Raw genomic sequence first — 72,089 nt, 5'->3', positions numbered from 1 at the left:
AGCAGCTACTCTTCCTGGGGTCCAAACACATTAAAGGCACATACATTACATAAAACAAAAGATAAAACAGTACATCATATAACATTATTACACCATTACGTACCATATCATGCTCAGCTGGAGCTATGGTCTGTCTAGTTTTAAAATAGGAAAGCTTCCAATTAGACAGCAACTAGGGCCTCTCTTCTCTCTGGGAAAGCCATTAGGAAGGAGGTGTGTGAGAGCCATGCCTGCCCTGTGGTTACAGTATACAGGGAGAGGGAGCAGGGTGCCTAATGACTGGTCTGTACTGTAGTAGTGTACTGTGGAGCTTATTCCTCAGGCTGAATTTATAAGGTGTCCTATCAGGATCACACAGAACAGCACTGAGGCAAATCCTTAGAAAGACTATGTAGCAGGATGACTGGCTGACAGCAGCTGACATGTAACACCCTGTTTGGCTTGTCAGGCTAGATTGCAACTGCTCCTTTTCTTGTTTTATAGTTTCAGAAAATGCTTTAGTGGAAAAATGCAACGCTGTAATGATGTCGCTGTAAATCTAGTGATGACTGGGGGAATGGGGGAGGGAGCGAAGGGTGGCAGGAGCGGAGGTTGGAGGGAGCAGAGGGTGGAGGGAGGGAGTGGAGGGTGGAGGGAGGGAGTGGAGGGTGGAGGGAGGGAGTGGAGGGTGGAAGGAGTGGAGGTCGTAGGGGGGCGGAGGGTGGAGGGAGTGAGTGGAAGGTGGAAGGAGTGGAGGTCGTCGGGGGCGGAGGGTGGAGGGTGGAGGGTGGAGGGGACTGAGGGTGGAGGGAGTGGAGGTTGGAGGGAGTGGAGGGTGGAATGAGTGGAGGGTGGAGGGGGCGGAGGGTGGAGGGTGGAGGGGGCTCATGGCCAAAACCTCCTGCCACCTGAAAAGTTTCTTCCCCCGTGCTGTGGCCCTCACCAACCCGCCATCTGGCCCATAGAGACTAAAGGACTATGCACTCTATGCTGAGAGAGAGAGAGAGAGAGAGGGAGAGATAGAGAGGGCGGGAAAGGGAGAGAGAGGGTGAGAGAGAGAGAGAGAGAGAGAGAGAGAGAGAGAGAGAGAGAGAGAGAGAGAGAGAGAGAGAGAGCGAGAGAGAGAGAGAGAGAGAGAGACAGAGAGAGAGAGAGAGAGAGAGAGAGAGAGAGAGATAGATAGATAGATAGAGAATGAGGGAAAGAAAGGTTTGTGGAGAGATTGAGGCATAAACCAGGCTGTCAGTGGAGGAGTGAGGCAGAGTAATTCAGCATTCAGTGGCTACATGCCACACACCAGTCACATTCCCCGGCTTGGCAGCCATGCGTGTTATATCTGTGTTGACAGACATGGTGAGGTGGTAAAAGACAGAGAGAGACAGGAGACGCCGCTGGAGAAGACGTGACCCATATGGGCGAGGTTTAACCCCAGTAGAACTTCTCATCCCTCTGAACCCTGCCTATTATCTGACCCTAGCATCAACATTTCTGGTCTAGAAGACAGAAAGGTTCATGAGGTCCACAACACAAAACCCCAGCATCAAATGGCTGAAATGATCAACATCGTCTTGTCCAAGTGAGCATTAATGTCAGTTTATAAAAGTCCATAATGTCACCAGACTGAATAATACAGAATTGCTGGATCTGAAAGTCTAACCGTGATGTTTACCTAATTGCACCCTTATCGCCATATAGTGCACTGTAGCTTTCCATTTCCTTAATAGGAGAGGAATCTAAAAGCATCTCTGTGCCATGAATCATAACACAGTCTGGTAGTTGCTCTGCTTGTTCAATGCAATCACTTTAATTTATTCAATAAACAAACAACGCTCTTCACTGGGTCCTCTATAACTCAGTCTCTCTAATCTGCTGTTGATGTTTCCCATGGCAGAGGAAAGAGAGCAAAAAATAAAATAAAAAAACGATTCATGTGTTTACTTAACCTCCAGACCCTTGATTGATACCTTGATTGATCGAGTCAGGTGCCAATTATGTGATTTCAGCTGAGGGACATTTCAGAACCATGTAAACAAGCCATTACATCTGAGCCTTTCCTTCCTCGGAACGATCCAAAACAAATAGAGGTGTCGTTCTCATTCTCCCCTCACCGCAGACCCATATCCTGTTGGTCTTCCTGCCCCGTAGGTACGTCTGTTGGGTTGCCCCTGGTCATCGGTCTATCTTTGGTCCATAACGACCCCCAGAACGACCTCTGGTGACCTCTGTAATGGGCTGGGCCGTGGGGGCTGTGGAGAACGGGCCCAGCCGTCAGGTCTTCTTAATGGCAGGGTATATGGAGAATTGAGAGGAAGGAAGGAAGTAGCTGATCTGAGAGAGTAGATGCTTCCCATATGTCAGTGGCCCTGAGTCTCTTGATCATGACATGGCCTAGACTGCAATTCAAACACCAAATAAAGCAATATATGGTTCTACTGCCATGACAAAGACGAGATCTTATCTGAAGGAGGGGATCTATCACAAAGATCAGAATTTAAGTTTTGGAATTGAACCTTCCTCTGGTCTAGTAATTTATACTGAACAAAAATATAAACACAACATGTAAAGTAAATAAAGTACTATTAAAGTAAAATAAATGTTCCATACGCACAAAAAGCTTATTTCTCTCAAATTCTGTGCACAAATTTGTTTATATCCCTGTTAGTGAGCATTTCTCCTTTTGCCAAGATAATCCATCCACCTGACAGGTGTGGCATATCAAGAAGCTGATTAAACAGCATGATCATTACACAGGTGCACCTTGTGCTGGGGACAATAACACAACACAATGCCACAGATGTCACAAGTTTTGAGGGAGCGTGCAATTGGCATGCTGACCGCAGGAATGTCCACCAGAGCTGTTGCCAGAGAATGTAATGTTAGTTTCTCTACCATAAGCCACCTTACGTCGTTTTAGAGAATTTGGCAGTACGTACAACCGGACTTCAATCCAGCGGGACCTTCTGAGACCAGCCACCTGGACAGCTGATGAAACTTAGGAGTATTTCTGTCTGTAATAAAGCCCTTTTGTGGGAAAAACTCATTCTGATTGGCTGGGCCTGGCTCCCAAGTGATGGCTGCACCCCTGCCCAGTCATGTGAAATCCAGAGATTAGGGCCTAATGAATTTATTCCAATTGACTGATTTCCTTCTATGAACTGTAACTCAGTGAAATCTTGAAATTGTTGTATGTTGCGTTTATACTTTTGTTCAGTATAGTTTACACGACCATAAACTCTGAGGAACAAGTGTACTGCAGCTGTCAGCCCTGAGTGTCCTCATCGCCAAACTATAAAGTGGAATATATACAGACCTTTATGGCAACCATGTCAACTTGTTCTACATCCTAATCTAATGACAACCATATCAACTTGTTCTACATCCTAATCTAATGACAACCATATCAACTTGTTCTACATCCTAATCCAATGACAACCATATCAACTTGTTCTACATCCTAATCTAATGACAACCATGTCAACTTGTTCTACATCCTAATCTAATGACAACCATATCAACTTGTTCTACATCCTAATCTAATGACAACCATATCAACTTGTTCTACATCCTAATCTAATGACAACCATATCAACTTGTTCTACATCCTAATCTAATGACAACCATATCAACTTGTTCTACATCCTAATCTAATGACAACCATGTCAACTTCTTCTTCATCCAAATCTAAATGACATCATATACTGTACACATGTGTGTGTAGGGTGTGTGTGTGTTTAGAACAAGAAACGGAAACCGCTGTCCAACAGTCACAGGAATATCACGTCAAAAGACTAGAGTAACCAACTTGTCAAACACGTTGGAACAACCTTTGAAATTATGTGGGTTAACCAATCATAAAGTCAGGCAGGAATTCAACACTGTGATTAGCCTTGTCTTGATTTTGTCATGTTTCCCTCATGTCAAGAGGGACAATTGTGCAGTGTGTTTTCACAGCATGGATTCAACCCTCAGTGAACCAGAAGAGGAAAAATTACTCTCAATTCCCAGCCAATTAGAACACATGAATGAACTGTGATGATAACACACTTCATAAGAAAATCACTTATAGAAAAATGACATTAGTGACATACAAGTTTAATTGAAACAGGCCCAGTTTGTATAACATATAGATTGTAAATATCCTGTGCCAACACTAGCTGTATCAGCAGCAGAAAATATATAAATCTCTCTGACACCACCAGCTTTAATTGATTCATTATCTCACTTGTGTTCATAGCAGTCCTACACAATCTCCTTATGGTAATTTAATAGTAGGTGATCTCTTATCTTAACACATATTGTCTGTGTCACATATCCTTCCATTTGTACAACAGGATATCAAATCAAGAGTTACCGTTTGCTTAGGGGCACGTCCAATACTATAGGCCCACCAGGGATTCTACCCAGCAACACTCTGATCACCTGACCACCTCTCTAAACTTTGGGCAGTGTTGCTGCTGCTCACACACTGGGTTTGATGTTATTTCCTGGGACCTGTAGCTCACCTGACATACAGTTGAGTGAGGGACCAGGACCTGTTACAGCCGGTGCCTGAGGCTGTCAGAACGGGTTACACAGCCAGCATGTCTGATAGGGTCTGGACACCATTACAGCAGGCTGGGCCCCTCCTCACCTGTACAGCAGGCTGGGCCCCTCCTCATCATTACAACAGGCTGGGGCCCCTCCTCACCATTACAACAGGCTGGGGCCCCTCCTCACCATTACAACAGGCTGGGGCCCCTCCTCACCATTACAACAGGCTGGGCCCCTCCTCACCATTACAACAGGCTGGGGCCCCTCCTCACCATCACAACAGGCTGGGGCCCCTCCTCCCCCTTACAACAGGCTGTGGCCCTCCTCACCCTTACAGCAGGCTGGGCCATTGAATAACAGACTAACACAATTATCTTACCACCATGGAGTGGCTCGAAGCTGCAGAGACAGAGAGAGACAGGGAGAGCGAGAGAAAGTGAGAAAGAGAGAGAGAGAGCAAGAGGGCGGGAGAGAGCGAGAGAAGGAGAGAGCGAGAGAGAGAATGAGAGAGCGAGAAGGACAGTAGGGTGAGAGGGAGAGAGAAAGAGAGAGGTACGGAGCGGTTACAAGACGAGCTGTGAGATTATCAGTGTCCCCTCCAGCCATATCAAGATCAGAGGTAGTGGCGTACTCTCTCTGGGCTGCTTACTGACCTACAATGTCAGAGATACAGACGATTCAGTCACACTCACCAGGAGAGAGAGAGAGAGAGAGAGAGAGAGAGAGAGAGAGAGAGAGAGAGAGAGAGAGAGAGAGAGAGAGAGAGAGACAACTTCCTGGACAAAACGTTCCACTGTAATAGTGAAGGTGTAAACTTGGCAGTAGAAAACCTAAACAGTATATTTGACCTCTCAGCTTCCCTATCAAATCTAAAAATCTCTAACAGAAAACCGAAGAAAAGTAACAACAGTGACAAATGGTTTGATGAAGAATGCAAAAACCTAAGAAAGAAATTGAGAAACCTATCCAACCAAAAACATAGAGACCCAGAAAACCTGAGCCTACGCCTTCACTATGGTGAATCACTAAAACAATACAGAAATACACTACAGAAAAAGAAGGAACAGCATGTCAGAAATCAGCTCAATGTAATTGAAGAATCCATAGACTCTAACCACTTCTGGGAAAATTGGAAAACACTAAACAAACAACAACACGAAGAGCTATCTATACAAAACGGAGATGTATGGGTAAACCACTTCTCCAATCTTTTTGGCCCTATAACAGAGAACAAACAGCAAAAAAATATACATGATCAAATGCAAATCTTAGAATCAACTATTAAAGACTACCAGAACCCACTGGAACCAAGGACTATTTGGAACCAAGGACTGATCACCCCAATCCACAAAAGTGGAGACACATTTGACCCCAATAACTACCGTGGGATATGCGTCAACAGCAATCTTGGGAAAATCTTTAGCATTATCATTGCTACTGGCCTCCTGTAGCTCAGTTGGTAGAGCATGGCGCTTGCAACACCACGGTTGTGGGTTCGATTCCCACGGGGAGCCAGTATGAAAAATGTATGCACTCACTAACTGTAAGTCGCTCTGGATAAAAGCGTCTGCTAAATGACTAAAATGTAAATGTAAAATCATTAACAGCAGTTCATTTCCTCAGTGAAAACAATGTACTGAGCAAATGTCAAATTGGCTTTTTACCAAATTACCGTACGACAGACCACGTATTCACCTTGCACACCCTAATTGACAAACAAACAAACCAAAACAAAGGCAAAGTCTTCTCATGCTTTGTTGATTTCAACAAAGCTTTTGACTCAATTTGGCATGAGGGTCTGCTATACAAATTGATGGAAAGTGGGGTTGGGGGAAAAACATACGACATTATAAAATCCATGTACACAAACAACAAGTGTGTGGTTAAAATTGGCAAAAAACACACATATTTCCTTCCACAGGGCTGTGGGGTGAGACGGGGATGCAGTTTAAGCCCCACCCTCTTCAACATATATATCAACGAATTGGCAAGGGCACTAGAACAGTCTGCAGCACCCGGCCTCACCCTACTAGAATCTGAAGTCAAATGTCTACTGTTTGCTGATGATCTGGTGCTTCTGTCACCAACCAAGGAGGACCTACAGCAGCACCTAGATCTTCTGCACAGATTCTGTCAGACCTGGGCCCTGAGAGTAAATCTCAGTAAGACAAAAAGAATGGTGCTCCAAAAAAGGTCCAGTTTCCGGGACCACAAATACAAATTCCGTCAAGACACCATTGCCCTAGAGCACACAAAAAACTATACATACCTTGGCCTAAACATCAGCGCCACAGGTAACTTCCACAAAGCTGTGAATGATCTGAGAGACAAGGCAAGAAGGGCCTTCTATGCCATCAAAAGGAACATAAAATTCAACATACCAATTAGGATCTGGCTAAAAATACTTGAATCAGTTATAGAACCCATTGCCCTTTATGGTTGTGAGGTCTGGGGTCCGCTCACCAGCCAAGAATTCACAAAATGGGACAAACACCAAATTGAGACTCCGCATGCAGAATTCTGCAAAAAATCCTCTGTGTACAACGAAAAACATCAAATAATGCATGCAGATCAGAATTAGGCCGATACCCGCTAATGATCAAAATCCAGAAAAGAGCCGTTAAATAACCACTTAAAAGGAAGCGATTCCCAAACCTTCCATAACAAAGCCATCACCTACAGAGAGATGAACTTGGAGAAGAGTCCCCTAAGTAAGCTGGTCCTGGGGCTCTGTTCACAAACACAAACAGACCCCACAGAGCCCCAGGACAACAACAACAACACAATTAGAACCAACCAAATCATGAGAAAACAAAAAGAGAATTACTTGACACATTGGAAAGAATTAACAAAAAAACAGAGCAAACTAGAATGCTATTTGGCCCTAAACAGAGAGTACACAGTGGCAGAATACCTGACCACTGTGACTGACCCAAACTTAAGGAAAGCTTTGACTATGTACAGAATCAGTGAGCACACTGGCCACAAAATGAGGTGGAAACTGAGCTGCACTTCCTAACCTCCTGCCAAATGTATGACCATATTAGAGACACATATTTCCCTCAGATTACGGAGATCCACAAAGAATTCGAAAACAAACCCAATTTTGATAAACTCACTTATCCACTGGGTGAAAAACCACAGTGTGCCATCACAGCAGCAAGATTTGTGACACGTTGCCACAAGAAAAGGGCAACCAGTGAAGAACAAACACCATTGTAAATACAACCCATATTTATGTTTATTTATTTTCCCATTTGTACTTTAACTATTTGCACATTGTTACAACACTGTATATAGACATAATGACATTTGAAATGTCTTTATTCTTTTGTAACTTCTGAGTGTAAAGTTTACTGTTAATATTGATTGTTGATTTCACTTTTGTTTACTATCTACTTCACTTGCTTTGGCAATGTTAACATACGTTTCCCATGCCAATAAAGCCCTTAAATTGAGAGAGATAGAGAGACAGAGAGAGAGAGAGAGAGATACAGAGCGAGCAAGAGTCAAAGCGAGCGAGAGAGAGACAGAAAGAGCGAGAGACAGAGAGAGAGAGAGAGAGAGAGAGAGAGAGAGAGAGAGAGAGAGAGAGAGAGAGAGAGAGAGAGAGAGAGAGAGAGAGAGAGAGAGAGAGAGAGAGAGAGAGAGAGAGAGAGAGAGAGAAAGAGAGAAAGAGAAAGAGAGAGAGAGAGAGAGAGAGAGAGAGAGAGAGAGAGAGAGAGAGAGAGAAAGAGAGAGCGAGAGCGAGAGCGAGAGCGAGAACGAGAACGAGAGACAGATTAGTTAAACTATGATCCAGGAAGTTGCGCTTTGTTAGGAGAGATTAGTTCCAACGTGCTCCAGTAAGTCAGTTGAGGTCTGTCACACTAAATGAAACATCTGCTATCACTAGCACACACACTGTACAGTACGCCTTAGACATTACAGTTTTACAGCACAATATCAGCCATAAATATGTTGGACAGGACTTGTTGGCTGCCTGATGTGAATTACTGCAGTGAGCAGAGAGCTCGTCCTCAGACTGGGGTCAGAACCTTAGAGCCTCAGCAGAGCCTTGTAAACCTGTTCTCCAGGAGACATGGTGTTTACGATAGACCTGGGAGAGAGGCCCACACCTGGACACCATTCATATCCCTCCCTTCTCTCAAAAAATGTGTGTGTGTGTATATGTGTGTGTGTAGTGTCTAAATACAGAATGTAGGCCTAAATGTGTGTGTATTTGTGTATCTGTTTATGGCTCCTATCCCTGTGACATCTGCGAAAGGAAACCTTAGTTGACCCCATTCAACAGTCCACCCTTGTCGTCAGTCGAGCATCATAATAACACTGTGAGACAGCTCCTCCAGTCTATTTGCTGTTATAAACGGAGGTGACGGCCAGTGTGTGTGTGTTTATTTCCCCAGTGCTTTGGGTATCCTCAACACAAAATAGCTGTTTATGATTTTTGGATAGACTCTCTAGTCTGTGTATGTAATCTAGGACCCAAAACTCCCACAATGATAAGCGTGATGGAAACTTATGCCACCTAAGCCTCGCAACTGAAACACTTACTGATGTAGGATCTTAAATTGATCACCCTGTTGCAGGAGAACTTTCCTGCAATGCAGTACATTTTAACTTTGTAGAGTATTTGAGGTTTAAAAAGGCATCTGAAGTTTGTAATTTTCACTTTGAATTTCAGACTTGATTTTCCCTTACGAAAAATGTATCAACCCCTACAAAAATCTCCATTAATTATAATCCACATAATAATTCACATTTCCTGTTGCTGCAGGATTATTTTCCTACTGTAGCAAACTGGCTCAAATTAAGATACTACATCTGTCTACCATGATATCTTCTTTGAATTTCTACAAACAGTGGTTTGTAAATGTGTTGATTTATCACACTTGGAAATATTCACATATGGGCAAAATTATGAAAATAATAGTTTGTTTGTCCAGATAATGATGATGAATGACCAAACGTCCTATGGAGGTGTCAATGTCCACATGTCTGCAGCACAGACCTACAGGTTTTCTCACCAGGCTTTAGGGAGCCCTGCTCTGCTCTGATTCCTGAGATGGTTCCATGTGGATGCAGAGCCCATTAACCCCAGTATGACCTCCACCTCTCCTGCCCCATAACTCCCAGTTACAGTAACTCTGGCCTCCATGCTCTCTATGGAAATAGACCTGAGTGTGAGCTCTCAATCACTCTTTCATTTATCTCCTGAATCACTCTCTCGCTTTTCTTCCCCACTCTCTCTCGTTATAGACTGACCCATCGCAATGGACACTTTCATTGGGTCCATTTTAACTGAGGTTCTATCAAACATATTACTCTAGATCCTCACAGGAGATATCATCTGAGACATCAAAACAAAACACAGAGTAGAGTAGAGGACATATCATACAGTGAACAGAGCCTATATATCAAGCCATAGTATACACTATGGGCCTTCACTGTGATGCATATTCACCAGAGCTTAACAATGTTTACAATTTGTACAAAAATAATACTTTTCACTGGTTATCCCAGTGGGACTTAGATGTATTGGATGTATAAAGCAAACGGCTTATCTTTGGACACGTTATTTATCAGGGGATTGACTCAGTCCCTGATTGAATAAGTGTTTTCATTAAGACAGAGGGCCACCCTCCTCAGTGCGTAATGAGAAGCAGACCAGTGAAGAGACTGAAGACTCCACGACTGCTCTACTGTACGAGACTCAGCACACACACACACACACACACACACACACACACACACACACACACACACACACACACACACACACACACACACACACACACACACACACACACACACACACACACACACACACACACACACACACACACACACACACACACACACAGGCCATCTGACAACAACCTGTCCTGTTTCAGCTCCACTGTCCTGACAGCAGGTTTAAGTGTTTACAGAGAAAGATAGAGCGGGAGACAGAGAGAGAGAAAGAGAGAGACAGCGAGCGAGAGAGATAGCTGGAGAGAGAGCCACAGACATAGAGAGAGACACTCATTTCTACACCACAGATTGAGACACTTAACTCAGAGACAAAGAGGTCCAGACCCTCCTCAGGGAGCCGTTCACTGCATGGGACAGAGACACAGAGAAAATGGAATGTGTGTGCATGCATGAATGCATGTGAATGGCAGATTGAAACACATATCAATACATCTAAGTGACCAGCTGTGCAGCGACATGCACACACACACACACACACACACACACACACACACACACACACACACACACACCGCAGCATCATAAACCCTAAGGGGGTCTATTTAGGCTCATTAGTGGTCAGGTAGGGGGGGGGGACTAAAAGGAGAGGGGCACAGACCATTACAGGAAATACCTGCATCTCACTCCACAGCCCACCACTCCATTCCACCCACCCCCCATCCTATATCCTCTCATCCATCATATTCACATAGAATAACCTCTATACCATCTCCTTAAAAGCTCTCTCTGCCGTATCAGAAATCAACATTGATGAGATTAGAGAGAGTGGTGAGAGAGGGGTGGGAACCTACAATGGGGAGAGAGGGTGTGGGGGGGCCTGCAGTGGGGAGAGAGGGGTGTAGGGGCCTGCAGTGGGGAGAGAGGGTGTGGGGGGGCCTGCAGTAGGGAGAGAGGGGTATAGGGGCCTGCAGTGGAGAGAGAGAGGTGTAGGGGCCTGCAGTAGAGAGAGAGGGGTGGGGGGCCTGCAGTGGGGAGAGAGGGGTGGGGTGGGGGGGGCTGCAGTGGGGGAGAGAGGGGTGTAGGGGGCCTGCAGTGGGGAGAGAGGGGGTGTAGGGGGCCTGCAGTGGGGAGAGAGGGGTGTAGGGGCCTGCAATGGAGAGAGGGGTGTAGGGGCCTGCAGTGGGGAGAGAGGGGTGTAGGGGCCTGCAGTGGGGAGAGAGGGGTGTAGGGGCCTGCAGTGGGGAGAGAGGGGTGTAGGGGCCTGCAGTGGGGAGAGAGGGGTGTAGGGGCCTGCAGTGGGGAGAGAGGGGTGTAGGGGGCCTGCAGTGGGGAGAGAGGGGTGTAGGGGCCTGCAGTGGAGAGAGAGAGAGGTGTAGGGGCCTGCAGTAGAGAGAGAGGGGTGGGGGGCCTGCAGTGGGGAGAGAGAGGGTGTGGGGGGGCCTGCAGTGGGGAGAGAGGGGGTGTAGGGGCCTGCGGTGGGTAGAGAGGGTTGTAGGGGCCTGCAGTGGGGAGAGAGGGTGGGTGCCTGGAGTGGTGAGAGAGGGGTGGGGGCATGCAGTAGAGAGAGAGGGGTGGGGGCCTGCAGTGGGGAGAGAGAGGGGTGTAGGGGCCTGCGGTGGGTAGAGAGGGTTGTATGGGCCTGCAGTGGGTAGAGAGGGGTGTAGGGGCCTGCAGTGGGGAGAGAGAGTGTGGGGGGGCCTGCAGTGGGGAGAGATGGGTGGGGGCCTGCAGTGGGGAGAGAGATTGTGGGGGGGCCTGCAGTGGGGAGAGAGGAGTGGGGGCCTGCAGTGGGGAGAGAGGAGTGGGGGCCTGCAGTGGGGGAGAGAGGTGTGGGGGGCCTGCAGTGGGGAGAGAGGGGGTGTAGGGGCCTGCAGTGGGGAGAGAGGGGGTGTAGGGGCCTGCGGTGGGTAGAGAGGGTTGTATGGGCCTGCAGTGGGTAGAGAGGGGTGTAGGGGCCTGCAGTGGGGAGAGAGGGTGTGGGGGGGCCTGCAGTGGAGAGAGAGAGGTGTAGGGGCCTGCAGTAGAGAGAGAGGGGTGGGGGCCTGCAGTGGGGAGAGAGGGGTGGGGTGGGGGGCTGCAGTGGGGAGAGAGGGTGGGGGGTGGGGGGCCTGCAGTGGGGAGAGAGAGGGTGTAGGGGCCTGCAGTGGGGAGAGAGGGGTGTAGGGGCCTGCAATGGAGAGAGAGGGGTGTAGGGGCCTGCAGTGGGGAGAGAGGGGTGTAGGGGCCTGCAGTGGAGAGAGAGAGAGGTGTAGGGGCCTGCAGTAGAGAGAGAGAGGGGTGTAGGGGCCTGCAATGGAGAGAGAGGGGTGTAGGGGGCCTGCAGTGGGGAGAGAGAGGGGTGGGGGCCTGCAATGGAGAGAGAGGGGTGGTAGGGGCCTGCAGTGGGGAGAGAGGGGTGTAGGGGGCCTGCAGTGGGGAGAGAGAGGGTGTAGGGGCCTGCAGTGAGAGAGAGAGAGGTGTAGGGGCCTGCAGTAGAGAGAGAGGGTGGGGGCCTGCAGTGGGGAGAGAGGGGTGGGGTGGGGGGCTGCAGTGGGGAGAGAGGGTGGGGGGTGGGGGGGGCTGCAGTGGGGAGAGAGGGGTGTAGGGGCCTGCAGTGGGGAGAGAGGGGTGTAGGGGCCTGCAGTGGGGAGAGAGGGGTGTAGGGGCCTGCAGTGGGGAGAGAGGGGTGTAGGGGCCTGCAGTGGGGAGAGAGGGGTGTAGGGGCCTGCAGTGGAGAGAGAGAGAGGTGTAGGGGCCTGCAGTAGAGAGAGAGGGGTGGGGGCCTGCAGTGGGGAGAGAGGGTGTGGGGGGCCTGCAGTGGGGAGAGAGGGGTGTAGGGGCCTGCGGTGGGTAGAGAGGGTTGTAGGGGCCTGCAGTGGGGAGAGAGGGGTGGGTGCCTGGAGTGGTGAGAGAGGGGTGGGGGCATGCAGTAGAGAGAGAGGGGTGGGGGCCTGCAGTGGGGAGAGAGGGGGTGTAGGGGCCTGCGGTGGGTAGAGAGGGTTGTATGGGCCTGCAGTGGGTAGAGAGGGGTGTAGGGGCCTGCAGTGGGGAGAGAGGGGGTGTAGGGGCCTGCAGTGGGGAGAGAGGGGTGTAGGGGCCTGCAGTGGGGAGAGAGGGGTGTAGGGGCCTGCAGTGGAGAGAGAGAGAGGTGTAGGGGCCTGCAGTAGAGAGAGAGGGTGGGGGCCTGCAGTGGGGAGAGAGGGTGTGGGGGGCATGCAGTGGGGAGAGAGGGGTGTAGGGGCCTGCGGTGGGTAGAGAGGGTTGTAGGGGCCTGCAGTGGGGAGAGAGGGGTGGGTGCCTGGAGTGGTGAGAGAGGGGTGGGGGCATGTAGTAGAGAGAGAGGGGTGGGGGCCTGCAGTGGGGAGAGAGGGGTGTAGGGGCCTGCGGTGGGTAGAGAGGGTGTAGGGGCCTGCAGTGGGGAGAGAGAGTGTGGGGGGGCCTGCAGTGGGGAGAGAGGGGTGGGGGCCTGCAGTGGGGAGAGAGATTGTGGGGGGGCCTGCAGTGGGGAGAGAGGAGTGGGGGCCTGCAGTGGGGAGAGAGGAGTGGGGGCCTGCAGTGGGGAGAGAGGTGTGGGGGCCTGCAGTGGGGAGAGAGGGGTGTAGGGGCCTGCAGTGGGGAGAGAGGGGTGTAGGGGCCTGCGGTGGGTAGAGAGGGTTGTATGGGCCTGCAGTGGGTAGAGAGGGGTGTAGGGGCCTGCAGTGGGGAGAAAGAGTGTGGGGGGGGCTGCAGTGGGGAGAGAGGCGTGGGGGCCTGCAGTGGGGAGAGAGATTGTGGGGGGCCTGCAGGGGGGAGAGAGGAGTGGGGGCCTGCAGTGGGGAGAGAGGAGTGGGGGCCTGCAGTGGGGAGAGAGGTGTGGGGGCCTGCAGTGGGGAGAGAGGGGTGTAGGGGCCTGCAGTGGGGAGAGAGGGGTGTAGGGGCCTGCAGTGGGGAGAGAGGGGTGTAGGAGTCTGCATTAGAGAGAGAGGGGTGGGTGCCTGGAGTGGTGAGAGAGGGTGTGGGGGGCCTGCAGTGGGGAGAGAGGGGTGTAGGGGCCTGCGGTGGGTAGAGAGGGTTGTAGGGGCCTGCAGTGGGGAGAGAGGGGTGGGTGCCTGCAGTGGGTCGAGAGGGGTGTAGGGGCCTGCAGTGGGGAGAGAGGGGTGTAGGGGCCTGCGGTGGGTAGAGAGGGGTGGGTGCCTGCAGTGGGGAGAGAGGGGTGTAGGGGCCTGCAGTGGGGAGAGAGGGGTCTGGGGGCCTGCAGTGGGGAGAGAGGAGTCTGAGGAGAATACTGCAGCAGTGACTCAGCCTCAACACTCTATAGTGAGTAACACAGGCTTGGTGGCCAGCCCTATTATCATTAGAACAAGGGTGTGGGCTGAGTGAGAGATAGGGATGACGGAGACAACCACAGACACAGAGGAATCAGTCAAATGCCCTGAAATGAGTCTTATGATGGCTATTATGGACTAAAGAGTTACAGTATACAGATGTGATGCTCATCCACAGAATAATAGGAGAGAAGTGGGCAGGAAAACCACTAAAGTACTTGACTCAGAGGGGAGTAAGACTATGTGCCTTACAGTACCGTAAATGTCTGTGTGTCTGTGTGTCTCTGGCAAATGAATCGTATGACATTCTAAAGTGAATCGTATGACATTCTAAAATGAATCATATGACATTCTAAAATGAATGGTATGACATTCTAAAATGAATGGTATGACATTCTAAAGTGAATTGGAGTGTGTGTCGCATGTGGTCCACATCCTTCTGGGCTGACCAGACAACACTCACTAAAAATAAATGAACAAGAGAAAGACCATGAGAGACATCGCGCTGAGCTCATTGTGAAATGTAACACTTCCAAAACATAAAAATGTTTTATAAAAAAAGAGAGTTGATGGGTCTGTAACCAAACCACTTAAAACAGCAGGGGGGTTATTTTGGAATTTTGAGAAAGAGAAAGTTAATCTAAAACCATTTTAGAAGATGCTATGGTTAAAATTAAAACATACTCTATTTAAGAATGGGAGAATAAGTTATCCATAGAGAAACAGCCATCCTCCTCTCTTCCATTAATACCTAACAGACAAACAAACTCCCAGGAGCTCTCCCTCTCCTCCCTCCCTCCCTCCCTCTCCTCCTTCCCTCCTCCCTCCTTCCCTCCCCTCCCTCCCTTCCTTCCCTCCTCCCTCCTTCCCTCCCCTCCCTCCCTCCCTCTCCTCCCTCTCCTCCCTCCCTCCTCCCTCCTTCCCTCCCTCCCTCCCTCCCTCCCTCCCTCCCTCTCCTCTCTCTCCTCTCTCCCTCCCTCCCTGGAACAAAGCAGCATGGGGAGATCTGAGAGAACAGGGACACCAGGAGAATAGTGGAGACAATGCAGCCTAATTCTCTCTCACCGCTGCCTGCCTGCCTGCCCCTGCTTTGCTGTATTGCTGCCAGCCTGGTGCTAGTGGTACCAGCATCGCACAGTGATGAATGGGCCAGCTCTGCAGCTGAGGGCTGGCAGGAGCCCAGCGTGACTCACCATGCCTCTTCCTACGAGCACTGTGCCCCCCCCCCACCCCTCTTCCTACGGGCACTGTGCCTCCCCCTGACTATGCTTCCTGGGCCCGGGCATCTGCAACCACCATTCCCCCGGCATGATGGTGAGTCAGAGAGACCGTTATGAAGGAAAAAGGAATTAATGAAATAAATGTGTAGTCAGCCTTCAGGAGCCTGCTGAGCGTACACTGATGGCACACTTGATTTGAGTTAGGGTTTTTAATCTAGGAAAGGAACTATGCTTTTTATCTGTTCTTCTCTTTTTGGCAGGTGACATTTCTGACCTTTTTCCATTCTAATCGTTTTAAGCACTCCTTGCCTAGGCAGGTGTCAGAGAGGAGTGACTGACTGGCACTTTGGAGGAAACAGGGAGGGTGGGGTACACACGTGTGTGTGTGTGTGTGTGTGTGTGTGAGAGAGAGAGAGAGAGAGAGAGAGAGAGAGAGAGAGAGAGAGAGAGAGAGAGAGAGAGAGAGAGAGAGAGAGAGAGAGCTGGTTAAAGGACTAATATGAACACGTCACCTGTCTTTGTGCTGAGCCTGACAGCAATCTGTTGTATTTCCTCCCTCCCTCACACACACACAAACACACACAGCATCAAAATGTCAAGCTTGACTGGCTGACCTCTTCTACATATCTAAGATAATGAAACAGGTGTTGAGACACTTTGACCATGGAGGAGGAATGTTAATTATGTCTGTGTTGACTGAATGACCATGTGTCCTAACTATGCCCCATCTGAAGCCTGTTGGAGAGGAGGAAGCTGGTCCACCCCGATGTCTCAGAGTGGTTTCACTCTAAGGCTATGGGTCATTCAGCTGGTCTACATGGTCCATAACATACACTAGGTTAGCAGATTATTTCCTCTCATTCACACAGATGCAGCCCTCCTTTCTCAAACACCCATTTTATATATGTACCAGCGTTCTCACACATCCAACCAGTCATGGAAACATGCTGTTTACTACAAAACAATTGTGGCAAGGCGAGCCAAAGTTGACAGCCAGGCTTGGATGAAGGTAAATTAATATTTTAAGAAGATCAGGCAGTAGTCAGTGTACTAGCAGTAATGAGACATCCATAAGGTTGGGTCAGCTCATTAGTAGAGAACAGACTGACTCTCAGTTCCAACCTGCCCTTTCATCTGTCTGTTTATTTAGAAAAGAGCCAGCGTCAAGGGAACTGAAGTGTTACTGCATGGTGCAACATGGTAATTGAACTGTGTGTGTGTGCGTGTGTCTGGTAAAGAGACGTATTTTGTGTACAGGAGGTGAGAATGAGTGAGTGTGTGTCTACAGGAGTGTGTGTATATTTGCCTTGCCGTTTGATCCATCATGTTTGATTCTGCCTGCGAGACAGGTTTTCCCGGCCACCTTAACACAAAGAAAAATAAACCTTGGAAATTAGTAAATATTTTATTTTCCTCCAAGACCTTTGCGTTCTCCAATGACCCGTGTCAGAGAGTGCAGAGCCCTGTTGAGTTAGAGCTCTCTCTCTCTCTCTCTCTCTCTCTCTCTCTCTCTCTCTCTCTCTCTCTCCCTCTCTCCCTCTCTCCCTCTCTCCCTCTCTCTCTCTCTCCCTCTCTCTCTCTCTCTCTCTCTCTCTCTCTCTCTCTCTCTCTCTCTCTCTCTCTCTCTCTCTCTCTCTCTCTCTCTCTCTCTCTCTCTCTCTCTCTCTCTCCTCATAGCAGTAGATCCATCTGAGAGTATTTACACCCCGTACATTCCCCAAACCTGGGAGACGTTAAATCACAGCCCCCTGACAACGTGCAATCATGCTGAAAATAACGTCCCCTAGCTTTTGATTGTGAATGATGTCCAGAACATATAAATCAAATGACGAAAGAGTATGATATAAAAATAAAAGCGGAGAGACACATTAAATATAAGTACATTAGGGGAAAGTGGCTGAAATCAGAGACTTCTATAAACTCTACCTTATTTTACTTAATACATTAAGTTACTACCTCTAAAGTAAATTAGCACCAAACACTTAATGAACCCAATCTGTTAAATGACGACAGCCCACGTTGAGAGGCCAAGAAACTAGGGGACTGACACTCAACATCCTTGGCCTCGCTTGTGGTACTCGTGAGAAAGTAATTTCAAACTAATCTCTCATTGCAAATGAATGAATGAATTAGTGGTGTGGATGAGAGTGTGTGTGTGCATTCCTGAAGAGCTGACTGAAGCTCCAGTGAGACTGGTTGTGAGAGCTGTGAGAGAGAGTGGGAGCAGCAGGGGTTACTGATTGGCTAACCCGATGTGAAGAGTTGAAGCAGGCTGTTTCTTTAGGGAGAGTGGCTATAGAGTATATATATATATACACAGTGGGGAGAACAAGTATTTGATACACTGCCGATTTTGCAGGTTTTCCTACTTACAAAGCATGTAGAGGTCTGTAATTTTTATCATAGGTACACTTCAACTGTGAGAGACGGAATCTAAAACAAAAATCCAGAAAATCACATTGTATGATTTTTAAGTAATTAATTTGCATTTTATTGCATGACATAAGTATTTGATCACCTACCAACCAGTAAGAATTCCGGCTCTCACAGACCTGTTAGTTTTTCTTTAAGAAGCCCTCCTGTTCTCCACTCATTACCTGTATTAACTGCACCTGTTTGAACTCGTTACCTGTATAAAAGACACCTGTCCACACACTCAATCAAACAGACTCCAACCTCTCCACAATGGCCAAGACCAGAGAGCTGTGTAAGGACATGGGATAAAATGGTAGACGTGCACAAGGCTGGGATGGGCTACAGGACAATAGGCAAGCAGCTTGGTGAGAAGGCAACAACTGTTGGCGCAATTATTAGAAAATGGAAGAAGTTCAAGATGACGGTCAATCACCCTCGGTCTGGGGCTCCATGCAAGATCTCACCTCGTGGGGCATCAATGATCATGAGGAAGGTGAGGGATCAGCCCAGAACTACATGGCAGGACCTGGTCAATGACCTGAAGAGAGCTGGGACCACAGTCTCAAAGAAAACCATTAGTAACACACTACGCCGTCATGGATTAAAATCCTGCAGCGCACGCAAGGTCCCCCTGCTCAAGCCAGCGCATGTCCAGGCCCGTCTGAAGTTTGCCAATGACCATCTGGATGATCCAATCATTCTTTGGGGATGCTTTTCTGCAAAGGGGACAGGACGACTGCACCGTATTGAGGGGAGGATGGATGGGGCCATGTATCGCGAGATCTTGGCCAACAACCTCCTTCCCTCAGTAAGAGCTTTGAAGATGGGTCGTGGCTGGGTCTTCCAGCATGACAACGACCCGAAACACACAGCCAGGGCAACTAAGGAGTGGCTCCGTAAGAAGCATCTCAAGGTCCTGGAGTGGCCTAGCCAGTCTCCAGACCTGAACCCAATAGAAAATCTTTGGAGGGAGCTGAAAGTCCGTATTGCCCAGCGACAGCCCCGAAACCTGAAGGATCTGGAGAAGGTCTGTATGGAGGAGTGGGCCAAATACTTATGTCATGCAATAAAATGCAAATTAATTACTTAAAAATCATACAATGTGATTTTCTGGATTTTTGTTTTAGATTCCGTCTCTCACAGTTGAAGTGTACCTATGATAAAAAATTACAGACCTCTACATGCTTTGTAAGTAGGAAAACCTACTAACTGTACATCTTGAGGGATTATATTTCACATATCTTCACCACCAACAATCATATATTCTCTTTTCAACCACCATGGGACATAAAGATGTCGGAGCTTCGCGGGGTAAGCCGTCAGGTGGGTCAACCAATACAACGCCACCTCCAGCCAAGAACGTGTCACCTTCCTCACAGAGGTCAGCCAATAAAATGTCAACCTCTTAAAAGGGCACTGGATTTATGGGGATGAAAAAAGCCCTTAGCAGTTGAAGAAGAGGTTAGGCCGTAAAACGGAGAACATACTCTTACCATTATATTAGGTTTTGTGCAAAAAATAAAGAAATCTAATAAAAATGATTTTGACTGTATTCTTTACATTACCTCACTGAAAAAGTGCCATGATTTTGCCCCCTTATTCCTCTTGGCCTTGTAGCCTTTATAGAACATTGTATATAAAAGCGCTTTATAGCTGCATATGGCAAACAGCTTAACAGAGCTGTGTTTGGGTAGCCTAATTACACCAATGTATAGTTTACCTTGCCATGCTTACATTGATACTCTTTTCTCTTATCACGAATGGTATGTACAGTATCAGTGCTGTTGGACTGAGATCAGAGAGGAGGGTGAGAACAGAGACATTGCTCAGGGCCCACCCTGTTGACAAGACTAGGACACTTCTCAATCAAACCCACCTCACACAGTGAAACAGTACATTCACTTAGCTATAGAGACCATGCCCAAAGTTACAGAGAGGGATTGTGGAATCAAGCATAGGCGTGGCACTTCATCCAAGACATGCAAACCCCCTCTCTGGCTCCGCGGAGCCCCTGGACTCAGACAGTGTTCAGCTGACAGATGGTAGTTAACACAGGTATTACCTGTCAGGCAGAGCTGATCGAGCCCAGATCAAACATAGAGGGAGAGAATGGAGAGCTTCCCCATCCTGGCACTGCATTCTCCTGGCTACAAAAGGACCACAGTTATTTTCTGCTCCTCAGGGCCTGGAGGGAGACAATGACCCCGTGGGTCAGACACAGACAGAGACAGGGATGGACACTAGCCACATGGACACTGGGTGATGATAGAGGCGTTCTGAATGGACTCACCTGAGACCCGGCCAGCAGGCCTGTATAGTAGAGGCAGTCAGCAGGGTAACAATGTGCTGTATGGCTATGTCTGCAGTGTAGGGGCTGAATCTGTTGAGTAACCATCTCTGCAGTGTGTATGTGGGAAGGGGGTGAGAAAAAGAGAAAAAGACAGAGAGATAGAGAGAGGAAGGGAGATATAGAAAAATAAAGAGAGGGGATGAGAGGAGAGGAGGGGAGACGCAGAGAAAGAAAGTAAGACTGAGAGTAAGTACGTGTCCAGCTAAGACGGACAGTATCATGACCATCTCTAAGAGGAGAGAGAGAAAAGGAGAGAGGGTGATAAAGAGAGATGGAGTCTGAGCCGTGCCCTGGCCGCCGGGGCAGGAGAGCATCTCGATCGATGGCAGCGCCCAGGATTAGATTACAAATTGAGTTTAGCAGGGCTGCTTTTCCCCTCTTTATTTCTGCAGTATCCCCCAATGAGGCTCCACTCCAGGCTATTTACGGTGCCCTCTGCCTGGTTAAGTTAATAATGGGGGCCCAGGCTCGATGCGCTTCAATATACAGTCCCAAATTGAGTCATTTGGCTAGGAATTGTTCCGACACACCCAATCAATCAGAGAGTGGCAGGGGTCATTCCCAGATTAGTGCCCCGCCTCGCCCCTCTTGGTCCCTCACACCCAGTCAATACTCAGGAACTATTCTGATCATAATTGCATTAGAGTTTGAACACCGCGCAGCAAAAACAGCATCCCCCCGGGAGTCACATACTGGCAGGCCGCTGAATACAGACGGTATTGTTGATTGTACTTGTGTGTTTAGCTAGATGTATTGAACGGAATTCATTGACTTTTCTTTTATGGATTCCGTCTATTGTGCTTATGGTAAATGCAGCTCCTCGAAAATAATGTATTTCTAATGACTATGAAAATGAAGGCATGTGGTCGGCCGGCAGGTGTCCATGGCAACCAACCAGAACCCAGCGTAGCCAGAGCCAGACAGCTGTGAGATGGCAGGTCGCCCAGCAGCACAAGCTGGAGAACCAACACACACAGAGACCATGCAGGGTTAATAAGCCAGACATCAAAGTCACAACATAGAGAAACCATACCTCTGCTCTTCTCCTAATCTCCCTGTAGACAGAGTCTGTGGGGCTGTACATGACTCAACATGATGTCATAATACTATAATGTCAATATGCAGGAAAAGCAATGACATCAAGGGAAACTGGTTGGAGGCCGAGTAAACAAAGATATTAAGGATTCTGTCTACAATGGTAATGAAGCTGGCATCACTGAATAATAAACCTCATTGAAGTATTGATACGGACGGCCCTGCATCTTAAATCACTGACTTGCTTTCAACAATGGTGATATAGTACTGAGGGTGATGTGGGCTGGGAGCTAACAGCAGTATACCTGTTTGTGAGGCTGATGGTTAGCTAACAGCAGTATACCTGAGGCTGATGGTTAGCTAACAGCAGTATACCTGAGGGTGAGGCTGATGGTTAGCTAACAGCAATATACCTGATGATGAATCTGGTGTATCTGAGACTGATGGTATTGAGGTTGACAGTCCTGACGTGGGCGGAAGCATGTTCCAGTTTCCAGGTTCCAGGGGGCGAGGGAGGAAGCCGGTCTGCAGGTCTGGGTGTACCAGCGGTGGGTGAGCTCAGCAGCTGTTTATGGCTTAACCACGGGACACTAATGAGACAGAGGGAGGCAGTTAGGGCAATTACACTAAAGGTCGTCTGGAACCTAGGAAATCTGAAGCGGTGAAAGGTGGAGGGAGCGAGAGGGGGGTATATGAGCTGGTGTTTGGCAGCCAAGCATGTGGCAGTTATGGCGGCCATTTTATCCCCCCTGGAGCCTCACACCACAGCCAACCAACTTCCCGTCTGTCTTAGCTTGTCTTAGTCTGCCTTCTTCTTCACATTCCCCCCAACACCCACGCTCTCTCCAGTGACCTAGCCTCTCTCTCTCTCTCTCTCTCTCTCTCTCTGTGTGTGTGTGTGTGAGAATGTCTGTGGGCTGAAACCACATTAGCCAGCAGAGTAGAAGTTACCAATCTGATCCCAAACAAAGTGGGATGAAAAGAGCCTAAGCGGGAGAGACAGTGTGAGAGACAGCGTGAAAGAGAGAGAGAGAGAGAGAGAGAGAGAGAGAGAGAGAGAGAGAGAGAGAGAGGGAGAGATAGAGATATATATATATATATATATATATGTATAGAGAGAGAGAGAGAGAGAGAGAGAGAGAGAGAGAGAGAGAGAGAGAGAGAGAGAGAGAGAGAGAGAGAGAGAGAGAGAGAGAGAGAGAGAGAGAGAGAGAGAGAGAGAGAGAGAGAGAGAGAGAGAGAGAGAGAGAGAGAGAGAGAGAGAGAGAGAGAGAGAGAGAGAGAGGATGGTCTGTCTGGCTGGGAATACTGGACAGTGGCTTCTCTCTGAGTAGGGAACACAATGACTACTACCTACAATGTAAAATATACAATGTTTTTGTGACAGAGAAGGAAAGAGAGAGAAAGAGAGAGAGCGAGAGAGAGAGAGAGAGAGAGAGAGAGAGAGAGAGAGAGAGAGAGAGAGAGAGAGAGAGAGAGAGAGAGACTAAAATACATGCACTAACATAGAATACACCACATTGGTTGAAAGTCATATCAGTTGCCTTCGTGGGCTCGGTGAGATCTGGGAGTACGGTGAAGGATCATGGGAGAATGGGATGGTGGGGGGAACCCAACTCACTGGGAGGACTACAGCCACTGTGTCTGTGCAGTAAGACCACAACACTGAATCACAGGTCTGTTACCCAGAGAGGCCGTTGGGGAACATAACATGGGGTCAAAGGTGAATTCTGACATCCTTGGGAGCAGTCACGACACACAGATTATACTCATTCTCAGAGGAACCCTGGGATTTCTAACATCAATAAACAACACTTATTCCACATCTATTCCTCTTAGCAACACACCTTGGCAACCAATAATAATAAACTGCACCCCCTGATTGTATGAGAAAACTTCAGGAAAGGTTGATTGACTGGGAGTCTCCAATCCAAAGTTAAATCTAGAATCGGCTTCCTATTTCGCAACAAAGCCTCCTTCACTCATGCTGCCAAACATGCCCTCGTAAAACTGACTATCCTACCGATCCTTTACAAAATAGCCTCCAACACTCTACTCAGCAAATTGGATGTAGTCTATCACAGTGCCATCCGTTTTGTCTCCAAAGCCCCATACACTACCCACCACTGTGACCTGTACGCTCTTGTTGGCTGGTCCTCACTACATGTTCGTCGTCAAACCCACTGGCTCCAGGCCATCTATAAATCACTGCTAGGCAAATCCCCGCCTTATCTTAGCTCATTGGTCACCATAGCAGCACCCACCCGTAGTCTGCGCTCCAGCAGGTATATCTCACTGGTCATCCCCAAAGCCAACACCTCCTTTGGCCGCCATTCCTTCCAGTTCTCTGCTGCCAATGACTGGAACGAATTGCAAAAATCTCTGAAGCTGGAGACTCTTATCTCCCTCACTAACTTTAAGCATCAGTTGTCAGAGCACCTTACCGATCACTGCACCTGTACACAGCCCATCTGAAATTAGCCCACCCAACTACCTCATCCCTATATTGTTATTTATTTTGCTCTTTTGCACCCCAGTATCTCTATTTGCACATAATCTCTTGCACATATAGCATTCCAGTGTTAATACTAATTGTAATTATTTTGCACTATAGCCTATTTATTGCCTTACCTCCATAACTTGCTACATTTGCACACACTGTATATATATTTTCTGTTGTATTTTTTGACTTTATGTTTTTTTACCCCATATGTATGTAACTCTGTGTTGTTGTTTTTATCGCACTGCTTTGCTTTATCTTGGCCAGGTCGCAGTTGTAAATGAGAACTTGTTCTCAACTGGCTTACCTGATTAAATAAAGGTGAAATAAAAAATAAAATAAAAATAAAAATAAAAAGGGAGGAGAGTGGGGAGAGAGAGGGAGATGGGGTCACGGGCGGGGGTGTGGAGGCAGACAAATTGAGCAGTAATTAAAGTAATCATCATTAGAGATTATTGTATTTCATCTGACTTAGAATGACAAAACCCTGCTATACCGCACCTAAAAAAAGTGGAATGGGCACATTTGTCACCTCCCTGGGGAAAAGAAAGGAGAGATAGATGAAAAAGAAGAGAAGAATGGAGGAGAGAGAGCAGAAACACTGCTCTGTCTGTCTCTCACTGGTTCTTTGTCCCCTGCCAACCCCAAGGTTACTATTCCACACAATGGAGGTATCATCAGAACCCGATGTAGGGTCTACAGTTCTAATCACCCCTATTGGAGACTCTAAATGATGATCATGAGAGACAGCAATGACTCACTCACTGCCAACACAGAGAGAGAAGAGAGACAGGAAAGAGAGAGAGAGAGAGAGAGAGAGAGCGAGAGAGAGAGAGAGAGAGAGAGAGAGACTCTGCATGCAGAATTCTGCAAAAATATCCTCCATGTACAACGAAAAACATTAAATAATGCATGCAGATCAGAATTAGGCCGATACCCGCTAATGATCAAAATCCAGAAAAGAGCCGTTAAATTCTATAACCACTTAAAAGGAAGTGATTCCCAAACCTTCCATAACAAAGCCATCACCTACAGAGAGATGAACTTGGAGAAGAGTCCCCTAAGCAAGCTGGTCCTGGGGCTCTGTTCACAAACACAAACAGACCCCACAGAGCCCCAGGACAACAACAACAACACAATTAGACCCAACCAAATCATGAGAAAACATAAAGAGAAAAAAACTGAGCAAACTAGAATGCTATTTGGCCCTAAACAAAGAGTACACAGTGGCAGAATACCTGACCACTGTGACTGACCCAAACTTAAGGAAAGCTTTGACTATGTACAGACTCAGTGAGCATAGCCTTGCTATTGAGAAAGGCCGCCGTAGGCAGACCTGGCTCTCAAGAGAAGACAGGCTATGTGCACACTGCCCACAAAATGAGGTGGAAACTGAGCTGCACTTCCTAACATCCTGCCAAATGTATGACCATATTAGAGACACATATTTCCCTCAGATTACGGAGATCCACAAAGAATTAGAAAACAAACCCAATTTTGATAAACTCCCTTATCTACTGGGTGAAATACCACAGTGTGCCATCACAGCGGCAAGATTTGTGACCTGTTGCCACAAGAAAAGGGCAACCAGTGAAGAACAAACACCATTGTAAATACAACCCATATTTATGTTCATTTATTTTCCCATTTGTACTTTAACTATTTGCACATTGTTACAATACTGTATATATACATAATATGACATTTGACATGTCTTTATTCTTTTGGAACTTCTGAGTGTAATGTTTACTGTTAATATATATTGTTTATTTCACTTTTGTTTACTATCTACTTCACTTGCTTTGGCAATGTTAATATACGTTTCCCATGCCAATAAAGCCCTTAAATTGAAATTGAATTGAAATTGAATTGAGAGAGAGAGAGAGAGAGAGAGAGAGAGAGAGAGAGAGAGAGAGAGAGAGAGAGAGAGAGAGAGAGAGAGAGAGAGAGAGAGAGAGAGAGAGAGACATAGAGACAGAGAGACAGAGAGACAGAGAGAGAGAGAGAGAGAGAGAGAGAGAGAGAGAGAGAGAGAGAGAGAGAGAGAGAGAGAGAGAGAGAGAGACAGAGAGACAGAGAGACAGAGAGACAGAGAGAGAGAGAGAGAGAGAGAGAGAGAGAGAGAGAGACAGAGAGACAGAGAGACAGAGAGAGAAATTGATGGATTGAACAGCTTTTCAGTCATGGTCTTACTATGACAACGTTAAATTATTGTACCAACCCAAGTTCTATTGTCCAAATGAGTTGTAACATACCACACATGTCATTAGGACTTTGGACTTTGATTCAACTGTTAAGAAAACACATATACTGTAATACACACACAACCTGTCGTTCCCTCTCAGTGGAATTCCATATACAGTTGAAGTCGGAAGTTTACATACACTTAAACTCAGTTTTTCACAATTCCTGATATTTAATCCTAGTAAAAATTCCCTGTCTTAGGTCAGTTAGGATCACCACTTTATTTTAAGAATGTGAAATGTCAGAATAATAGTAGAGAGAATTATTTCTTTCAGCTTTTATTTCTTTCATCACATTCCCAGTGGGTCAGAAGTTTACATACACTCAATTAGTATTTGGTAGCATTGCCTTTCAATTGTTTAACTTGGGTCAAATGTTTTGGGTAGTCTTCCACAAGCTTCCCACAACAAGTTGTGTGAATTTTGGCCCATTCCTCCTGACAGAGCTGGTGTAACTGAGTCAGGTTTGTAGGCCTCCTTGCTCGCACATGCTTTTTCAGTTCTGCCCACAAATGTTCTATAGGATTGAGGTCAGGGCATTGTGATGGCCACTCCAATACCTTGACTTTGTTGTCCTTAAGCCATTTTGCCACAACTTTGGAAGTATGCTTGGGGTCATTGTCCATTTGGAAGACCCATTCGCGACCAAGCTTTAACTTCCTGACTGATGTCTTGAGATGTTGCTTCAATATATCCACATAATTTTCCTTCCTCATGATGCCATCTATTTTGTGAAGTGCACCAGTCCTTCCTGCAGCAAAGCACCCCCACAGCATGATGGTGCCTCCCCCGTGCTTCACGGTTGGGATGGTGTTCTTCGGCTTGCAAGCGACCCCCTTTTTCCTCCAAACATAACGATGGTCATTATGGCCAAACAGTTCTATTTTTGTTTAATCAGACCAGAGGACATTTCTCCAAAAAGTACGATCTTTGTCCCCATGTGCAGTTGCAAACCGTAGTCTGGCTTATTTATGGAGGTTTTGGAGCAGTGGCTTCTTGCTTGCTGGGCGGCCTTTCAGGTTATGTCGATATAGGACTCATTTTACTGTGGATATAGATACTTTTGTACCTGTTTCCTCCAGCATCTTCACAAGGTCCTTTGCTGTTGTTCTGGGATTGATTTGCACTTTTCGCACCAAAGTACGTTCATCTCTAGGAGACAGTATGCGTCTCCTTCCTGAGCGGTATGACGGCTGCGTGGTCCCATGGTGTTTATGCTTGCGTACTATTGTTTGTACAGATGAACGTGGTACCTTCAGGCGTTTGGAAATTGCTCCCAAGGATGAACCACACTTGTAGAGGTCTACACATTTTTTTCTGAGATCTTCGCTGATTTCTTTTGATTTTCCCATGATGTCAAGCAAAGACGCACTGAGTTTGAAGGTAGGCCTTGAAATACCTCCACAGGTACACCTCCAATTGACTCAAATTATGTCAATTAGCCTATCAGAAGCTTCTAAAGTCATGACATCATTTTCTGGAATTTTCCAAGCTGTTTAAAGGCACAGTCAACTTAGTTTATGTAAACTTCTGACCCACTGGAATTGTGATACAGTGAATTATAAGTGAAATAATCTGTCTGTAAACAATTGTTGGAAAGATTACTTGTGTCATGCACAAAGTAGATGTCCTAACCGACTTGCCAAAACTATAGTTTGTTAACAAGAAATGTGTGGAGTGGTTGAAAAACGAGTTTTAATGACTCCAACCTAAATGTATGTAAACTTCAGACTTCAAATGTATCAGCAAGAAAATACATGTGTTTTAAGATGATATAAAACAGAATCTGGGACACAGGCACCAACAATAATGATGCTGTCTACTACCCAGACAAGGGGCTCTACACACATACACACACATGCACACGCACACACACACACACACACACACACACACACACACACACACACACACACACACACACACACACACACACACACACACACACACACACACACACACACAAACCAACAACATAACACTCACATACTTCATGTTAATGAGTCTTGAAGTTTCCAGTGTTTTCTCTTGAACCTCTGGTGTTAACGTAGCTTCTCACATTAGCTCCTGTTCTACATTACTCTACACTGGGCCCCATGCTGGGCAATAAACCCACAGGTGAGGGTTGGCACACACACACACACGTACACACAAAGGTCATGCTGCAGCAGCACCACACGCACACACTGAAAGGCAGTGGAGCAAGATCACTACCTCCATTACCTCCATTACCACCTCACGAAGCCCTATGAAAGCAGCTCAATACCCTTAAACCTACAACACACTGTACTACATGGCACAATCAAACGGCCATCAGCTCAAACCAATCAGCAGTGGACCCTTGTATAAGTGTGCAGTCTTCTCTGTTCCCCTTTACCATCACAGTAGAAATGCCTTGGATGCTGGATGTTGGTGGGCTGCATGTGATTATAAAGTCATATGGACCACCATCACACAGTGTGTGAGTTTATGCATGTTGTGTGTACAGTAGTATACCCAGACAGGTCCTGCTAATCAACCACAAGCGACTGCAAAGTGCTAAATTAACAAAGGACCCAACTAGACCACCAATACAGAACAAACCAGGCCATGCGTGCTGTAGTGTAGTGAGCTGAAGTCAAGTGTATCCATGCACTGTGGTTTGGCATTCCTGTGTGCCAACTTTCACATCAGCAGCCATGGGGGTTGTGGGAGATCAGTTAAAACCGGGTGTGACAACTGTTTACATTGTCACACCCGCCACCCGCCACCCGCCACCCGCCACCCGCCACCCGCCACCCGCCACCATACTGTGTGTTCAGGCTGGAGGATTGGCTGTTGTGACAGTCCACATGTGTAAATGGAAATGGCTGTGTATGTATTCAGAGTGCCCTATGTAAGATGCGTATGGTATGGTGCACATAACTTATGTCTAAAGTCTACAGTACATATCTGCCATATGTTAATGACCAGCAGCCTATACAGTACCAGTCAAAAGTTTGGACACACCTACTCATTCAAGGGTTTTTCTTTGTTTTTACTATTTTCTACATTGTAGAACAATTGTGAAGACATCAAAACTATGAAATAACACATATGGAATCATGTAGTAACCAAAAAAGTTTTAAACAAACCAAAATATATTTTATATTTGAGATTCTTCAAAGTAGCCACCCTTTGCCTTGATGACAGCTTTGAACACTCTTGGCATTCTCTCAACCAGCTTCACGAGGTAGTCACCTGGAATACATTTCAATTAACAGGTATGCCTTGTTAAAAGTTAATTTGTAATGCGTTTGAGCCAATCAGTTGTGTTGTGACAAGGTAGGGGGGGTATACATAAGATAGCCCTATTTGGTAAAAGACCAAGTCCATATTATGGCAAGAACAGCTCAAATAAGCAAAGAGAAACGACAGTCCATCATTACTTTAAGACATGGTCAGTCAATCCGGAAAATTTCAAGAACATTGAAAGTTTATTCAAGTGCAGTCGCAAAAACCATCAAGCGCTATGATGAAACTGGCTCTCATGAGGATCGCCACAGGAATGGAAGACCCAGAGTTACCTCTGCTGCAGAGGATAAGTTCATTAGAGTTAACTGCACCTCAGATTGCAGCCCAAATAAATGCTTCACAGAGTTCAAGTAACAGACACATCTCAACATCAACTGTTCAGAGGAGACTGCGTGAATCAGGCCTTCATGGTCAAATTGCTGCAAATAAACCACTACATTTACATTTTAGTCATTTAGCAGATGCTAAAAGAGGGGGAGAGAGAGAGAGAGAGAGAGAGAGAGAGAGAGAGAGAGAGAGAGAGAGAGAGAGAGAGAGAGAGAGAGAGAGAGAGAGAGAGAGAGAGAGAGAGAGAGAGAGAGAGAGAGAGAGAGAGAGAGAGAGAGAGAGAGAAAGAAAGAAAGAAAGAAAGAAAGAAAGAAAGAAAGAAAGAAAGAAAGAAAGAAAGAAAGAAAGAAAGAAAGAAAGAGAGAGAGAACGAAAGAGAGAGAGAAAGAAAGAGAGAGAAATACAAGAATAGACTGTTGGGACAGATTAGTCTGAATTCAGGGAGGGCTGTTGGAATGTGTTTGGCAGTAAATCTCATCCTGTGAGCAAATGTTAAAGCAGAAGTGAAGGAGGGAGCGGAAGGGTGGGGGTCGCAGAGCAAATTAAATACATATTCTTATCATTTCAATGTACACAGACCGAAAACAGTCCCTTCACTATTACACCAGGCCAATAGACTGATAGACACAGTCAGACAGGTGTGATCGTCATCACAGTCAGACACCATATTCACCAAGCATACAGTGTAGCAACAATCTTGACGGTTATTCCAGCCCAGTCTCTTATTCTGGCCCAGTCAATAAACTAACCCAGCCATAACAGTGTTAACCTTATTTCCAACTGAACACAGACCAGTACTTCAACAAGCTCAACCCTGAGATGAGGTTCAAAGGCAGGAACTCTTAGGAAAGCTTAACAGAGGTCAAAGGCATACACACTGCCTTATGCTGCAGCAGGTGTGAAGTTATAACATTGTCTAATATAGGTTTATAACATGAGGGATTACCAGGAAGGAAAAATACACAGAGTTACTTAAATAGAAACAGGCGGTCATAACACAAGCTGAGTGTTTTTCCTAAACAATGGGATGACATGGAACTAATCCAATGTCTTTTTCCACTAGGGAGAATTATTTCATTCACGTCTCGAATGACGATTTATGATCAAGTGTTGACATAAGGAATTTGCCACATCTGCATGTGTGTGTCTGCGTATGCATCCATGAGATAGGTACTGGAGAGAGAGAGAGAGAGAGAGAGAGAGAGAGAGAGAGAGAGAGAGAGAGAGAGAGAGAGAGAGAGAGAGAGAGAGAGAGAGAGAGAGAGAGAGAGAGAGACAGAGAGAGGCGAGAGAGCGAGAGAGATGGATGGATGATGTGTGTCCTAACCCCATTGTCTCTCACTGATCTTCATTCAGTCAGATTGCTATCTTTTCTAGGGGAGCCTCCTCTGCCTTTATAAACACATTAATAAAAAGAATACCCCCTCATTCTGACAGTCGCCTGGAAGCCATTACAGGAGGCAGGAGGAGACACATCGCAGACCAGCGCCAAGAGTGAGATTAGAGCATTAACCAGACAAATTAGCCTCTGTGCTTCACTATAGCAACATTAACTCTCTCCCCTCTTTGTAAACACAAAGTCCTCATGTTCTTCATCTTTCTCCTCGCCCACCCGGGTTCCACCATGCACAGATCAATCTCTCTCTCTCTCTCTCCCTTTTATTCTGTCAGCTACATGGGCAGTGATTAGGCCAACATGGTGCAGTCAAGGCCATTTGAAGTGATGGAAAAACAAACAGGTTTCACAATGGCCGACAACGTTTGGGGGTGTGAAAATAAATGGCCGGAGGAGACATTACTTGCCTTGTCAGAACACTGGTTCGATGTGTTTGCTTGATGTTCTGGCAGCCTTTCATGCTTCGTCATGAAACTCTCAACGCTCACAGCCATTCATCATTCTAGGTTTAAACATGAAATAATGAAAGTCTTGCAAGTAATGCCAGTTCACATTACACCTTGCCTATGGATATCAAAGAGCAGGGCTAATGTACAGTATTATAGCACCGCAACGGAAAGAACCGCTGGCGCCAGAGGAACAGGAGCTTTCTCTCTTCCCAGGTAGAGACAGGATCAGGCTGCGTGGTGCTGCATTACAAGGCTGTGTGCTACTGCATTACAAACCAGAGCACCACCACTATCCATCATTGGACAGGACAGAGGCTGGCAGAGCAGGGCAGAGGCTCTAGCCCTCCCTGGCCCTCCGTGACCACAGGTCCAGGAGTGAGTTCAAAGACCAGGTGGAGAGACTCATAACCCCCCTCCTCTCCCTCTCTGAAGGAGTATTAATCACAGTGATGAATGTGCTCAACTATAACATAGTAAAACAAAAGGAGCTGTTCGCTCCACTCTGGAAATAAACCTCCACCAACCAAACGTTCTCTCACCTACTCAGTCAGTCACTCAGCTCATCAGTCAGTGGCTGCCTGGCCAACTAGCTGACTGGGTTAATGGTGTCACCACCTCCTCTGGTTGGTTATTGTAAGAAGCAGCAGCATGGGTCTGACCTGTCTGTCGTGTGGGCCTCAGTGCCAGGGTTCCTTCGCACACCTAGGCTGTCACCCCATAAGAGATGGATTCCTGAAGGGTGGTTGGACATGAGTCTGAGTGGGTGAGTCTGGGTGGGGGGGACAGAGTGGGTGTGAGGGAGTCATCTCTGGAATGTGTTGACAGATGGCTGGTGTAATCAGGGACATCTGATCCTTATTCTATCATAGCTGAATGATCACTTAACAAATGGTCTGAGGTCTGAACTAAGGCCCTTTGACCTTCCAATGCCTCAACTACGCTCTTCAACAGTTTTCGTACATCACTCTTTGTGGCAATGCGCAGGGTTGGGTAGGTTACATTCTAAATGTAATCCGTTACAGTTACTAGTTACCTGGCCAAAATTGTAATCAGTAAAGTAATTTTTGGATTACCAAAGTCAGTAACATAATCTGATTACTTTCTGTTACTTAAGCATTACTTTCCCCTTAAGAGGCTTTAGAAGAAGACAAAAAGGATCCATCAAACACATTTGGTGTGTCATCATAGTGGTCTCTGACTTGTGGTCAGACTCGCTCAGCTGGAACAAACTGTTTTTCATGTTTTTTTTTCCGCAAATATCCTTTCTGAATTTAAAAGTAATCCAAGAAGTAATCATCTAGTTTTTCAAAGGTATCTGCAATCTGATTACAATATTTTTGCTGGTAACGTAACTGATTACATGTACAACCCTGCCGATGCGTCACATGAAGTGGGACATTTCCCTCCATTTCTCCCAACACAAACGTAGGCCTACTGATTGTTTTGGTTCAAACATTGCTTGCTAAATTAACTGCGCTATCGCTAGTCACATCAAACATTGTGCTTTATATATAGTGAACAGAAAACGCCAGCGTTTGTTTACCATTATTCACAAAATGTTAAGCATTGTTGTTTGGTATCACTAGCCTGTACTAGGCCCAGGCTTCCTAGATGAGCGCAAGCTGATCTAGTTCACAGCATTACAGTTCATGTTAACTATCAGCGAAAATGTGGATAACCACGATATCTTCGCCTGTCTCAACAGTTGTTGTTCCACAACCAACTAAATAGGCTGCTGGGTCCTATTTCTTAACATCCTCCGTCTCGCCCTCTTGTTTGTCATGTATTTTGTTTCTGTTGTAGGTCAAAAAAATCCGAATCATCACCAACATCATCATTCCACATAGCCAAATTAGACAGAGCACTACCACAAGCTACTCTAACTCCCATCAATCAGACTGTCCACCTCTCTCCCTCACTCCCTCCCTCCCTGGTATCGGTCAGTCACTATGCTGTCCTGGTCTAATCAGCAGCACCACAGGCCTGTATGTACACACAGCAGCTCAGAGAGACCAGAAGGACCACAGAGAGGGACTACGTCAGTCTGCTCTGTTCCTCCTCAAAGTCACTTTTCTCCCAATAAACAGACATTTTCATAAACACAGAGAAGGTGACTGTATATAAATGGAAACTATTCCTGGAATGACTGAGTGTATGTATGGTGTGTGTGAGTATATTATGGGCAGAACAGAGCAAAGCGTTTCATATCCTTTTTTTTTTTTTGGTGTAATCTACAGGTAATCTAGCTCTGGGAGGCATCTTCAGGGCATCTCTGACAGGATAACTGGGATCTTCATGTGGTCGATCATCACGGTCTGGTTTATCCCCCAAACCAGTTTCATGCCTCTCACACACCAAGACCAGACCACTGCGCCAATGAGAAATAACTAATTCTCATAAGGAAATGTGCCCTGGGCTTTTTGTCAGTCTTTTGTCAGTCTGTTAATGCATTTAGGATCTAACAAAATAACACATTCTTTTCAAATTTGATCACCCTGTTGCAGGAGAACTTTCAAACTTGTAGTGTATTTGAGGATTAAAAAGGCTTCTGAAGTTTGTAATTTCTACTTTAAAATTTCAGACTTGATTTTCCCTTACGAAAAGTCTATCAACTCTTACAAAAATGTCCATTAATTATAATCCACATAATAATTCACATTTCCTGTTGCTGCAGGATTATTTTCTTGCTGTAGCAAACTGGCTCAAATTAAGATCCTACATCTGTAGTGCAGGCACTAGTCACGGTTCCCCCCTCTCCTCTTCAGTATCTGTATTCATTGCTGTATTGGATTAGCTGTGTTTATAAAGGTCTGGTCTGAGTACTATTTGAGAGAAAAGGTTTGAGGTTTAAAATAACTTGTGGATGGATACACATGGACAACATTAGCACTATCAGAGAGGCAGAGAGGGGGGATACAGAGAGAGAGAGTAGGAACGGGGATGGGAGGAGTGTAGAGAATGATAGTTGGACAGATGAAAAAGAGTGATACTGTCCTCCATTTGTGCTGGCCCATGAGTCAGTGGTGCCCTTCCTGTCCTTTGGTCTGGGGCCAGGTCTAAGAGTTTGGCTGTCTCTGAGGGTCATAGCTGACAGACAGACAGATGGACAGATCGGTCATCACTCCCATCAGCACCACCACAGGAGCACTGCATGCTGGGACAAGATCAGTTAGAGGAGGAGGATCACATCTATTTACAGGAGCAACATTAAGGATAAGATATACCCTTCAGAAACTTTCACTACCTCTCATACCCTCACTCTCCCTCTACCTTCCTATCTGCTTCTCTCTCTCTCTCTCTCTCTCTCCCTTTCTTTCTCTCACTCTCTCTCTCACTTCCACCTCCTCTCCCTATGCTTGTTCTGTTTGGTTGCCTTGCCTCCAGTGCAAATAAATACACTTCAGTGATATCAGTTTTCCGTGCCGCTCTGACCCCCCAGACGACAGAAACATGTCAAAACGCACAAATAAATAGCTCCCCTGGAACCCAAATAGTGTAATTGCTCAGATCCTGCACCCCACCCCCCTCTCTTCCTGAACATGAGGACCAGCCATGGAGTCCTGCAGCAGAGTGGGGTCACCACACCCCGTGCCGGAGGAAAGGAAAGCCTAGATTTAACACCTCTCCCTGTCCCCTACTCCTCTCCTGTTTCTGGATCCAGGCAGGAGGTCTACTGCCACATCCATCCCATGGAGCTTGCATCAAAACCCCAATATGTCAAATAGAGTTGAGGCAGTTTCATCGACCGGGGCTGATACTACGGCGCAGAGGAGATATAGAGAAACCTATAGTTTCTGACCCTAAGCTCACTCCAAACCCAGACCTAAAACTCACACCAGCCCCCCAGTAACAGTCTTTACCTTCGGGTTCCCATGCTAAACGGAGGGAGATGTTTTGCTATGTTGATATTGGATAGTGGAGGTCCACTGGAGAGACGATTGGATACTGTACACACCAACTGGGTTCTATGATGTTTAGCCATATGACCTCACGTGTGACCCTGGGGGCAAGTCACTGAGGTGTCTTAGGGGTCTTCAGGAAACTTTTGGACAGTGAGTGAGTGAGTGAGTGAGTGAGTGAGTGAGTGAGTGAGTGAGTGAGTGAGTGAGTGAGTGAGTGAGTGAGTGAGTGAGTGAGTGAGTGAGTGAGTGTGAGTGTGTGTGTGTGTGTGTGTGTGTGTGTGTGTGTGTGTGTGTGTGTGTGTGTGTGTGTGTGTGTGTGTGTGTGTGTGTGTGTGTGTGTGTGTGTGTGTGTGTTTTCAAATGTTTTCCCAGCCTGTGAGAGCTAGAGTTCATAACCCACTAATCACAACCACAAGGCCAAGCCTAATCTGACAGACTAACGCAGAGACACACTCACTATCTCAAACTACAATGAAACAGATCACATCATTATAAAACCATTCTGATCCAGTTCACAACTCAAAAGAGATTGATAAAATGGAATTTGATTCATTCAAATGCACATTCCCATCCAGTGCCAATATGATCATGCATTCATATACCGGTGTGTATATGCACCACAGGCATGCAGTCTAATACATATTTCCCCATCATGACTCATAGCTAGTACCTACCAACCTCATACAAACATACTGTACCTCATTCAGAAATCCATTTCCACACTGTCTAGCACAGCGTCTTTTCTCTTCTGGTCCTGATGAATATTTATTGACCATGTTTGCATTAGACTGTGGTGCCGTTATCATTGGCTGGAGGCAGCTTCAAAGGCTGAGGAACCATGTCTATGCTCATCACACAATATTTACAGTGGCTTGCCAGCAAAATAAACGTTTTCTGGACATGCAAACATGAAGGGGTTGATTGGGGCCCCCGTGGCAATGAGTCTGGGCCTATAATCAACATGCTAGTGATTATGTCATGGGATTGATACTGTATGTTACGGAATGAAGCAACTGCAGTGTTCTCACGGGGCAGAGACTAGTACTCCATCTAGTGGTGGACATTATTAGAGACATCACTATGACCCCACGCCAATATCTGTATAAAAACAGATCAAGTCACTTAGACCAAGTCTGAAGCTATCCTCTAGCTCTCCTCTACCCCTCCCGTCCTGTCCATAGTCTGTGTTTTTAATCTGAAATTGTCCTGCTCTGATCACTCAGCCCCCCCACCCTGCAGCCTGCCTCCTCTCCCAGAGGCACACCCTGCTCTAAAAGCTTTTTTAATTATGGCAGCCATTAGAGCTGTGCTGGCTCTCTGCTCCGCTCTGCTCTGCCCTGACTGATGTTAGTGGATGCTCTCGCCGCTGCTCCTGGGGCCAGACGGCATGCATGCGTACGTGCACATGGACAAGCACACGCACATGGACACACACACAAACTGTCCTGCTTTGACTTGATGACAAAAAACCTGCAGTGACATTGACCTGCTCCATGTGAGCTGGACGCTCATCTGTGGAAAGATAGAGTGAGGGGGGAGAGAGGTAAAGAGACAGAGCGCAATAAACCCAGATGTTTCTATGCATCTCCCTCTAAGGTGGATACGTCTCGCTTTGGTAGACTGTGCACAAAAAAAAGTCCCCAAAAAGTAAATGCATCTAAATATAGAAAGGGCAATATGGTTGACAGTGTGACTCAACGATTGAAGAGCGATAAGTGTACTTCACATTTCCATTTTCATTTATACGCATATGCCCCGACCATGAAATAAAAATGAAAATGTCACTGCCATATTTTATGTGTTGCATGATGTTGCATTAACCTGTGACCGTGTATGAGAGAAAGCTGACAGTAAACTTCACAGGCACAGCAGGGGGAGAAAACTGTGTGTCTTGTGTCTGTGTGTCTGTGTGTCTGTGTGTCTGTGTGTGTGTGTGTGTGTGTGTGTGAGTGTGTGTGTGTGTGTGTGTGTGTGTGTGTGTGTGTGTGTGCGTGTGTGTGTGTGCGTGTGTTTTTTGCGTGCGTGCGTGCTGACTGTGTGTTTGTTTATCTACGCTCCTCTGGCTTTCTGGTCTACATAAAACACTAATCCAATAGTCACCGCTCTAAGAAAAGTGTTCTGTGTCTGACCCCTGGTTCACGGTTGCTTCCTGTTCCGACCAATCAGGCGAGTCTGTCCGTCGTTGACTGGCTGCTACACAACCTCTCATGTTACTCTGGGATCAAATGGGGTTTGGAAGCAGGGTAGCGGTTTTATGGAGGCCATACAGCCACAGCATCTCAAACCAACCCCCTTCAAAGGGTGCCAGTCCACCCGCTGAGGACACCCTGCTGCATCCCCCTCCGTCCCCCTCTCCAGCCCCACTGTCTGGACCACAATGCCAGGTGACACAGAGCGCTCAGACAGACCTTGAAGTCTGACACCTCCACACCATGGTCCCTAAGCCCCACCCGGTGACCTTCTCTGTATGTGAGGCACAGAGCAACCCAGCTGAGCAGGGCCATACTTTGAACTGATGGGAACTATGGTAACTTCATTGACGCCATAGAACTGAGCACTAACTTAGATAAGATGAGCATATGGATCATGGAATGAACTTGACCAAACAGCATAAGACATTTTGTAGACCATGGCTTTTTAATGGATATCAGGTGTTGACAAAAGCCCGAAGCACAACGACTAGGCCATTAGAACAAGGGCTCACCTGTTCTGTGGTTTGTGATTGTGCATGTCAGGGGGATGTGGTGAGGGAAGGGCTGAGTGAGGATGATCCTCCACAGGGAGAGGGGTGATGCTGACAGATCTCTATTATGAACAGACTGTAATTCTATCTGTTTTAAATAGAGAGGGGTTATTACCACTCAAAATCACCACAGGGACTAGAAAACTAGCATTGCAACCTTGTCACACATAGTTATTATCTGAGAGAAGGGCATGGGACTGAATTACCCTTAATTACTTACGAGGAAAATCAGTCACGTTGATTAGCATGCTACCCAGTTAAATGGATTTCCCATAGAAGAGCCTGTGACAAAAATACAAATGGACTGAGTATACGCCCCTGAGTGGCACCACTGTGATGCATGGTCTTAGTAACCAACCAGGAAATGCTTGTGAGCCGAGTAGTTCCCATGTTTAGGGTTAAAGGTCGTGAAAATGCCAGATTGGTTTAAGCCGTGTCACTCAATAGAGACATAACGGAGTTTGAATGAACCTCAGCAGCAAACCCTCAGGGGGAAATGGAAAGCTAGCTCTCCTCCAGTAGATGTTTGTTTTTGGTATTAGAGGTAGGTTAAATGGTTTAGGCTGAGCAGAGGTGGAATAAAAATAACCCTCTAGTGTTAAGACTGAGCCCCTCTCTCTCCCATAGTGTGTAAACCCAAACAAACACCAATGCGACGCTGAGACGCTATGAGATACTAACACCAGACACTAAAACCAGACTGAGGTATTATGAGCAAGGACAGGGTGTTGATCAGAAGCACATGGGGATGAGAGTATTAACTTCTTCTCTGTCTCTCCATCTTTCTCTCTATATGCCTCCCTTTCACTCCTCCTCGCTCCGCCACACACAGTAACAGCTCTATCTGGACTATAGATTTCACAGAACAAGAGAAAACTAAAACTGTATTAAATTAAAGGAGCCATTTCACACAGTGCACTGGGACGGACTGTGTCAGTGTGTCTGGAAGTAATCCACTCCTAAGACAAAAAGTTGTGACTCAGTTAACCCCCCGTGGTCCACTTACCCAACATTAACTTTCTATTAGACTCAATTAACCCACCGTGGTCCACTTACCCAACATTAACTTTCTATTAGACTCAATTAACCAACCGTGGTCCACTTACCCAACATTAACTTTCTATTAGACTCAATTAACCCACCGTGGTCCACTTACCCAACATTAACTTTCTATTAGACTCAGTTAACCCCCCGTGGTCCACTTACCCAACATTAACTTTCTATTAGACTCAATTAACCCACCGTGGTCCACTTACCCAACATTAACTTTCTATTAGACTCAATTAACCCACTGTGGTCCACTTACCCAACATTAACTTTCTATTAGACTCAATTAACCCACCGTGGTTCACTTACCCAACATTAACTTTCTATTAAACTCAATTAACCCACCGTGGTCCACTTACCCAACATTAACTTTCTATTAGACTCAATTAACCCACCGTGGTCCACTTACCCAACATTAACTTTCTATTAGACTCAATTAACCCACCGTGGTCCACTTACCCAACATTAACTTTCTATTAGACTCAATTAACCCACCGTGGTCCATTTACCCAACATTAACTTTCTATTAGACTCAATTAACCCACCGTGGTCCACTTACCCAACATTAACTTTCTATTAGACTCAATTAACCCACCGTGGTTCACTTACCCAACATTAACTTTCTATTAAACTCAATTAACCCACCGTGGTCCACTTATCCAACATTAACTTTCTATTAGACTCAATTAACCCACCGTGGTCCACTTACCCAACATTAACCTTCTATTAGACTCAATTAACCCACCGTGGTCCACTTACCCAACATTAACTTTCTATTAGACTCAATTAACCCACCGTGGTCCACTTACCCAACATTAACTTTCTATTAGACTCAATTAACCCTCCATGGTCCACTTACCCAACATTAACTTTGTATTAGACTCAATTAACCCTCCGTGGTCTACTTACCCAACATTACATTTCTATTAGACTCAATTAACCCTCCGTGGTCTACTTACCCAACATTACATTTCTATTAGACTCAATTAACCCACCGTGGTCCACTTACCCAACATTAACCTTCTATTAGACTCAATTAACCCACCGTGGTCCACTTACCCAACATTAACTTTCTATTAGACTCAATTAACCCACCGTGGTCCACTTACCCAACATTAACTTTCTATTAGACTCAATTAACCCTCCATGGTCCACTTACCCAACATTAACTTTGTATTAGACTCAATTAACCCTCCGTGGTCCATTTACCCAACATTACATTTCTATTAGACTCAATTAACTCACCGTGGTCCACTTACCCAACATTAACTTTCTATTAGACTAAATTAACCCACCGTGGTTCACTTACCCAACATTCACTTTCTATTAGACTCAATTAACCCACCGTGGTCCACTTACCCAACATTAACTTTGTATTAGACTCAATTAACCCACCGTGGTCCACTTACCCAACAATAACTTTCTATTAGACTCAATTAACCCACCATGGTCCACTTACCCAACAATCATTTTCAATTAGACTCAATTAACCCACCGTGGTCCACTTACCCAACATTAACTTTGTATTAGACTCAATTAACCCACCGTGGTCCACTTACCCAACAATAACTTTCTATTAGACTCAATTAACCCACCATGGTCCACTTACCCAACAATCATTTTCAATTAGATCTGCAGGCAGAGCAAAGGGGAGACAGGGGGCTGATACTCAACATGGAACAGCTTCGGGAAAATAGACCTCTGAGGAAACACAAAGAAAACACACATAGGCACTCAATGCACAGACACAATCTCTCATAAACCACATAGAAAGACGGAAGGCTGTGAGAGCAGGGACCAGCGGTGGTTATGGGAAAGTGAAAGAGAGAGTAAAGGCGGAACCACAGCTGGTGGGTTTCCTTTCCCTTGTTCTCTCAGAGGAAGAGAGGAGGAAACGGAACATAAATAAAGGAGGGATCTATCAGGATTAATGGAGCCTGAGCCTCAACAGAGCTGGAGATTTAGACCTCCTTCCATCCTCTAAATTCCATCTCTCCTCTCTTCTTTTTCCCCGCTTTTACATTTCTATTTTAGTCATTTCGCAGACGCTCTTATCCAGAACAACTTACAGGAGGAGCAATTAGGGTGAAGTGCCTTGCTCAAGGGCACATTGACAGAGAGATAGAGATAAAGAGAGAGAGACCCAGGTGTAACTCTGCTACTGCTGCTGATGACAACTAGACCACCTTCCACTCTACTGCCGCTATATTCTGTTTCTCCTCAGCATTTTCCTTTCACAAAAAAATCGACATGTAGATTGAAGAAGGCAGATGAAACAGACTGTCTGTCGGTGAGGGAAGCACTTAGCTGGAAGATTTGACAGAGACTCTTGAAGTTTGATACATCCCAACCAACGATCCAAGGCCCAGCCAAAAATAAACGCTCTCCTACTATTTCAATGTATGTGTTTCTCACAGCAGGAGATACTGTTACATACACAGATGTATTACCTTGTTCATGTAACAGATAAAATTATCCCATGTCAGATACACACTGCACATACACACTATACTTCCATACAAGTAAGTGCCAAACCAAAGAAACACCAACATAAAGTGTCTTAATAGGGCGTTGGGCCACCATGAGCCAGAACAGCTTCAATTCACCATGGCATAGATTCTACAAGTGTCTAGAATTATATTGGAGGGATGCAACACCATTCTTCCACAAGAAATTCCATCATTTGGTGTTTTGTTGATGGTGGTTGAAAACGCTGTCTCAGGCACCGCTCCAGAATCTCCCATAAGTGTTAAATTGGGTTGAGATCTGGTGACTGAGACGGCCATGGCATATGGTTTACATCATTTTCATACTCATCAAATCATTCAGTGACCACTCGTGCCCTGTGAATGGGGGTATTGTCATCCTATGGGGGCATAGGCATGGTAGCCAAAATAATGGCTTGCCCAACATTTTTACATTTACATTTTACATTTTAGTCATTTAGCAGACGCTCTTATCCAGAGCGACTTACAGTTAGTGAGTGCATACATTTTTATACATGACCCTAAGCATGATGGGATGTTAATTGCTTAATTAACTCAGGAATGACACCTGTGTGGAAGCACTTGCTTTCAATATACTTTGTATCCCTCATTTACTCATGCGTTTCCATTATTTTGGCAGTTACATGTACCTACCTCAGCCTCACTGCCGTTCAATGCCTGATAGATTCACATGCTACAATAGCTCCCCCTAGTGTCAATTGATCAAATGGCTACTGTTTTCTAGAGAGTGTCGACTGGACTAAACTAAGACACTAATTTACTTAGTAAGGACAACATTCAGTTAAAATTATAAATGTTTCAATATATAGTATCAACCAAAACATTGGTATTGAACAATTTATTTTCTATTCTAGCTTCTTGCTCCATTGATAAAAAATGCATCTGGGAGCTTGAGTTTGACCGTTAAGCCACTATGTCAGCAGGGTGTGTCCAAACATGGACACTAGAGGGCGCCCACACCTCACTGATCACACCAGTAGTCCCCAGACAGCTCTCACCATGCTCCTCTCTCTGCCTGGCTGTCGCCTGCAGCGCCTCATTCAAATTGAATTATACAGTGAAATAGGATTACATGATAGAGCACTATTGTTGGAGTCTGGCAGAAAAGTAGACTCAGTACATATTACACAAACACACATTTCTGTCTGGCATTCTGATTCAAGTCTTGAATAAAACTAGACTGGGAGAATATATTTTTACACATGCTATTCCCTGGTGTAGCATGATTACTTATTTTAGCATTCAGCCTCTGCTTATCTTGAGTGAGTAAAGAAACTGCTTGGTTGGCTCCTCCCTTGAGATGACATACTGTGAGTTATGGGCCTATAATAATGTGTGGTGGTGAATGCATGTGTATGAATGAAACAGTGCTGATTTAAAGACACTTTATTATGACTGGTGTTCCACTAGATAGTGGATTGCGGAGCTGATCTCCCTTTATAGACGGGTTGTTGCTTCTTCCATGACCCTCTTTGGTACACAGAGCTGCCTCTGAGGCAGAATACAATGAAAAAGAGGGATGTTTATAGAGTCTAAAATAATCTAACAGACATCTAGAGCCCTCCTGAGCCTGGGATCTCATTCTTAACCTTCATCAGCATTTAGTGATGCATAATGAGAATAGAAAGGGGGACTATTGTGTGTGTGTGTGTGTGTGTGTGTGTGTGTGTGTGTGTGTGTGTGTGTGTGTGTGTGTGTGTGTGTGTGTGTGTGTGTGTGTGTGTGTGTGTGTGTGTGTGTGTGTGTGTGTGTGTGTGTGTGTGTGTGTGTGTGTGTGTGTGTGTGTCAGATGGATAGAGGAGAGCACATGTCAGAGACCTCCTTCCGTTTTATGTCTCAGTCATATGGCTGATCGACACACTCCACAGAGGCCTTATCCTCCAGTGACCTCTCACCTCTGACCTCAGTCTTGTACGAGGGTAGAGTCTCTGGCCATCACACAATGTATAGCTAATTAACCCCTGAACTGAGATCAATTAACCCCGTAACATCGCCTTAATAGATAGCCAAACAAGCTGTATTAGCAGATACAGATAACCCCAAAGTTCACGAAGGTCAAAGGGTAAACTAGCATTAGAGATCCAGAGGAAAACAGGAAGCTGAGGAAAATCTATCATCTATCAGATTTTTTAAAAAGGTAGACGGATAGACAGACAGACAGACAGACAGACAGACAGACAGACAGACTGAACTGGACCGACTGAACCAGACAGACAGACAGACACTTTATCTTTCTATCTAATGAAGTGGAAATAGAGCTGAGCAGTGAGCAGCAGCAGTACATGCTGAAGTGGCCAGATATCCAGTAGTCCGGCCCATTAACCTGCTCCTAATGAACTGTGTTATAGGAAATGTTTTTATTAATCACACAGCGCCGGGGTGATGCATGTGTGCTCTCCAGGCTCACTGTGTACATCAATAAGCTTCAACAAGGCTGTAGATTGACTAGACACCCTGCGGGAAACTCCATCAGGGCCAAACAAGCTGCTCATAGCTTTCATGTGTCGATCAGAATTAAAAGGGATCAATTCAGCTTTGGGACAAAATATGTGGCACTGGCATCACAAAGTCAGAACCGGCCCAAACCAAAAAGGAAAGTTCCTGTCCTTCAGATGTCAATGAGGAAAACGTTATGTATGCCCCATGTGTGTTGTCATTGGTTAACACTGAAATGTGACTGTGACATGGTCATGATCACCACCTGTTGCACACAGCAGGTGAACCACACTGGTCAGGGACAGTCTGTTAGTCTACAGAAGATCCTAGAAAAGTTGATTCCAATAATTTGCATCAATAGCTTAATTCCCTAAATAGATTAAATGGGTTTCCAAACAACAGACATCATTATCATACATAATGACATGCTTGGTTCCACTGATATAATGTGCGCAAAAGTGCAAACCGGTCAATTACTTTAGTAATTCACAGTGGATTTGACTCTATTCTGCTTGACTGCTGCTGAGAAATTGTGCGAGGGCATGAGAGAGATAGTTGGGGGTACACGCATGAGGGAGAGCAAGAGAGAGAGAGAGAGAGAGAGAGAGAGAGAGAGAGAGAGAGAGAGAGAGAGAGAGAGAGACGGTTTAAACGTCAATGCAAGTATACGATCCCTTGCCAGTCTACACGCGCTGACATAAGCAACGCCAAGGATACAATTCATCAACTAGGCTTCATCCCCGTGGATATACACTGATACAGCTAACCAGATATGATCTACTTCATTCTTACTCACACTGTTGCAGGTTGAGCAGGAATTTCATACACTATTTTTCGTGGATGGTAATGCGGTACATTCTCATGAACCCATCTATGGATTTCCAATGTTCTAGTGATTGGACTCAAACCCGGGAAAGGTAAAGGGACAGGCGGGTGTTGAAGGTGCCCAGGTGTAGCAGTGAGCCTGCGTTGGACATGGGACCGTATCTTAGCTTTTGGGGATACAGTGCCGAAGGAATAGCGTCTTCCTGAAGGAAAGCTGACTTCGGGCTGAAGCTGGAAGCTGAGACACTGCGCGCGCCAGAAAAATGCATTCCAATCACGGCTTTATCCTGCTTCTCCTAAACGGAACAGCGTGCTTGGTAAGCAAGAAGGGGCGGCGGTGCCCAGCAGTGTAAAAAAGTTACACCAGTCATATGTGTGTGTCTCCATAGCATTCACCCCCGTCGTTACTAGGCTATCTCTTCATTCAGACATGTGCCACTCATTTGTTTGGCGAAAAGTGAAGGGAAATAACCGTGAATACTGTGTCGCACGAGCTACCGGACCCGACAAGGTTCCCTCTCCCAGGGCAGAGACCCGCGTGAGTGAGTATGCTGTGAGCGGTTGCCATGGATAGCATGCTGCGCCACGGACGACGGTCCCTTGCATTAAATGTGCCTCGAATCTCCATATTGGAGTTCCACGGTTGAAGCGTATTCTATCCATTGCTGAAGTTATGTGTTGATGAACAACGAAAGGGGACTCTCCTTGACCGATCATAACTATATGTTATTTTGAAACAACTGAAAGATAACTTAATAACTGTACAAAGGCGAGAAGAATAGGCTACCTTGCATGAGACACAGCGCAACGTGTCCCCCATACAGGTGCTCATGTCTGGTCAACGTTTTAATGTTTCGTTGAGTAAAAAAAAAAATATTATTTTTTTAGAATTTTATATTGACCACTATCTGATTATTATAGGCCTATATCATAGCCTCTTTCGCAGGCTACACAATTCGATGTTAGTGCACTATAGCCTATGGCATTTCAGGTACCACACTGTGAAACCTGATGTACTCAATCAAAATGATGTTGTGATTAATGATCTTCAATTATCACAGGAGTCCTGGTAAATTACACGTTTTTAATGAGATAAACATGACTAACATCAACATGAAACTAAGTGCCTTATTGGGCATGTTTATTGACCATGTTGTGTGCACTATTTTAGCCTAAACTTTAATTCTCTAAACAACATTAGGTCATCATGCTTTACATTTAGATCTATATGTAGAGCAAATTATAGCGTCAAGAACAAAAACGGAATGAGGTAGGCTAAATTTAAGTGTTGTTGCAAGGTTGCTTCTTTGATGTGTTGTGTTCTGTTCTGACACCTTTGTGTCAGAGCCGCCGCACACTGTAAATAACCTTGGGCGCTTCTAACTGAACAAAGACTGTAGCCCACATGTGAATTGTAGGCTATAATAAAGTATTCAAAGAGTTATTACCCACTGGGCACTAATGGTTGAGTTGACAACTAATGTAAATTCAACGTGAAATCAACAACAATTTAGGTTCAAAGTTTGGTGAAAAAAGAGGAAATCCCCTTATGTTGAAGAAGTTTTTCAAACCCAATCAGTTTTCCATGTTTCAATGTCATAATTTACATTTACATTTACATCATTTAGCAGACTCATCACATTGATTTATTTGATTGAAATGGCTTGGAAACAAGTTGATTAAACCAGATGCACTCCAGGATCTTAATCACAACAAAATCATAAAAAAAATAGTAAGAATTGGATTTTTAACATATCATAAGAATTGCAAAAAATATAAAATAATAATTGCAGGATGTAACCACAGAGTTTCTAAACCCAGAGGTGCAACATCGCAAGATCAAGCAGATCAGGCTGGGGGTTTGGGGTTTGAGAAGTCAATGAGACAAGTTACATTGTTTTCCTTAGTTGTTAATTTTCTTGAAGTCTAAAGGCACAACCTAAATTCGAGCCAACATCTTAAGTAGTTGAACGTTATTACTCCAACCTTGTGAAAGTGACAAACTGACACGTTTTAATTTTCATCAAAAACAACTTTACATCAAAGAAGTGCCTTTGATTTGACAGCCAGCACATGGCCATTCCCATTAGGCCCGGTGACTTGTTTCAGCAAATGAGCTTAACTAGCCAACATCGCCATGACATCGCCTATAAATTTGATTAGGGATTTCTATCGGAGAAGCAGTTTCTGCCTATCTTCATATTGTACTGTCTTTGATGTAACATATTATACGAAATGGATGACTTGGTACACAATTTGATGACATAGTACACAAAAAACGGGGACAACTTTTGGCTCTTGAGCACCACTTTCAAAACTACTAGCTGAAATTATCCAAACGTTTGAGAGTGCATCTTAAAGTAGGTAACCTATTTTAAATAAAGTCATAGGCCGCTGTTTAAAAATGAGGTTATGGATCATTCAAAATAACTCAGAATAATAACATCGACCAGTCATCATTAGGCCAAATGTACCACCGTCTCAAAACTATTTTTCTTCATTGATTGAACATTTGCACATCTTACAAAGGATTTAGGTTGTATGACATTGGCCCTATTACTTGACAAATTGAATAAATGTTCCCCTTCCATTTCCTCTAATCTAAGAGAGATTTTTGGAGTCAGAGAGCATGTTTACACTTCAAGGTGTATGTTCACACATGCTTGCCACATACTCTCAAACGCAGCAGGATTGCGCTAATTATGAAAATAATTGGTGTGCGGTTTCTATCAATATTCTACCATGTTGCTTATCTAAAAACCGTGGCGCACCACGTCTCTCAGCAGAGAATCTTGGGTAATTAATTAGCAGCATGACATTGATAAATTATAGAGCAATTAATAAATTATCCAACTTATTACACAATAGAGCTGGGATTAATAATCATAGACCATGCATTTATATTCAAATTCAGCTGATTTCCTATTGTACCACCCCACTCAATATTAGTGTGTAGCTTTACTCTCTAGGGTGTATAAACTCACTCTGTCTGGATGGAAATAAGGTTATTAATACACTATCAACACGAAAAAAGCAACAATGATGTGATGGATTTAGCGTCTCAAATGTTAATTAATATGCCATGCATTGGTTGAGATGAATAATATAAACAGTCTCAGTCAGAGTGCTTTGTAATTGACTGCTATGCTAAGAAATTATAGTACGTTTTTGGCAAGGGTTTAGCTATTTTTCATTCTATGACATGCAGCTCAGAGATTGGATTCATTTGTTTTTAATGGACTAAATGGCTCGAGCATTCAGTGTCATACAGTCAAGAGCCTATTACAACTAATTTGTTTGTTAAATGTTTATATTAGGGCTATTAACCCAGCACTAGTCTTATAGCAATATTATTAGGTCCTTACAGTTAGACAGACAATGTCAGGGGTTATTGTGGTGAGAAAAAAAATCATACTTTCTACAGGTTCACACGCGCACACACACACACACACACACACACACACACACACACACACACACACACACACACACACACACACACACACACACATACACACAGAGATATCGAGAGAGAGAAAGAGAAAGACAGAGAGAGAGACAGGTGAGGGTAGTCTGGCTCCTAGCATATCCACTGTGTACTGTGTGCCCATGGTCATAATGACTGGGGTTACAAAAGGGCTGAATAAGGAAGAGAGTGCAGAAAGGGAGAGTTAGCAGTCAAATACAGGGTGAGGGACAGCCGAATGTAAATAGGATAGAAAAAGACAAGGAGAGAAATGTGTAGAACAGTATACAACGAGAACAGAGAGGATGGAGAGAGACAGAATGAAATGAAAGAGGTGGGGGAGAGACATACGGAGGGAAGGAGAGAGGGATTGGAATAGATAGAGCGTAGAATAGATGGAGGAGTAACAGTAGTAATAATAATAATAATACATTTTATTTGTCGGACGCCTTTCAGGACACTCAAGGACATCTTCCATTAACAGTAGGTCTACATAAAATCAAGTGCAGTACATAAAATCATAAAATCAAGTGTAACAATCAGTCCAATTAAAAATCAAAGGACCAGACGAAACAGGACAAATAAAAAGAGGGAGGGAGGGGTTGGGTAGAGGATACAGCCCCAGTTTAGGGTAAGGGTTTAGGGGGTAGGGTTGTGAATAGGGGAAGGGTTTAGGGTAAGGGTTAGGGTTTGGGTTTGGGGGATACTGAGAAGACACAGAAGGGAGGGGTAGGACAGAGTCAATCATAGACCACAGGCTACAGGTTATAGGCTTCCTATTAAGAGGTGTGTTTTGAGGAGGTTTTTGAATGAGAAGACTGTGGCTGCATGTTGTATGTGTGGGCAGAGTGCATTCCAGAGCCTGGGTGCCGAGCAGCTGAAGGCCTGGGTACCCATGGTGGAGAGGCAGAATGAGGGGTTGACAAGGAGACCAGCGGAGCAGGAGCGGATGGAACGGGAGGGGGCATAGACTGGGAAAAGGTCAGAGAGGTAGGTGGATGCCAGGTTGTGGAGGACTTTGTAGGTGAAGAGGAGTGTCTTAAAGTTAGTACAGGATTGCACAGGGAGACGGTGTAGATTGATGAGGATTGGTGTGATGTGTTCAGTTGATCTGCTGCAGGTGAGGATTCTGGCAGCATAGTTCTGGACCAGCTGGAATCTGTTGGTGAGTTTGGTGGGGATACCAGTGAGGACAGTGGTCCAGTAGTCCAGTCGGGAGGTGATGAAGGCATGGATGAGGGTTTCGGTGCAATAGAATGTCAGTGATATGAAGTGAACTGTACTGGTAGAGCTAAGACAATACTGTATATTACACATTCACAATCTCACTTTCTCACTCTCAGTCTCTCAGTCTCTCACTCTCTCAGTCTCTCACTCTCTCAGTCTCTCACTCTCTCGCCCGCGCACACTGTTCAAAGTCACTTGCGCGTGCACGCACACGCACGCGCACGCACACACACACACACACACACACACACACACACACACACACACACACACACACACACACAAACACACTACAGGGACACATGAGGGCTTATTTGTCATGGAGCACTGATCTGAAATTTGCATTGTAACCTTCAAACAGCAGGGATCACCAGGGATGAAGGAGCTCTGCTCTCTCACACACACATACAGTGAACTCACACTCTACCCAGTTTTGGAGAGGCAGTTTTACAATTCTAAGTTGAAGGTGAAATGGAATGGGACAGAAAGTAGCCATAGGCCAACAGAGGTGTGTAGAATATTCGCCCCATTAAGAGCTCTGCGGGTCTGTCCAAGGATCTGAAGTGGCTCTCGACTTTCGTGGGTTTTAGCATTAGTTGCGCTCCCTTTCAATGGTGCTGAAACTTATTCTATGTTCCCGTGTTAGTTGCGATTCCTGTCCATGGAAAAGCACAAACAGAACACAGAAATTGGTTATTAGAAAAGCACAAACATAAGAATGTCTATCACAGATGTCTTAAGTATTACCTGGGTCTTCTCCCAATGAAGTTACGCTGCAGACAGCACTCTGATCTATACAGCTCTATGTTCTCTGGTTATAGGCTGGGCATCTGCAGCTACATGACTGATCTGTGTTTATACAGCTATGTGTTGTATAAGGTTTATGTATATGTTGAGCATCAGGTTCTGTTCTCATTAATCTGTTTTTACTCCAGCCTTTCTACTCCTGGCCAGTATGACATTTATAGGATCATAACATATCTGACATCTAGTTGCAAGTGCAAATTTCAGGTGTTCATATTTAACTCTTCATATTTAAGTAAGATATTAAACATTGGTCTCCTGAGACAGTCTCAGAGCGTCTCTCCACAGCGAGTTGTGTTATTTAAGGATAAGAGACTGGCTGAAGTTAATTTTAACAACATGCAGCTCTTTTCCCCTGTTTTGCCTTGTCAGAAAGTCTTTGAGTCATCTTTCTTAGATACCCAGCCCTCCCTTCACGGTCAGTGACCTTGTCCACCCAGATTCATCCCTCACTAAGCAGGACAACACCAGCCATGCTCCTCCTGTACAACAAAAATACATCCAAAGCATTCCAAACTGAGACAGAGAGACACAGACTACACATGGCCATACAAATGTGATACAATACAGCAATGCTGTATCAACACAAACACATTAGATGACTGCTAATGCAAAGCTGTGCAGTATAGGCCTAGTGCCTCTCTGTCTTGCTGTCTCCAGGTTCAATCACAGCCACAAACAGTACAGTTATACTATGGCCTCACAAACACAGATAAGCTATAGCCATATTTTTTTATTTTGTATTTATAATTTTTTTAGGGGGTAGATCAGCTTTAATATTTCAGATAGATTGTAACTTCCATCAATGTAATTGTCTGCATCACTTCCAATCCCCCATATGGTTTTTTTCTCGCAAATATATATATATATATATATATATATATATATATACACATACATACATGCATACATATATACATATACAAATACATACACACACAAATATATACATACATACATTTATACATACATCCATACACACACACATAACCTTTTTAAAATTATATTTCCCTTCATTACTTTCCAACCCCACCACCCCTTCCCCAATTGGAGTAAACTAGTGAACAACAACGCTTAGGCCTCTACTTCCAGCCCATACATACTATATACATTTTATGGTCACAGTCAAATTCTACAATAATTATATTTTGTTTGTTTTTACTCCTGAACTTCCTCTGATCATTTTCATGATGTCCATCTGGTTTGCTTCTATATGCCATATTTTTCTAACTGTGCTCTTTCACAAAAGCTCTCAACCTATAACTTATATACTTATTATGGACACAGTATGCTTTACATTAGTTATCTTGTTGTTATTATTTGTTGATATTAGTCCCATCCTTCAGCTCCATTTAACACCTCCCATCTATCTCTTAACACAATCCATATTAGATTTCTATTTGCCATATATTTTTCAACTGTACTGTGATGTTTTACAAAAGTTCTGAACCTTTCTATACAGATCGTAAATTGAAAATAAACATTTTTGCTAAAAGTATTATTATATTATTGATCGATTGACTATGACTTTTCAGATCACCCAGTAGTGCTATCTGCAGGGTTAGCTCCAGGTAAATATTGCAGTCCTTTAGCCATTCCTGGACCTGTGTCCAAAAACAAGCTACAAATGGACAGTACCAAAACAAATGATCTAATGATTCTGTCTCTTCACAGAAAAATCTGCAGAGCTGAGAAGATTGTATCCCCCATATAAATAACATTCTATTGGTAGCAAGAATTTTAGATAATAATTTAAATTGAAAAATTCAATGTTTTGAATCCGGCATCATTTTGCGTATCAATGGAATCGGTACGTCAAAAATCTCTTCCCAACTATTTTGCAATCTATATGGGACGGCTGTCAATCCTTTGGTCCTTAAATGAATGGTATACTTTTTTATTTATCACAATTTTCTTTATCCAATTATATTCTTTAATGCAAGGCCGATAGACAACTTCCTTACTTTTTCCCCCTTCCACTTTCCTTTTCCATTTTTGCAGTAATGCTGCAATTATTTGGTTGTAATTTTGGGTAGAGCAGACATTTCCATATGTTTTTGTTAGCTGCATGTGCGACATAACTCCACCAGTCCTACCGATAATATCATTTATGAAGATTATACCTTTTTAAAACATTTTGTCAAAAAAAAAGGTTTTTTATCAATTAGTATATTTGAGTTTAACCACAATATTTGTTGCATTATTTGTTCTGTCGTTTCTGGAGGATTACATTGAAATTGCAACCAACTTTCTATGGCTTGTTTTAGAAATAGTGATATTTGGGAGATTATTTCCTTTTCAAATAACTTAAAGTGAAAGGTTGTAATCTGAATAAAGGGAAAAAGGCCTTTCTTTAACATTGGGTGAGACAATCTTACTAATTTGCTAGAGAACCCGTTCGGATTTAAGTATAACTTTTGTATGACTGAAGCTTTTAGTGATAGGTCTAATGCTTTAATATTTAATCATTTCTGTCCTCCGAATTCATATTCATTATATAAATAGGCCCGTTTAATTTTGTCTGGCTTGCCGTTCCAAATAAAATGGAATATTTTTTTCTCATATAATTTAAAAAACTGTTCGCTAGGCGTAGGCAAGACCATAAGCAAATAGGTAAACTGGGATAATACTAAAGAGCCATGTAAAATTGACAGGTATTTACCTTTCCATGGTAGCAAGATCTTATCAATTTTTGCTAACATTCTATAAACATTTATTGGAGTGAGATCATTTATTTCATTTGGGATATGTATTCTGAGTATATCCACATCACCATCAGACCATTTTATTGGTAAACTACATGGTAATGTAAAAATTGTATTTTTTTGTGATCCAATACGTAATATAGTACATTTATCATAATTTGGTTGTAATCCAGAGATGTTAGAAAATGTATCTAGATCCTCTATGAGGCTGTGGAGGGATTCAAGTTTAAAGAAAACATGAATCATCAGCGTACAATGACACCTTTGTTTTTAAGCCCTGGATTTCTAATCCCTTGATATTATTGTTGGATCTGATTTTAATAGCTAACATCTCGATGGCAATAATAAATAGATATGCCGATAGTGGACAACCTTGTTTCACTCCTCTTGACAGTTTAAAACTTTCTGAGAAATAGCCATTATTTACTATTTTACACCTCGGGTTACTATACATGATTTTAACCCAATTTATAAGAGATTGTCCAAAATTGAAATGCTACAGGCATTTATATATAAACCCCAGTCGTACTTTATCAAATGCCCTTTCGAAGTATGCTATGGTTTCCCAGATTTTTCATAGTGTTCCATTGTTTCCAGTACTTGCCTTATATTATCTCCAATGTATCGCCCATGTAAAAAACCTGTCTGATTAGAATGAATAATGTCCGACAATACTTTTTTAATTCTATGCGCTATACATTTTGCTTGAATTTTTGCATCACAACACTGAAGTGTAAGGGGCCTCCAATTTTTTTAATGGACTGGATCTTTATATTTTCCACTTGTATCCTGTTTCAGTAATAATGAAATCAGACCTTCTTCTTGAGTGTCTGATAATCTACCATTTACATAGAAGTGGTTAAAACATGCTAATAACGGTCCTCTGAGTATAACAAAAAAGGTTTGGTATACCTCGACTGGTATGCCATCCAACCCTGGAGTTTTCCCGGACTTAAAGTCTTTAATTGCATCCAGAAGTTCCTCCTCTGTAATTTCACCTTCACATGAGTCTTTCTGCATGGCTGTTAATTTTACATTATCAATAGAAAAAAAATCTCTACAATTAGCTTCAGTTAGAGGAGATGGAGGCGAATGAAACGAAAACATATGCTTAAAGTACTTTGTTTCCTCCTTCAAAATATCATTTGGTGAATCATGGGTGACTCGGTCATTTGTAACCAGTTTCAATAAATTATTTTTGGTAGCAATCCTATGTTGAAGATTAAAAAGTAGTTTATTACATCAAAGATTTCAGCGTCAATTTACAGATTTCTGCAGAAAATCCGGAGAACAACCAACCCAATCTCTAATATGTTATTTCTCTCCGTCCTTTGTTTCAACCATGGTATATATATCCTATGCCCTATGTAACATAAGATGGCGTGATTTGAATAGACCAATCCCTGGCCTTCACATAACAGACTTCCTCTGTTTTAGGGGGCCCCTATAGTAATGCTTTCCAGATGCTTCCGCAAGCTGAGTCAACTTCCTCTAACACACCATTTGCAAACGTCAGCAAAGTCATAAACTGTTTAGATACTACAACCTAAATTGCTTTTGCTTTCGAGATGAGTACTGAATTGCATGGCCTCTAAAGGCACATTTAAAAGTGTCCCATACAATAAGGGGATTTGCTGTACCTATGTTATTTCGGAAAAAAACAGTTATATATTCCTCTGTTATTCCTAGTTAAAAACCAAGTTATCATCCAATAGGCTTTGATTAAAATTTCCAATATCCTCGCCCACGTGGACATTCAGTAAGAGTAATGTATATGCCAATTATATGATGGTCCGACCACATTCTGTCCCCATCAACACTTTTAAACTTTTGGTGCCAACGAAAATTACATAAGAAAGAAGCCAAGACGACTAGCTTGATTGAGTCTCCGCCATGTATATCTCACTAGATCAGGATATTTAAGCCTCCATATATCTACTAGTTCTAATGTATCCATGACATTCACGATTTCCTTAAGAGCATGAGGGTGATTGTTTGTAGTGTGATTTCCTTTACTGTCCATTGAGCTATTTAAAACTGTATTATAATCTCCCACCATAATAATAGAGTCTTGAATTGCTTGCGGAGTTGATCATTTATTATATATATTGTCAAAGAAGTGTGGATCATCATTATTTGGTCCGTAAAGGTTAATGAGCCATATCTGTTTATGGTCCAATAACATATTTAAAATAATCCATCTACCTTGCGGATCTGTTTGGACAATTTGCACATTCGGATCGAAATTACTGTTATTTAATATCATCACCACTTTTGAGTTTCTTTGCCCATGGGAGAAGTATATTTCGCCCCCCACCCCCATTCCTTTTCCCTTCATCTAGAATTGTTGAATGAGTTTCCTGTAAACAATAGATATTATATTCCTTCTCTTGGAGCCATGTAAATATTGTTATTCTTTTGTTATTATCTGCTAAGCCATTACAATTATAACTGCCTATACTTATTTCACCACATACCATAATGGGATACAAGTTTCAAATCTATTTATCATTATATATGTTTGTAAATTTACCAATAAAAAAATACCATAGCGATTGACTGTCCATATAGCTGTACCATGATATTTGCATTGCTACTAAGTAACCCTCCAATTGTTCTCCACTAATTCCCCCGCTAAAGCCCCTCCCCATCCCAAGTTGGGCCGTCATCCCAGTGTTCAGCATACCACCCCCGTCCCCCCGAATCCCTAGGCCCCCGAGAGGCCAGGACCCATCCATCGAAAACAGCACACAGTACCACCCACAAAACAGAAGCAGGTCAACCGCCAAAAGCATTTCCAATGCTCTCACCTCAATATATATATATATATAGCTATTTAAATATATATATCCATTCAAATATCTTGCATATCTTATTTTCCATCATTTTCCATTAATATGCGTAATAATGTTGGCAGTTAATGTGTAGGAGTTTAACCTATAAACTGGATTGCCATTGTATTACATTACATTTTTGACAAGCAATTATTATTTTAGCAAACAATTATTGTGGTTCATCCTATATTCTCCCTAACATCCTTACCCCCTTGCAACAGATGTGGGATAAAGATACACGCACATACTCTAACACACTCAACCCCTTTCCTCCAAAATGAACCATAAGATCAGATGCTCAACAGTTGTTACATCCCAGAGCCCAACTCAAGAAAGGACCTGATTTACGAATGCATATACAGTTACAGCTGTTTGGGAAAGCATGCAAGATTGAGCAGAAATTGACAACAATGTGAGATTTGATTAATCTATTTAATCTATGTCAAATCCTAGGTGATGGAGATCAGATCCACCCTCTTCACCTGAGACACAAACACTCTGGTACCCCGTATTGCCATATCTCTGTCTCCTACTTTCTTTATTGATTGTTTTGTTTAACCTTTATCTATCCAGGTTTCAATGAGATCAAAACTCTTTTACAAGACGGACCAGGTCCAAGATAAGAGCAGGCAGGCAGGGTCATGGTGTAACAAGAGGTTACAGACATTAAAACACCTCCCTGTGGACTCAATGGACTCTTACTGTACTTCAATAATTCCTCCGACAGTCTAGAGCTAGACAGACACACTACGGTGAATGAGAGGAGCTTTAGAGAAGAGGCAGAGAAAAGGGCCAATGGTGTTATTATGGACAGGCTGTCACTTCCTGCTCAGGTTATAAAACAACTTGAGTTATGCGCAGGCATGGCATGGATGACCCTAGAGGTGCGCCTTTCTCATGACCACCAAGCGAGTACCCCAGCGCTGGGCCTCAGGCCCCTCTCAGCACCCCAGGCCCTCAGTATCCCCTGCTGCCTGCCTGCCTGACATACAGCAACAGAGAGAGGCATGATGGGTAGAGGGAGATTGTGCTCTGTGACACATCACCAGACAGGCAGGCGTTCATAGTACTGACCCACAGAGCTGCCTGTCCACAGACAGAAAACACTTTTCTGAAGATAGCGCAATTTGTCAAATCAAATCAAATCACATTTTATTTGTCACGTGCCGAATACAACAGGTGTAGACCTTACCGTGAAATGTTTACTTACAAGCCCTTAACCAACAATGCCGTTTTTAGAAAATAATATTGATTAAATAAACTAAAGTTTAAAAAAAGTAACACAATAAAATAACAATAACGAGGCTATATACAGGGAGTACCGGTACCTAGTCAATGTGTGGGGGTACAAGTTAGTCGAGGTAATTGATCATTTATGTACATGTAGGTAGAAGTAAAGTGACTATGCATAGATAATAAAAAGTCTGGGTAGCTATTTGATTAATTGTTCAGCAGTCTTATGGCTTGGGGGTAGAAGCTGTTAAGGAGCCTTTTGGACCTAGACATGGCTCTCCGGTACCACTTGCCGTGCGGTAGCAGAGAGAATAGTCTATGACTTGGGTGGCTGGAGTCTGACAATTTTTAGGGCCTTCCTCTGACACCGCCTAGTATAGAGGTCCTGGATGGCAGGAAGCTTGGCCCCAGTGATGTACTGGGCCGTACGCACTACCCTCTGTAGCGCCTTACGGTCAGATGCCGAGCAGTTGCCATACCAGGCGGTAATGCAACCGGTCAGGATGCTCTCAATGGTGCAGCTGTAGAACCTTTTGAGGATCTGGGGACCCATGCCAAATCTTTTCAGTCTCCTGAGGGGGAATAGGCGTTGTCATGCCCTCTTCACGACTGTCTTGGTGTGTTTGGACCATGATAGTTTGTTGGTGATGTGGACACCAAGGAACTTGAAGCTCTCGATCCACGATCAGCTCCTTTGTCTTGCTCACGTTGAGGGAGAGGTTGTTGCCCTGGCACCACACTGCCAGGTCTCTGACCTCCTCCCTATAGGTTGTCTCATCGTTGTCAGTGATCATGCCTATCACTGTTGTGTCGTCAGCAAACTTAATGATGTTGTTGGAGTCGTGCTTGGCCACGCAGTCATGGGTGAACAGGAAGTACATGAAGGGACTAAGCATGCACCCTTGAGGGGCCCCCGTGTTGAGGATCCGTGTGGCAGATGTGTTGTTGCCTACCCTTACCACCTGGGGGCGGCCCATCAGGAAGTCCAGGATCCAGTTGCAGAGGGATGTGTTTAGTCCCAGGGTCCTTAGCTTAGTGATGAGCTTTGTTGGCACTATGGTGTTGAACACTGAGCTGTAGTCAATGAACAGCATTCTCACATAGGTGTTCCTTTTGTCCAGGTGGGAAAGGGCAGTGTGGAGTGCAATTGAGATTGCATCATCTGTGGATCTGTTGGGGCGGTATGCGAATTGGGTCTAGGGTTTCCGGTGTTCTAGGGTTTCTGGGATGATGGTGTTGATGTGAGCCATGACCAGCCTTTCAAAGCACTTCATGGCTACAGACGTGAGTGCTACGGGGCGGTAGTAATTTAGGCAGGTTACCTTGGTGTTCTTGGGCACAGGGACTATGGTAGTCTGCTTGAAACATGTAGGTATTACAGACTCGGTCAGGGAGAGGTTGAAAATGTTAGTGAAGACACTTGCCAGTTGGTCCGCGCATGCTCCGAGTACACATCCTGGTAATCCGTCTGGCCTCGCGTCTTGTGAATGTTGACCTGTTTAATGGTCTTACTCACATCGGCTACTGAGAGCGTGATCATACAGTCATCCGGAACTGCTGGTGCTCTCATGCAAGCTTCAGTGTTGCTTGCCTCAAAGTGAGCATAACATTTAGCCTGTCTGTTAGGCTCGCGTCACTGGCCAGCTCTCGGCTGGGTTTCCCTTTGTAGTCCGTAATAGTTTGCAAGCCCTGCCACGTCCGACGAGCATCAGAGCCGGTGTAGTAGGATTAAATCTTAGTCCTGTATTGACTCTTTGCCTGTTTGATGGTTCATCTGAGGCCATAGCGGGATTTCTTATAAGCATCTGGATTAGTGTCCCGCTCCTTGAAAGCGGCAGCTCCAGCCTTTAGCTCAGTGCGGAAGTTACCTGTAATCCATGGCTTCTGTTTGGGATATGTAAGTACGGTCAATGTGGGGACGACGTCATCGATGCACTTATTGATGAAGCTGGTGACTGAGGTGGTATATTCCTCAATGCCATCAGATGAATCCCGGAACATATTCCAGTCTGTGCTAGCAAAACAGTCTTGTAGCTTAGCATCCGCGTCATCTGACCACTTCCGTATTGAGCGAGTCACTGGTACATCATGCTTTAGTTTTTGCTTGTAAGCAGGAATCAGGAGGATATAATTATGGTCATATTTGCCAAATGGAGGGCGAGGGAGAGCTTTGTACGCATCTTTGTGTGTGGAATAAAGGTGGTCTAGAGTTTTTTTTCCTCTGGTTGCACATGTGACATGCTGGTAGAAATTAGGTAAAACGGATTTAAGTTTTCCTGCATTAAAGTCCCCGGCCACTAAGAGCGCCGCTTCTGGATGAGCATTTTCTTGTTTTCTTATGGCCTTATACAGCTTGTTGAGTGCGGTCTTCGTGCCAGCATCGGTTTGTGGTGGTAAATAGACAGCTACAAAAAATATAGATTGAAACTATTTTGGTAGAGCTTATCATGCGGTACTCTACCTCAGGAGAGCAAAAACTCGAGAATTCCTTAATATTAGAGATTGAGCACCATCTGTTATTGACAAATAGACACAGACCACCACCGCTCGTCTTACAGGAGGTAACTGTTCTGTCTTTCCGATGTTATACTGTTCTGTCTTTCTGTATATTATCCATGTCGTCGTTCAGCCACGACTCAGTGAAACATAACATATTACCGTTTTTAATGTCCCATTGGTAGGATAGTCTCGAACGGAGCTCATCCAGTTTTTTCTCCAGTAATTGCACGTTGGCCAATAGGACAGATGGTAGAGGCGGCTTACCCACTCGCCTACGAATTCTCACAAGGCACCCGGATCTGCTGCCCCTGTATCTCTGTCTCCTCTTCATGCGAATGAAGCAGAAGTATATCCTTCGCGTCAGAGTCATTAAAGAAAAAATCTTCGTCCAGTTCTAGGTGAGTAATCGCTGTTTTGATATCCAGAAGCTCTTTTCAGTCATAAGAGACGGTAGCAGAAACATTATGTACAAAATAAGTTACAAACAATGGTAAAAAGTAAATACAAAAATAGCACAATTGGTTAGGGGCCCGTAAAACGGCAGCCATCCACTCCGGCGCCATTGTGTGGCATGGATGACCCTAGAGGTGCACCTTTCTCCTGCCCACCCAGCTGTGGCATTCCCCTCTGAAACACTGGGACACATAGAAAGAAAGGGCCTTGGATGAATGTATGTTGGTCTGTTGTGCTAGAGAATATGTTACAGTATGTGTCTGTCAGGAATTGTTTGAACCACACAACAATGATATACAAAGATTGTAAAAGGCTCTGCATGGTCAATACAGCATTTAATGCGATGCGGCCTCCGCAGAAGTCAGAGCAAACATACGTTTTGCGCTGCGGCGGAGCAGAGCAGAGCTGTTGTGAAGAAAGTTGTCAAGGAAGTGAGTTTGTGTTTATACAGAACCTCCCGCCCCCACCTACTGTCAACCAATCATGTCAGTGCGGAGCTATACAGAGCCCTCCGCATTGTAACAAAATTTGAGAGGCACATGGCGATGCGGTATAGAGCTTGATTTGGCCTCTGCATGCCTGCAGAGGCTCCGCAGTTGCGTCACACCCTCCATACAAAGCCTCTGACCACATTTTCAGATCAAGCATAAGTTGGCTATAAGTCATTTCACCTTTGATTATTTCAACCAGTAACAGGAAGGAAGCGTCACACAATTGTATTCCTCTGAGAATGCTAGCCTCTTGAGAGCTTCCTCCTATTTGTGCTGAATAGACTTGTATTTATGTAAATAAAAAGTTATCTCAAGAACAAACAGCTTTAGAGAGCGGACGGAAGCGGAACTCCTTTTTACTGTAAATATAAGCAGGTATATTTTAGGGGACATCTGTCACCATCTGCTACTACAGAGAGACCACTAGTGATGTCCTCCTGATGATGCAGTGGGCTATGGGTCCCATGCTGACCCCACCAGGCTGTGACGGGGGCTCCTGGTGACATCATCAGGGAGTGATGGGGGCTTCTGCTGACCTCACCAGTCTGTAACGGGCTGTTTGGTGCAGAGTAGGGGGGGAGAAAAGACAAACAAGTATCTACTCACTCCAACAACCAGCTGACTTAGGGGCCTCCAGTGTGTGGTCCCGAGATGATGAAGTGATCTGAAGGACTGGAGTAGTGTATGTCTCCAGGGCTAGTGCTCTGCTCTAGAAGGGTTTTCTGTTTACTGTACTAGAACAGACTGAGTTTGTACTGTAGCTTAAAGGAGATGGAAGATGTAGGTTGGAGCCATGACAATGTCGATGGCGATGTCCACACACTGTTGATGTTTGTGTTGGTACTATAACCAGACACAAAAGCCAGATAGTTAACACTCCCAGATTGATCTCTGTCCACTGATATGACCTCGAATGAAAGTTAAGCCCAGTATTACACAGTGCATCACCACAGAGAGAGAGAGTTAGAGAGAGAGTTAGAGATGAATAGAGATGGAGAGAGCGAGGGGGAGGGAGAGGGAGAGGGAGAGAGCGAGGGGGAGGGAGAGGGAGAGGGAGAGAGAGGGAGAGAGAGTCCAGTCCCCTCTCAGGTCCTCTCAGACAGGTAGGCATATACAGTGGGGAAAAAAAGTATTTAGTCAGCCAACAATTGTGCAAGTTCTCCCACTTAAAAAGATGAGAGAGGCCTGTAATTTTCATCATAGGTACACGTCAACTATGACAGACAAATTGAGAAAAAGAAATCCAGAAAATCACATTGTAGGATTTTTAATGAATTTATTTGCAAATTATGGTGGAAAATAAGTATTTGGTCACCTACAAACAAGCAAGATTTCTGGCTCTCACAGACCTTCTTTAAGAGGCTCCTCTGTCCTCCACTCGTTACCTGTATTAATGGCACCTGTTTGAACTTGTTATCAGTATAAAAGACACCTGTCCACAACCTCAAACAGTCACACTCCAAACTCCACTATGGCCAAGACCAAAGAGCTGTCAAAGGACACCAGAAACAAAATTGTAGACCTGCACCAGGCTGGGAAGACTGAATCTGCAATAGGTAAGCAGCTTGGTTTGAAGAAATCAACTGTGGGAGCAATTATTAGGAAATGGAAGACATACAAGACCACTGATAATCTCCCTCGATCTGGGGCTCCACGCAAGATCTCACCCCGTGGGGTCAAAATGATCACAAGAACGGTGAGCAAAAATCCCAGAACCACACGGGGGACCTAGTGAATAACCTGCAGAGAGCTGGGACCAAAGTAACAAAGCCTACCATCAGTAACACACTACGCTGCCAGGGACTCAAATCCTGCAGTGCCAGACGTGTCCCCCTGCTTAAGCCAGTACATGTCCAGGCCCGTCTGAAGTTTGCTAGAGTGCATTTGGATGATCCAGAAGAGGATTGGGAGAATGTCATATAGTCAGATGAAACCAAAATATAAGTTTTTGGTAAAAACTCAACTTGACGTGTTTGGAGGACAAAGAATGCTGAGTTGCATCCAAAGAACACCATACCTACTGTGAAGCATGGGGGTGGAAACATCATGCTTTGTGTTAGGCTATGGTTCAACCCAGCACTCAGAGAAACAAACACGACTAAGGGAGTGGAAGAAACAAAAATTATTTTAATAAAAGTTCAATTTGTCTTAGTCCAAAAACAACTGAAGAAAAGGAACAGAGTGGGCTAGTCGGCTCCGGAGGAAGGAGAGGCTGAGGCAGGCAGGCAGGCAGGCCGGCAGGCAGGAAGGCAGGCAGGCAGGTTGGGAGGTATGTCTGAACTGAAGACAAAACAAACGACAGGTTAAGGAGAGTAAAGAGCCAGGCTGAAGACAAAGACAATTTAACTCTACTGGTGAGCCAAGTTACCGCTCTGGTAAGAACAACGATCTGGCGCCGGTGGAGAGCCATGCCCAGGAATTAGTAGTGCAGGTTGATGAGAGAATAGGATGCAGCTGCGTAGGCAGGAATCACTGGAAACAACCCGCAGCGGCACAGGAGAGGCAGATCCTGAGCACGCCCCCCGATCCACTCCAGACACACCCACATAATGGGGACAAACACACATACAGATACAACAGACAAAGAGGGGACAAAACAAGGAGGAAGGGACACAGAAAAGGGAGAGACAAGCTGCCCACATAACACTTTGGGGCTGTTTTTCTGCAAAGGGACCAGGACGACTGATCCGTGTAAAGGAAAGAATGAATGGGGCCATATATCGTGAGATTTTGAGTGAAAACCTCCTTCCATCAGCAAGGGCATTGAAGATGAAACGTGGCTGGGTCTTTCAGCATGACAATGATCCCAAACACACCGCCCGAGCAACGAAGGAGTGGCTTCGTAAGAAGCATTTCAAGGTCCTGGAGTGGCCTAGCCAGTCTCCAGATCTCAACCCCATAGAAAATCTTTGGAGGGGAGTTGAAAGTCTGTGTTGCCCAGCGACAGCCCCAAAACATCACTGCTCTAGAGGAGATCTGCATGGAGGAATGGGCCAAAATACCAGCAACAGTGTGTGAAAACCTTGTGAAGACTTACAGAAAACGTTTGACCTGTGTCATTGCCAACAAAGGGTATATAACAAAGTATTGAGAAACTTTTGTTATTGACCAAATACTTATTTTCCACCATAATTTGCAAATAAATTCATTAAAAATCCTACAATGTGATTTTCTCGATTTTTGTAAAAATTTTGTCTGTCATAGTTGACGTGTACCTATGATGAAAATTACAGGCCTCTCTCATCTTTTTAAGAGGGAGAACTTGCACAATTGGTGGCTGACTAAATACTTTTTTCCCCCACTGTACAGTAGCAGAACTCTGCTTTAATCAATTCTATCCCATCAACCCCTGCTCTCTCTCTCCTCCTGCTATCCTGCTCCAGCACCGCGCTCCACTCAGCCGCCTTGTCGATATCTTATAATGTAAAACTTTGATAGCCAATTCAGAGCAAGGTTTCTCCCTCAGCATACTAAATGAAGCTGCAGGTCCAGAGGGATGGTAGAACTGAACTTGTCCAAATGAGTAAGGAGCTCAAAAAAGAGAGAAAGAGGCTGAACGTAGTGAGTTCATCCACCCAGCGCAGAGCTAAGCTCCGGTGACCCCCTTGAAGCCGACGTAAATTATTAATTAAGAGTCAAACGCCTTGTTTCTTGTGAAATTACCTTTCCCTCCCCCGGCCCTCCCCTCCACGCTAGCCAGTGGAATAATTAGTTATAAGGGCACAGCCGCTCTGCGATTTTAATCATGTAACAGAAGGAGAATATTCCTACAGTGAGCACATTAGGTCTGGAGTTTGGTGGGAGGGAAAAACCCCCACAAAGCATCGGTGAACACTTTGGAAATCTGAGCAGGCGCTTGAGCCTTTAATAAAAAATTTATGTCATATTAGAGATGAAGATTTCAACTCAACAGCCAGAGGAAAATGGAGAGCTTATTGAAGCCATCTGCTGCCCAGGAGAAGGATGTGCTTTAATAAGCACCTGCTGTGTGGCTCTATATGACCAAATACCATATACAACGTCTCTGTAGATGTGGATATTGATGAGAAGACACATCTGAATAGGTGAAACTCTCAAAAAATCTATTTTCAGTAGCAGTATTTCTCTAGTTGACACCATGGCCTCTCATCACCACCTGAGCACTGTGACAGAACAGAACAGTTAGTTCAGAGATTTGAGCTAACTTTCTCCCTAATCTCTGTTCTGTATTTTAGCAACTGTGTGCCGGTGACACCAGGAGAAAGGGAGGGTAAAATGGTGTACCTGTCACTTTAACAGTCTGAATATTTCCTGTGGAGCTGGCAGGCTCTTGTTGATAATTTCCTCCCTTTCATCCTCTCCCGTTCCTCTACCCCCTGCCGCGTGGAAGGCCCCAGGCCTGTACTCACTAACGCTTAATGCGTCACAATTACCACAGCGATGGAGCCTGCAGACCACCCACATTCCCTCCAACCATTTCACTGACTCACACAGCTGCACACATGACAGACAGATGACAAAATCACCCCCCGCCAACAACCCTAGACTCTGACCTGATTGCACCTTTGCCCGCATTTCAACTTCATGTAGCTCAGATCGGCTGATAAGTGCTCTTTATGAAGCTTCATAAAGTACTTTGAAACCTAACACCAACATTGTACCTCGGATTACAACTCAGCCTAATACAGCTGCAGTTTAACAGGTCTATTCAGCTTCTTCAAACTGCTGTGCCATGCTATGTCCGTCTTATACAGCACTATTCAGCCTCATAGCATTTTCCATCTTTCACTTCAGACATCAGTCAATATAAGCAGCCCAGTGTATAACCTTCAGCACGGTGACTCACTCTACAGAAGTGTTCCTTCAAGCTGTTAACCATCTGCCCTAAAGCGAGGGGATCTCATCCTCATTGTTTTATTACCCCAGTAATCATCCGTTAAGCCGTTCTAACATGTCTCCCACACTGATGCTGTGCGCTCAATGACACCTCTGACACCTCCAGCAGTTAGAAAGGCTTCAATAGTTTGTTCCACAGCAGCACTATGTCTTCCCTAACCTCTAACTAACACACACGTCCTGTTCTGTCTCACCCTGAATGCTCTGTTTACATATTCAGCTCCTTAAACGAACACATCTCATGCAAGTTATGGCTCAGTGAGATTGTATTATAGAGGGGACAATGTGTTTGTTGTTCAGCTCTTCTCCTTGCCGGCACTGACTGTCTGAGTCACTGAATCACTGAGTGTCTGGGAAATTAGCTCAATGTAAACGTAAGAGACATAGAGTATCATAAGGATTCATACAGTGGTATATTCCACACAACCCTGGAGGGCACTGTGATGGCCACCACTGAGACTCTGCAGTGCCACCTAGGGAGCCAGGCAGGCAGGCAGCGTGTTGCTCTTTGCCCACCAAACATCGTCCCATGAAGGGAAAGGAGTCAAACCCAAAGTGGCACATCATTCAGGGACAAGGGGGAATAGTGTATTTGTCATCACAGTCACAGCGCCTGGCACGCACTCGAGGCAAGAGAAGGCGTCTGAATAGATTAAAATCAATATGTCTACTGCTCCCTGTTTTTTATTCATTATTAATGAAGCCAAGGAGGAATTCTCAGGGACGCTATCAGAAATGTCAAATAATATCAAATTTTAGCCGGCAGGGTTCCTTGTCAGGCTGATGTGTTTGTGTCTGAATGAGGGTCAGCTCCAGTCCCTGTGGGAAACATGGGGGACAGTGTTGACTGTGGCCCAGCCCAGCTAACCAGACAAGGGGTGTGTAGTGTTGACTGTGGCCCAGCCTAGGTAACCAGACTAGGGGTGTGTAGTGTTGACTGTGGCCCAGCCCAGCCCAGCTAACCAGACCAGGGGTGTGTAGTGTTGACTGTGGCCCAGCCCAGGTAACCAGACCAGGGGTGTGTAGTGTTGACTGTGGCCAAGCCCAGGTAACTCAAACAGCCCTACGGGGACCAGACAGAAAGGCTGAGGTCTGGAGACTCCTCATCTGCTCCAGAGTCTGAGTCCATAGCTAGACCACAACACAACCACATCAGTGGGAATCCTCTACGGACTGCTGCAATGCGATGCAAGTTGTTACGAAAGGAAATACATGTCTTAGAGCGACAGAAAATCAATATTACAAGACTGTCTGAAATGCAAGAGAACAAATCTGAGTGAGCCTGTAGAAATCTGTATAAAATGGAGTAAGAATGAGTAAGACTTAATAATCCTGACTAAGCCGGTATAAGGAAGCCTTGACAGTCAAGACAGTGGATGTATCAGAGCACAGACAGAGCAGCATGCATTATGTATCACTGTATAACAGTGGGATCACTGGGAAAAACCCTGCTCTATCTGGCAGAGAGAGAGAGACCATGCACACAAACACACACACACAAATACACACACCCACACACAATCGCTAATAGGGTACTGTCCACACACATTCCGGCAACCATCCATTGCATAATGACACTAACACAAACAGAGAAACGGCGACACAAACAGACTCACATCCTCTCCACGGTTAGATCAAAAGGACAGAAGAGCACTCCGGGCTCTCCGACAGCACCTACCTGTTATTAGATCATTACCATCTAATAATTACCCATTACAGCCTGCTCTCACACACACTGACACACTCCACAAAGCCATGGCTGAGCCGAGCACGACTATCTTATCTCTCTCTCCTTTCTCCTCACTCACTGTTAACATCTGACAGCTTTGTGTGTGTGCCAATACAGATGTGTGTGCCTTAATTGCACATCAAGGTTTGTTCGCCTACCCCTCCTCCACCTCCACACCGAAGGCACCAAAGCAATAATTGTTTCTCCACTCAGGCCTGCACTATGGGGCTTAAATCTCTACCTTCATCCCCCAAGGCCTCTCAAGTAGCTGAAGGTATAGGAGTCTATTTCTATTTCATCTGCTGCTTGGGGAGCAATATAGCTTCTCTGAAAACCAGACGTAAAGGTATATCTGCTCTCAACTTGAATAGACACAAGAATGTAACAGCAGCAATATATATATACAGTGGGGAAAAAAAGTATTTAGTCAGCCACCAATTGTGCAAGTTCTCCCACTTAAAAATATGAGAGAGGCCTGTAATTTTCATCATAGGTACACGTCAACTATGACAGAGAAAATGAGGAAAAAAAATCCAGAAAATCACATTGTAGGATTTTTTATGAATTTATTTGCAAATTATGGTGGAAAATAAGTATTTGGTCAATAACAAAAGTTTCAATACTTTGTTATATACCCTTTGTTGGCAATGACACAGGTCAAACGTTTTCTGTAAGTCTTCACAAGGTTTTCACACACTGTTGCTGGTATTTTGGCCCATTCCTCCATGCAGATCTCCTCTAGAGCAGTGATGTTTTGGGGGCTGTCGCTGGGCAATACGGACTTTCAACTCCCGCCAAAGATTTTCTATGGGGTTGAGATCTGGAGACTGGCTAGGCCACTCCAGGACCTTGAAATGCTTCTACGAAGCCACTCCTTCGTTGCCCGGCGGTGTGTTTGGGATCATTGTCATGCTGAAAGACCCAGCCACGTTTCATCTTCAATGCCCTTGCTGATGGAAGGAGGTTTTCACCAAAATCTCATGATACATGGCCCCATTCATTATTTCCTTTACGGATCAGTCGTCCTGGTCCCTTTGCAGAAAAACAGCCCCAAAGCATGATGTTTCCACCCCCCATGCTTCACAGTAGGTATGGTGTTCTTTGGATGCAACTCAGCATTCTTTGTCCTCCAAACATGACGAGTTGAGTTTTTACCAAAAAATTATATTTTGGTTTCATCTGACATTCTCCCAATCCTCTTCTGGATCATCCAAATGCACTCTAGCAAACTTCAGACGGGCCTGGACATGTACTGGCTTAAGCAGGGGGACACGTCTTGTACTGCAGGATTTGAGTCCCTGGCAGCGTAGTGTGTTACTGATGGTAGGCTTTGTTACTTTGGTCCCAGCTCTCTGCAGGTCATTCACTAGGTCCCCCTGTGTGGTTCTGGGATTTTGCTCACCGTTCTTGTGATCATTTTGACCCCACAGGGTGAGATCTTGCGTGGAACCCCAGATCGAGGGAGATTATCAGTGGTCTTGTATGTCTTCCATTTCCTAATAATTGCTCCCACAGTTGATTTCTTCAAACCAAGCTGCTTACCTATTGCAGATTCAGTCTTCCCAGCCTGGTGCAGGTCTACAATTTTGTTTCTGGTGTCCTTTGACAGCTCTTTGGTCTTGGCCATAGTGGAGTTTGGAGTGTGACTGTTTGAGGTTGTGAACAGGTGTCTTTTATACTGATAACAAGTTCAAACAGGTGCCATTAATACAGGTAACGAGTGGAGGACAGAGGAGCCTCTTAAAGAAGAAGTTACAGGTCTGTGAGAGCCAGAAATCTTGCTTGTTTGTAGGTGACCAAATACTTATTTTCCACCATAATTTGCAAATAAATTCATTAAAATCCTACAATGTGATTTTCTGGAATTTTTTTCTCATTTTGTCTGTCATAGTTGACCGTGTACCTATGATGAAAATTACAGGCCTCTCTCATCTTTTTAAAGTGGAAGAACTTGCACAATTGGTGGCTGACTAAATACTTTTTTCCCCCTGATATATATATATAAGAGAGAGAGAGAGAAAGAAGAGAGAGGAGAGAGAGAGAGAGAGAGAGAGAGAGAGAGAGAGAGAGAGAGAGAGAGAGAGAGAGAGAGAGAGAGAGAGAGAGAGAGAGAGAGAGAGAGAGAGAGAGAGAGATATACCTGCATACTCAAACATTTATTTATACGAGTACAACATTGATAGAATGTCACAGTTGCTACCTATAGCGTCAGGAGCTAAATTAAGTATTGATTAAATCTTGAATTCCTTTTCTGTCCTTGTTTCTAACTCCCTTTTCCTATTTTTTCTCCCCTTTCCATCTCTCTTTTTTCTCTTTCTCACTTTCACCCTCTCTTTCTCTCTCACACACACTCTCCCCCGTCTCTCTCTCTCTCTCTCTCTCCTCTACCCCTCTCTTTCGCTCACTCTCCGACTCCCTTTCTCTCTCACACACACCCTCTCCCCCTCTCGCTATCTTTCCCTCTCTCTCTCATTCTCTCTCTCGCTCTCTCCCTCTCTCTATCCCTCTTTATCTCCAGCTGGCCCTGGGTCAAGAAGATGACTCTTCAAGCCCCAAGAGCTCCTCAGCAGACGGGTCGTCCTCTAAGACGGTGGGTCTCCTGGGGAGCCAGACTCCACTTTCCCCCCTGAGTCGCTGGATGCTCCAGAGTAAAAGCCGGGCAGCCAATGCCACCTCCCTAGAGCTGCCCTACCGCTCACCCATTCCCTTCTCCAAGCAGGAGTTCTGGGAGATGCTGGGTAGTGACCTGATGAAGCCAGACACCTCCTCTTCCTCCCGCGTCAAACGCCGGCCCATCGTCAAGACGGGCAAGTTCAAGAAGATGTTTGGCTGGGGAGACTTTTATTCTAACATCAAGACGGTGCGCCTCAACCTACTGATCACCGGCAAGATCGTAGACCACGGCAACGGAACATTCAGCGTCTACTTCCGCCACAACTCCACGGGCCAGGGCAACATCTCAGTCAGCCTGGTGCCGCCGGTCAAGGCGGTGGAGTTCGACCTGGAGCGCCAGAGCGTGGTCTACCCCAAGGACTCCAAGATCTTCAACTGCCGCGTGGACTATGAGAAGGTGGACCGCAGCAAGCGCACGTCACTGTGCAACTACGACCCGTCCAAGACCTGCTTCCAGGAGCAGACACAGAGCCATGTCTCCTGGATCTGTTCCAAGCCCTTCAAGGTCATCTGTATCTACATCTCCTTCTACAGTACAGACTACCGCCTGGTCCAGAAGGTCTGCCCGGACTACAACTACCACAACGAGATGCCCTACCTGCCCTCGGGCTAGAGAGGGGCACACAGGAGGGGGAGAGGAGGGACGAGGGGAGGAGTGACTTTGTAGGGTGAGGGGCCACCAGATTGAGCTGGATAAACTTTTTCTGTCATTTGCTGCAAAACCTCACCAGACAACCCATCGCTGTAGAAACCAGACTACTGTTCCCTGTAAAACGTATATATGCAAAAAACAGTATGCACACAGTGAGGCATTTAGATTTAGAGTGCTGTCATGAAGCATTCTTCGACAGGAACAGTAGTAACTAGCACGCCCAACATCATCACGCACATTTTTACCATCAACTCAAACCTCTAATTCGCTAAATACTTCCGCTAAATACAGAAAACACCTACAAACATGAATGTTTTCGTGAACTACACACACTGTCATTCAGGTGAGGTAACACTCCTACTTTCAAAGGGCATCTTCCATTTGTTTCTGTATGGACCCTTCCTCCCATCTTTCCCAATGCTCCCATATCCCACCCCCACCCTCTCCCCCACCCTCTCTCCCCACCCTCTCTCCCCCCAACCCTCCCCACCCCTATATCATCCCGATAGGAACTATCCCACCCAATGTTTATTCTAAAGGTCTGGCATTCTATCAAACATCATCTCTCTCTTTCCCTGAATTATGTCAAATAGGGAGAGAGAGAGAGAGAGAGAGAGAGAGAGAGAGAGAGGAGAGAGAGAGAGAGAGAGAGAGAGAGAGAGAGAGAGAGAGAGAGAGAGAGAGAGAGAGAGCGAGAGAGGGGAAGAGAGAGAGAGAGAGAGAGAGAGAGAGAGAGAGAGCAAAAGCAATCGCCAGACAAATATATGGGACAGGGCTTAAGTTCAACGTGAGAGAAATAACTTGATTCTGCCTCTCCACACATGAGAGAGAGGTAGGGGGGGAGACAGAGAGAGGGAGAGTGAGCACGAAAGAGGAAGAGAGAGAAATGAGAGATTCAGAGAGCTCTTTTAATTAAAGTGGAGGAGAGAGAAGGAGATGTAGAGTATTCAGCTCCTTCTATTGTCCCCTCTGTATGAAAAAGATTACATTTTGTTGCCGTCAGGATTCCTGATTTCAAGCTTTGATAACTTTGGCTGTGTGTGGGAGATTTCTCTCTCCTGACAAACTCTGTGTGTTCACTAAAGTCTGATCGTTATCTGGAATAAATTAAAATAAAACTAATTATAGCTTCTAACGAGAGAGGGCGAAATGTATTCCTGGAAATCAAGTTAGGGTTATTATGATGACGGCGAGAGCACAGAGAGGAGTATAGCGGATAGTTCTATAATGGTTCCCTGGCCGCTTAGCCCCCAGTTAACAGCTCTCTCATCAAGATGAATAGCCACTGGCTGGC

The 72,089-nt window shown here is 44.9% G+C and overlaps 1 protein-coding gene across 1 annotated transcript; it reads left to right on the top strand.

Annotated features, from left to right (window-relative positions):
• Positions 1 to 45,003: 45,003 nt before the first annotated feature.
• Positions 45,004 to 70,872, top strand: LOC123486126 (neurexophilin-1-like). Its single transcript, XM_045217333.1, has 2 exons — positions 45,004 to 45,471; positions 69,989 to 70,872. The coding sequence occupies exons 1-2, from the start codon at positions 45,418 to 45,420 to the stop codon at positions 70,754 to 70,756; spliced, it is 822 nt and encodes a 273-aa protein (XP_045073268.1). The 5' UTR covers positions 45,004 to 45,417; the 3' UTR covers positions 70,757 to 70,872.
• Positions 70,873 to 72,089: the final 1,217 nt, after the last annotated feature.

This window comes from Coregonus clupeaformis, unplaced genomic scaffold (assembly GCF_020615455.1).
Source record: "Coregonus clupeaformis isolate EN_2021a unplaced genomic scaffold, ASM2061545v1 scaf1013, whole genome shotgun sequence".
Lineage (NCBI taxonomy): Eukaryota > Metazoa > Chordata > Actinopteri > Salmoniformes > Salmonidae > Coregonus > Coregonus clupeaformis.
The sequence above is the reverse complement of the archived record's forward strand: the minus strand, read 5'-3'. Positions and strand labels throughout refer to the sequence as shown.

Bases quoted from the DNA above. Each gene is read 5' to 3' on its own strand.
- LOC123486126 (XM_045217333.1), top strand. From the start codon at position 45,418: ATGCATTCCAATCACGGCTTTATCCTGCTTCTCCTAAACGGAACAGCG. The intron at 45,472-69,988 runs GTAAGCAAGAAG...CTTTATCTCCAG, and splicing joins TAAACGGAACAGCGTGCTTG to CTGGCCCTGGGTCAAGAAGA.